The 72,089-nt window shown below is 33.5% G+C and overlaps 3 protein-coding genes across 5 annotated transcripts; 1 reads left to right on the forward strand and 2 right to left on the reverse strand.

Annotated features, from left to right (window-relative positions):
• The first annotated feature begins 5,898 nt into the window (after nucleotides 1-5,898).
• Nucleotides 5,899-46,013, forward strand: LOC117905955 (pre-mRNA-processing protein 40A). 2 transcript variants are annotated; one of them, XM_034818849.1, is made up of 29 exons: nucleotides 5,899-6,029; nucleotides 8,702-8,764; nucleotides 9,272-9,337; nucleotides 9,435-9,773; nucleotides 9,867-10,052; nucleotides 23,047-23,120; nucleotides 23,348-23,417; nucleotides 27,600-27,652; nucleotides 27,781-27,838; nucleotides 27,916-28,289; nucleotides 28,402-28,462; nucleotides 28,802-28,900; nucleotides 28,995-29,063; nucleotides 29,188-29,265; nucleotides 29,447-29,533; nucleotides 29,627-29,661; nucleotides 29,790-29,895; nucleotides 34,792-34,872; nucleotides 34,959-35,051; nucleotides 35,118-35,171; nucleotides 35,255-35,371; nucleotides 35,788-35,886; nucleotides 37,548-37,595; nucleotides 37,685-37,777; nucleotides 41,643-41,750; nucleotides 41,873-41,937; nucleotides 42,023-42,125; nucleotides 45,157-45,462; nucleotides 45,557-46,013. In XM_034818849.1, exons 2-29 carry the CDS (start codon nucleotides 8,732-8,734, stop codon nucleotides 45,692-45,694), a joined length of 3,093 nt encoding a protein of 1,030 aa, XP_034674740.1. In that variant the 5' UTR covers nucleotides 5,899-6,029; nucleotides 8,702-8,731; the 3' UTR covers nucleotides 45,695-46,013. The 2 variants fall into 2 exon arrangements, with proteins under 2 accessions (XP_034674740.1, XP_034674741.1); XM_034818850.1 differs by lacking the exon at nucleotides 9,272-9,337.
• Nucleotides 46,014-50,191: 4,178 nt separating this feature from the next.
• LOC117906366 lies at nucleotides 50,192-51,822 on the reverse strand. The gene is made up of 3 exons (XM_034819358.1): nucleotides 51,165-51,822; nucleotides 50,962-51,049; nucleotides 50,192-50,880 (listed from the first exon to the last, which is right to left on the reverse strand). Exons 1-3 carry the CDS (start codon nucleotides 51,672-51,674, stop codon nucleotides 50,339-50,341), a joined length of 1,140 nt encoding a protein of 379 aa, XP_034675249.1. The 5' UTR covers nucleotides 51,675-51,822; the 3' UTR covers nucleotides 50,192-50,338.
• Nucleotides 51,823-56,385: 4,563 nt separating this feature from the next.
• On the reverse strand, nucleotides 56,386-66,345 carry LOC117905937 (kinesin-like protein KIN-7N). Of its 2 annotated transcripts, none has more exons than XM_034818821.1 (18): nucleotides 66,183-66,345; nucleotides 66,007-66,096; nucleotides 65,613-65,731; nucleotides 65,392-65,505; nucleotides 65,219-65,300; nucleotides 65,053-65,120; nucleotides 64,881-64,958; nucleotides 64,555-64,697; nucleotides 64,375-64,477; nucleotides 64,201-64,281; nucleotides 63,889-63,957; nucleotides 63,746-63,805; nucleotides 63,479-63,631; nucleotides 62,377-62,664; nucleotides 61,619-61,705; nucleotides 59,647-59,805; nucleotides 59,280-59,549; nucleotides 56,386-57,121 (listed from the first exon to the last, which is right to left on the reverse strand). In XM_034818821.1, the coding sequence occupies exons 1-18, from the start codon at nucleotides 66,325-66,327 to the stop codon at nucleotides 56,684-56,686; spliced, it is 2,547 nt and encodes an 848-aa protein (XP_034674712.1). In that variant the 5' UTR covers nucleotides 66,328-66,345; the 3' UTR covers nucleotides 56,386-56,683. The 2 variants fall into 2 exon arrangements, with proteins under 2 accessions (XP_034674712.1, XP_034674713.1); XM_034818822.1 differs by lacking the exon at nucleotides 56,386-57,121 and adding an exon at nucleotides 57,178-57,310.
• Between the last annotated feature and the right edge of the window lie 5,744 nt (nucleotides 66,346-72,089).

Here is a 72,089-nt window from a genome sequence, read left to right on the forward strand (position 1 = left end):
AGGAGATACAATTCGCCTTTTGTACTATTCAAAATATCCCAATTTCATATTTGATAATCATGTCAAAATTTCCCAACACTATTCACATTTCCATGTAGGATTAAGACCTTGTTTTCACCTATTAGTTTGTTTTTTTTTTTTTTTTTGTATGTACAAATTTGGTAAAGTCCTATAAAATAAATAAAATTATAAGAAAAATATATGCCAATTAAATTTTATGTTGAAATAATTGTGAGGTCCAAAGTCACTGATAATATTATTCACAAAAAAAATATATATATATTTATTCACTTTGATCACAATTCAAAAAACGAATATGAAAGTATTTTCTTGATTTTAAAGATTAATTAAAAATCTAACAAGAGAAATTTTGTGAAACTTTTTTCTCTTTGTAAAATCATTTTTCTCGTATAATTATTTTTTTCTATCCTCTTCATTAAAGAAAATAGTCATTATTTATATGTGAAGTGATGAAATTAAATATGAAATTCCTAAAATTTGGTTGTTTAATTCAATGAATTTAGTTCCTTGATTTTAACAACTTGTTTCATTTTTTACAAAATTTGTCAACTAAGAGAATATTTATTTTTGATTCTCTTATGACTTTAAATGAAAGATTTGTTTATTTTGTTTATAAAATAATAATAAAATATTTATTTAATTCCTTTTTAACTTTAATTATTTTATTTTGAACACTTAATTTTATAGTTTTTCTAATTTTGGTCACGTGTCACCTTTTGAGTTTCACGTACATGTTTGATGTATTGGACTAATGGGGGATTATAAAACAGGCTTCCAAGTGAAGAGGTAAAAATTTTTGTTGCAACACTAGAAAACCTAGTCATGAAGAAAGATGTTCCTTATAAATAGAAGTGATAAATTAAGCTTCCATGACATTATGATTATAACTCAAATATGTACTCTAATAACACATAATGACTATAATTTATATGATATAAAATTATACGACTTAAGTTAAATTGAATCTAAGACCTCGGTTATAGATCTAACTTTTATTTTTAACTTAATTTCATGTTTAAGAGATGAAAATAATATTATTAAGTGTAAAAATTATCTTCAACCAATGAAGTGAAATGAGTCAAATAGGTATAAATTATAGACTTCAGACTTGTGAATCATGAATAGTCCAAACAAGGGCAAAATAAGCAAGTCATGGGTGGTAAATGCTAGTAGGATGAATGTTGTGAATAGAGTTAGAGAGCAAGTAACTACAAGGAAGAAGTTTTGAGATTATGTTTCCAAGTTCAAATAAAGATTCGGTTTAAACAAAAGCAATTACAACATACTTGACTTTGTACTAAATTATGTGTTATTTCTTCAAATCTTTTTAGGGTAAGTAGTAATACTGTTTCGAAACTTAAGAAGTCAAGAGTTCATTGCTTCAAATGACATACAAACTAGTATTGAAATGAAAGAGATATGACCATTTGAAAACAATTGTACAAAATGGATAAAAACTTGAATTCAAATTGAGCTTTGAATGGCAAAAGTTGAGAGAAAAAAAATCCAAACACAACATCTAAATTTTGACTAAGCTTCCCAAGTACAAACCAAGGCCTTCCAAGCTTCCCTTCAATTTTTGGGCCTCTTAAGCCCTAAAAAGAGTCCAACGAGCTTAGGATTCAAGAATTTTATAATTTTTTTGAGATATCTTTAATTATTTTTAGATATTTTTGGCCAACGAGGCTATGGCATGTGTCTAGGTTTAGTTTATACTATTTAAACTCAATTCTTTGTAGGTTTTGAAATATATGGAATATAGAGGTGAAATGATCTCTCATCTTGAAATTTCTTAATACTGTCTTAGGTTTTATCAATGTTTTTAGTATTAGATCAATTATTGAATAAAAAAATGTTCTCGATTCATGCTTCAATGGTTAGACCGGTGGTTGAATCGTAGTTGAACCGATGATGTCATAAATATATAATTTATATTTTATTAAAATTTAAATTACTTCTAAAAAAAATTAAAAATATATAATTATAATTTTTAATAATATTTTTTTTAAAAAGTTGATATGTCAGATTAAATTATAAAGATAAATATTAATATATTAAATAAAATATGTAAAAATTTAAATACGAGAATATATTTTAGACGAAAAAATTATAATGTTTAAGTTATGTATGTATTTTCTTGTTTTAAAATTTAAAAATCATTATATTGATTAATTATATTATTTTCACACATATTATTAATAATTATTATAAAAATAATCTTTTATGTAAATAATTAAACATTTTATTTGTTTAAATATTTTATATGATAAAATTTTGAAAAGGGCATTAATATATAAACATTACATTATTTTATATAAAAAGGGTTGTCCACCATAGTGGTTTCCTACCCCTTTGTGAATGGTAGGTCTGATCCGATTTTAAAAATAATGAGTTTTATTTTATTTTATATTTTTTTCCATTGTATTTTTCTAGAAACCAAACATGTATTGTGAGGAAAAATCATTCACCATGTTTAACTAATTTTATGATTCCCAAATAATAACATGAAAATGAAGAATCTGAAAAAGAAGTGATAAGAAACAATAATATATTAAATGGCTTGATTATGTTTTCAATTTTGAATTGGTAAGAATAGATTCTTTGTACCAGCTACCCCTACAAAGCATTCTTACCAAGATACTAGTAATTATTGAGACTTTTCTCAATAGTATGGTCATTTAAAAAAATTATTCTTAAATTATTATAGTACAAAAAGTTATTACAAATATATGGTAGTTTTTGTCACCTAAGAGAGAGGGTGAATGGATAAATTTTTTTTTAAACCAAAATCGTCTTTTCAAAAGACGATTTTATTTCCATTTAGAAATAAATAAAAATTCAAAAGGGAAATCGTCTTTTGAAGAGACGATTTCTCATTAAAAAAAAATTAATATTTTTTTAATATTTATTACAAATTTTAAAAAAATCCCCAAGGAAATCGTCTCTTTAAGAGACGAGTTCCCATGATTCCCAAATTAAAAAATAAAAATAAATAAATAAATAAATAAAATAAAATAAAAAATCCTCAAGGAAACTTTCATGAAAAAAAAATTAATATTTTTTTTATAAAAAAAATCCCAAATTATAAAAAAAAAAAAAAAAAATCCTCCAAGGTTCCCATTAAAAAAAATTAATATATATTTTTTTTAAAAATCCCAAATTATAAATATATATAAAAAAAAATCCTCAAGGAAAATCGTCTCTTCAAAAGACGATTTCCCAAATTTTTTTTTTATAATTTGGGATTTTTTTTAATGGGAAATCGTCTCTTCATCTTTTGAAGAGACGAGTTCCCTTAAGGATTTTATTTATTTATTTATAATTTGGGATTTAAAAAAAATATATATTAATTTTTTTCATGGGAACTCATCTCTTGAAAAAACGAGTTCCCTTGAGGATTTTTTAAAAAAGAAATTTTAATTTTTTTTCATGTGAACTCGTCTCTTCTTGAAGATTTTTTTTTTTTTTTTTTTTGGGATTTTTTTTAAAGAAAATATATATTTTTAAAAAAACAATATTTTTTTTTCATGGGAACTCGTCTCTTCAAGAGACGAGTTCCCTTGAGGATTTTTTTTTTTTTTTTGGGATTTTTTAAAAAAAATATATTAATTTTTTTTCATGGGGACTCGTCTCTTCAAGAAACGAGTTCCCTTGATGATTTTTTATTTATTTATTTATAATTTGGGATTTAAAAAAAATATATTAATTTTTTTTCATGAGAATTCCGTTGAGGATTTTTTTTTTTAATTTGAGATTTAAAAAAAATATATATTATTTTTTTTCATGGGAACTCGTCTCTTGAAGAGACGATTTCCTTTGGGGTTTTTTTTTTTTTTTTTGTAATAAATATTAAAAAAATATTATTTTTTTTTAATGGGAAATCGGATTTCCCTTTTGAATTTTTTTTTTAAATGGAAATAAAATCGTCTTTTGAAAATACGATTTTGGTTAAAAAAAAAAATTATCCGTTCATCCTCTCTCCTAGGTGGCAAAAACTACTATATATTTGTAATCACTTCTTCTACTACAATAATTTAAGAATAATTTTTTTAAATTAGCGTACTATTGAGAAAAGTCCGTAATTATTGGGAAGACCTTGATCACTAGCTACCTTAATTTGATCATATTGCCAATAATTTCAATAGTTAAATCTACAAGATGGATATAAGTTTTTAATTGAATAACATTGAAAACTAAAACTAACTATCATATTTAATTGGTTTAAGATATCTATATTCAAAAATAAAATTTAAGTTTCAGATACAATATTGGTTCTAAAATTCAATTTGATACCAAATTGACTTTGATTATAGACCTTAACTTTTACAATGCTATCTTTTTAAAGATTTGACATTGTGTTTTTAAACTCTTTGGGACATTTTTCTTTTGTCTTATTCATTTCATTAAATATGTTAGGAAAAATTTATCCATATTTTATTCTTATTTATATAAATTGGAGTTTCATTAGTTTTTAGCAAACAAATATTTTTTTTTTTTTATAAATGATTGAACACATTAGAATTGATTGTAGAAGACGACAACCTAAAATACTACAAAGTCATAATAACTTGATCTCTATTTTTTATTTTTATTATTATAGTTATCACATATTTAGACTTTAATATTTTAATTACAATAGAGATTTACGGTCACATTGCTCTTTAATAACTCATATTACTTTAAATCTCAAAAACTTCTAAGGTATAGAAAACATTTTTTTTTTTTTGAATTTTAGTTATCTAAAATCCTAAGATGACAACCAACCACTAAAAGACATTGATGGATTGAAATGAAGAAGTTTAAGTTTCTTGTCTTATTGACAAGTGCCTTCAACTAGTAACAGAGAAACTTCCCAAGATAAATAAATTGATAATTGAATAACATGTGTTATATGATAATATGGTTACTCAAAACATTGTGAAAATATCAACTAAATTTGTCTATTCCTTTAAAAAATGACACCAATATTGTTGAATTATCACATAAAGGTAGAAGTTAGGCCAAAACACCACACGTGTTTCCTCAAACCTTTTTTATCTACCGTATTATTAGAAATCATATTGAATTCAAATATAGGATCCATAATGTTAAACAACATGTAATATTATTTTCATTGACTTAGGTGGTATTTGTTTTTTTACTTAATTCTAAATAGAACTTTAATGCTTAATAGTGTTAAATATTAGGTTGTTTATTTTTTTAGTATTTTATTTCTATTAAGTATTAAAAAGTAAAAAAAATCAAAATGTTATTTTTTCTATTTAGAAAAAATAACATATTGATTTTTTTTATTTAACAAAAAGCTTACAATAAATAATGAAAAAGTAGAAAAACAAACGACCTAAAATTTGAAAACAAATTGCTTTAAATAAAAAGCAAAAAAAAAACAAACACCACTTAAACAAACATATTGATGGTCCATACTATTAAACTGGCTTTAAAATAAAACTATAAAATTATGTAAAAATAATAAATTCTAAATATAATTTTATTTGTTTATAATAATGGTTATATAAGATAAATTATTATTTTATTCCATCTTAAATTAATAAATAATGAATTTAAGTAAGAAATATATTTTAATAGTGTAGTAAGCCATCACTTTATTCACTTTTTATGATCAATATAAATATAAATGTAAAAAAAATAAAATTAAAAATTAAATATAATATAGGAATTAGGATGATCAAGGCTTCATCCAAAACAGCTTCACCTTCTAGAAAACGAAACAAAGAGAAAACTTTACCATCAAATTAAAATAAAAAAAAGGTAAAAAAAAAAACAAACAGCTTTTAAGGTCTTTTAACACAAATTATATGGGTATATAGAGGTGGTGGGCCCGGACTAGAATGCAGTGCGCGTGTGCAAGTCTCCTTGTGCAAACCCATGCTTAATAGTTGCGACTCGGATGCAACTGGGTCCTTAGGGTTTATACACCTCTAGCTCTCCTTCTCACCGACTCGCCGCTGCGCTCTGCCTGAATCATCTTTGCTCCGATCTTCTTTCAGGTAAGCCCGCTGCGCATGTTTCTTGCTATCCGTATCGAGCCCTAATTCGTTGTGTAGAAACCCTAGAATTGGATTTGATTTGGATTTTCGGTTCGAAAATCTTGATTTTGTTTTGGAAGTATTGGTGGAATTGGTTGCGTGGAGACACACTCGCACGCACGCCAATTTCTGTTGTTACGGTTCTCTGCTCCTCCAATGGAGAGCTCGGCGTGCGAGATATGCCGTTGTTAGTGCATGAAGTTTATCCGTTTCTTGAATTGATTCTCCACATGGAGCAAGCAGAGTTTTATCCGGAGGCGAATGTTAGAATTTCTAGGGTTCTGTTTTTCGTTCTCAGTGGGATCCGATTGTAGTTACAAATTTAAAGAACCTTCATTCTCAGAATGGCCAGAGTCTTTATCATGTTATTGTTTAGAATCGTGTAGTCCTGAATGGATTATTTTGTCTTATGATTTTACAAAAGCTTATAAACTAATTAATTCTGTTTAGAGTCTAATAACTTTTTCCTGGAAGTCTAAATTCGAAAAGGGTTGAAGTTGGGTTGCAATGTATTATTTCTATAATCACATTTTAAATTAAGCAAAAGAAGATTTGTATTTTCTGGTCAATGGGTGTTTGTGACGTGTTCACAAAATCGTCGATGGGGTCCTTTCGTGGATGGGTCCTTTCTTGGATTTAAGTTGAACTCAATCTTACTAGTGGTCTATCCAATTTCTTGCAAAGTGAATTTATTTATTTTTCATATAGGGTGTGGTAATGATTTCATTTTGGGGTTAAATGGCTTGGCAATAGTTATTTTGAGAGAGTCTCTAGTTAATGCTTAAACATATGTAGTATCAGTTTGGCATTGATTTAGGTATTTTTTTTTTTCCTTTTTTTGTCCTCATTGGGACTTGAACCTGGAACCTCCTATAAACCCATCCCTACCCTTTGCCACTTGAACCAGGCCTCAAGGGCAAGACAACAGAGATTATAGAAGTGTATTACTCTAATACAGAGTGTTAACTTCTATGATCCTCTTGTGTAGGGCATGGTATATCCCAGAATAAGGATCTTTGGAAATAGCTTCTGGTTAAATCCATATCCTTGTGAATTGCTGTAGCCAGTTTCTTGGTATGGTAATAACTAATAAGAAGCTAAGGCATTTCTTATGAGGGGAAATAAATGAGGACATATTTTATATTGTGTCAAATACAGATTGAATTTCCATAAATGATTGGGAGATGGGGAGACAGGTATGAATTTGGTACCTAAGGAACAGTGGTTGTGAGATGTTTTATCCAGTGAAGCTCTATTGGGAGGTGGTATCACATATATGCTGTTTTGCATTGTATTTTTTAGATGTGTAGCATGCCGAAACAACAAATATAGCCAGCATATTCAAATAGCAGACGCAATTCATGTGTTTCACTAGTATATATGTACATTCTTCCTTTGTTAGAACATTATGGAGTGTTAAGGGAAAAAAGGAAGAAACCTTTCATGTATGGTGTGGGGATTTGCAGTTGAGGGATGCTTTCCTGAATCTTTTTTCTATAGCTTCCTCTAAAGATGCTCAGATGGTTGATGTTTGGGATGGTGGTAGTTGGAATCCTAGGTTTATTAGACAGTTGAGTGATGGGAGTTGGAGGAAGTAGACAACTTATTTGGGAGTCTGCATGATCATTCCCTTTTTACGGATTTTGAGGACATAGTGGAGTGGATGGACACAAAGAGTGGTGTTTTTTTAGTTAAGTCATTCTACTCCTCCTTGGCTAGTAAGAGAGCAAATCATTTCCCTCATTGTATAGTTTGGAACTCTTGGGCTCCTGTTAGAGTTAGTTTCTTTGCTTGGGAGGCAACTTGGGCCAATATTTTGACTTAGGATCAGCTCAAAAAGAGGGATTGGAAGATGCTTAATAGATATTACATGTATAAAGAAGAAGAAACAAGTGATCATATTCTTTTTCATTGTCTGAAAGCTCGTATTTTGTGGCAGCTGATTTTTTGTTTTATTTGGTATGCAGTGGGTGATGCACTCTTAGGTGAGAGGGTTGCTCTTGAGTTAGGAAGGCTCTTTTGTTGGTAGAAAAAGAAAAAAAGCTTGGAAGGTTGTTCCTTTATGCCTTTTTTGAACCATTTGGAGGGAGAGCCTTTGAGATTTGTGAAAGTTTAGATCATTCTTTTAAAAAGTTTTTTTTTTGTATCTATTTTGGGATTGGGTTAGATTGTACATTGGGGATGACTCTATGTCAATGCTTGATTTTGTGGATTGGTTAGAAACTTCGTAGGGTGCGGTTGTATGTTTTTGTGTATTTGTGTCTTTTTGCTTTTTGGTTGCTTTTATATACATTGTGTATACTCTTTTCTTTTTAATACAATTGCTTTTACTTATAAAAAAAAAAGTATTTTTGACTTGATGTTTCTTAGTAAGACAGTAGTTTTATTTGGTTGTCTGTTTGATAACAATGCATGGAAGATGCAAAATTTTGTGTTTGTTCATGCTATGTAGGTGATGAGTCACTCATCCAATTAAGCTAACTTACATAGTTTGGGCATGGTTGGATGCTAGTGTTCTCTCTCATTTATGCATCTGCACTAGCAATTTTCCTGATCCTTAATCAATTTTCAAAGCCTTGTACCACAACATTCTTTGATTGGATGGTATTCTAGTGACATTCTTGTTTTTGCAGCTTTTTGAAGAGGCTTGCCTATGTGCTGGAATGGCCAATAATCCTCAATCTTCTGGGGCACAGGTACTTCCAATCTGATTCTATCATTTATCTTAGATTGAGTGGCAAGACTTCAACTTGGCTCAACTTGAAACAAGTTCCGCCGATGTATGATATTTAAACTGTATTATTATTGACCCATGTTTATCAATTAGTTGTATCAAAGTTGAATCATCCCAGGGGATTCACATCTTGAATAAGCTAAATCCGGTCAAGGTTTTATTAAATTAAAACCTCACCAAGTGTTGAGATAACTAATCAATTTTTATTATATTGTTCTTGACAAGGTCTGATTCAGTGAGAGCCATTTTTAAGCTGAATTGCTTAGAATATGGAAATAGCACTTCACTTTTGGCTTGAGTTTTTAGTCAATTGGATCAGTTTTTTCCTATTTTTGTTGTACTTGATATTTTCTTCTGTTTAAATCATTTTGCTGTTTTTCTTTCCTGGCTCTGAATCACCGTCTCTCTCTCTTTCTCTTTCTCTCTCTGTTTCTTTTTGCTTCTCTCCTTCCCCCTCTGTTTGGAAAAGCCACTTCGGCCTCCTGCAGTTGGATCCTTGGGGCCTCAAAATTTTGGTCCACCATTATCTATGCAGGTAAATTTCTTTCCCTTTGTATAGTATGGTAACTCTTTTCATCTGTTCTTTCATGTGGCTTTAACAAGTGCATTATATGCAAATCTATTTGCTACAGTTTCGACCTGCGGTTCCGGGACAACAAGGACATCCGTTCATTCCAGCAGCTTCTCAACAATTTCGGCCAATTGGACAAAATATTTCTTCACCAAATATGGGAGGGCCTTCTGGTCAAAATCAGCCGCCGCAGTTTTCTCAAGCTATGCAGCAGTTACCACCTAGGCCAAACCAGCCTGGTCCCATGGCACCTTCATCACAGCCAATTCCCATGCCATACATTCAGCAAAACAGACCTCTTACTTCCAGCTCGCCGCAGCCTAATCAAACTGCTCCCCCTTTAAATAGTCATATGCCTGGTCTGGCTGGCCCAGGAATGCCTTTCTCATCATCGTATACTGTACGATCTTACAAATATTAAATTGTTTTCATACCTTGATTTTGGTGTACCTTCATTACTTATGGTACTTGTTTTCCTGATTCTGTGTTTCAGTTTGCACCAGCTTCTTTTGGCCAGCCACAAAGTACTATTAATGCATCAGCGCAGTTTCAACCAATATCTCAAATGCATGCACCTGTTGGGGGACAGCCTTGGTTGTCATCTGGAAGTCAGAGTGGTGCCCTAGTTACACCGGTTCATCAGGCTGGCCAACAGCCTTCTGTTACTGCTGACATTCCAGTAAGCATTTTCTTCGTATTTCCTACAATTCTATCTTCTAGTTGTGCTCCTTTGTTGATTTTGATCTGAATCATCTCTAGACAAAAGTCTTCTATTCATGCAATAAGTCCTAAAATTTCTCTACTAGCACTATTTTATAAGATGGCACATTGTTGCATGATTAAACTGTTTGTTTAATGATCTAAGACACCCTTGGTTGGCCATAAAGACTTCTCATAGAACAAGGCTAGCCAAAAAACAATAGATTCTATCACTACAACCCCTTAAGTTATTATGTGGGAAACTGATAAGGTTGGAATACTTTCTTCAGAAGGAGTTTACTTGCTATTGTGCTTGGTTTTCAAGCATGAAACCATCCAAATTATGATTTACTGAAAGGCCCATTGATGTGAATTCAATGTCTATTTTAAATTTAGTTGATTGTTTGGGTTCTAGATAATAAGAAGGAAGCTTTTTTTTCAATTGTTGTTTGGTGCTCCTTGTATCTTTCCTGTGAGCCTTAATGCACCCTTTTTGATTTGCGATGTTAATATATATATTTGTCTGTCTGTCAAAAAACGTTAACAAAAAAAAAAAAAAAACGTTATGACTGTACCAAAAGTGCAATTATTGTAGAATTTTTCTACAAAGATCATGTTAATGATAACATTTTACATGTGAAAGCCTTAGCACTGACTTTGCTTCTATTTTATTTATTTATTTTTAATAGGCAAACAAAAACCATATTAATAGTGCCTAACAAAAAGCATATCAAAGTACATAGGATGTATATAAAGGACATCAAGAGGTGAAGTAAGAAGGGAGGAGACATAAAAAACATTAAGTCCCTTCATGAAGACTCTAATTAATCTATAAAATCCATCATGGACCTCCATCCATGTACCTCTTCACCCACAGCACAATATTACAAAAAACGTGGATTTAAGTGTTTGATATGGCATTGCTTTGCTTTCGAATGATTTCCGGTTCCCCTTTCATAAAGACCTAAACACGTGCAACAGGATAACCCTCCAAACTTTTTCCCCCCCTACAAAAGAAGCATGCTGCCCTAAGAGGGTTTCTTTTACTGAATGTGGCATCATTCTTGCAACCTTGAACAGGGAAAACACCAAATTTCATAAGACCCTAGCTCTGATACTTATAAAAAAAAGGAAAAAAAAAGACCCTAGCTCTGATACAATGCAGAAGGATGGGATTAACTAACTCTTCATCTTCTTTACAAAGAAAAGATTGGTTCACCAAGGGTATCCTTACCTTTGCAGTAGGGCCGAAGTCAAAACCTTTCCCAAGAAGCTTTCTAAGCAAAAATCTCCACTTTTGCTAGAGTCATCAAATTTCAAATAGCTCCCATTGGAAATGTTTCTTGCCTTGAGAGAGTGTAGAAGGATTTGACTAAAAATTTACCCTTCTTTGCATCCATTCATGCCATTATATTTTCGTAAATTCAGCACACCTCTCCTGAACCTTGTCAAGTGTCAAAGTTCCAATTGCCATGGATAGTAGGTACTCATAATTAGTAACCCATACTTCTCCTTTGCTGACAACCTCTGAGTTTTCTTGAGCTTCTTCTGTACTATCAGTAACTCCTGCAACATCAATTTTGACTCTTGGATTTCTTTGGGAAAGGAGTGAAACCTTTCTGATGCAACTCATGGAAAAAATCAACTGTTTTTCTGTTGCTGAGAATAATGTTCTCTCCTTTTACAACCACAAACATAAAACCTAAATTTGTTTTCTAGTTTCAACAGCTTCATTTCAAGATTGTCCAATAGAACTAACTTTCTTTTCTCATGAAATTCAAGTCTTATGTGAAAGAACTCCTCTAGAATCTGCTCAAGTGTTACGTATTTTGTGATGGTGCAATTTGAGTCAAACAGGTGCATGTGTTACTTCTGGAGATTTTAGTGGTGAGCTTGAATTTATGCAACCATCCCTATTGCTCTTTCATTTTTCTCCTTTGCTATGGTTTTAGACAGAGGGGAGCAACTCTTCAAACTTTCTTCTTCTTTTGGGGTCCATGCTAGCTCAAGGGGGCATTCCATATTGATGAGCGAATTATCTACTCTATTTCAAAGAGAGTGTAAATCATTTGGCCACAAATGACTACTTTCAAGCGGTGAAGGAGGACGTGATCAATATTTTCTTTCTTCTCCTTTACTCATATAGCATCTATTCGACATATTTTGTCCTCTTGTTTTGAGTTGATCTAATGTCAATATCCATACTTAAATGGCTTCCGAAGAAAAAAGCCAACTCTTGATGGAACCTTATTTTTGATAGATATAGAAAAAGATATATTAATAAGAGACGCCAAAAGAGCGACTCAAGGTATATAATACCTATACACCCCTCGCCAAAATGATAAAAAGAGGAAAAGGAATAACCAAACAGAAGGGGCTTAAACAACCTCAACAAGAGCCCAACCAATCAACAAAACTAAGGTTAGAGGATAATTATCTATAAACAACTTTGTCTTTAGCCAAAGGGAGTGAACACAAGAACTTTTTAGTCTCTAGATCGAAAACATGTCATCATTGAAGGCCATTCTATTCTTTGCATTCCACACTATTCAAAAGATGTGTAAGGGAGCTGTTCTCCAAACCTTCTTATGTTTTTTGCCCACAAAAGAACCATGCCAACCGAGTAGAGTATCTTTGATCGACGAAGGAAGCACCCAAGAGACCGGGTTAAAGAAAAGAGCAGCTCCCATAAAACCTTTATTTTGACATAGTGAATAAGAAGGTGATCTATGGTCTCTTCATTCTCATGGCACATAAAACATCTATTTGCTAGGGCTCATCCTCTTTTTTGAACTAGATCTAAGGTTAAAAGCTTTACCCCACGTTACCTCCCAAGCAAAAAAGCTAATCTTAGGCTACACCCAGGAGTTCCAAATGCTTCTTGAAGAGAAAGAAATGGAGCTGCACGATTGTAAGGCATTGTAAAGAGATTTGATAGAAAACTTGCCACTCTTTGTTTCGGTCCAAAGTATCGTGTCTTCCACATTCCCACACTCTTTTCCCATGCAACCGCACCCACCTCTCAATTATTAAAGGGTCTATGGAAACAAGGATTCCATCCCTCCTTCCCCCCTTCCTCCCTTCCTCCCTTTTGTCGAGGAATCCTAAATATCCTCCACTTGTGCCTCATTTGAGTCAGCTAAAACAAACAAGGATGAGAAGGACACACACAAAGGAGAATCCCCACATCACTTATTGTTCCAGAATCTCACCTTCCGTCGATTAGCCACTAAAAAAGAGATCCCATCATTTGCAACGTCCTAATCCTTATCACTTTCCACAATCCAACACCATATACCTTTCTCACATCTCGAGAGCACCAACCCTTTCTTCCCCATATTTTCCTCCGATTACTTGATTCTAAAAGACCTCTTTCTTATTCGCAAATCCTTAATTCCATTTGCAAAGGAGAGCCTTACTAAGAGTTGAAAGACACTTAGCTCCCAGATCCCCTTTCTTCTTATCTAAGCAAACAATCGCTCATTTTACTAGATGTGGTTTCCGTTCCAAAGCCCTACCTCCCTAAAGAAAATCCCTTTGAATCTGGTCTAGTGTCAATCTAACTGACCTTGGTATGCATAACAAAGACATAAAATAAATGGGTAAGGTAGACAAAGTACTCCAAGTTTGGGTTTCTTTTAAAATGTATTGTCTCTTCCACATAACCAACCTTCTATGGAACTACTCTTCCACACCATCCCAAATTGCTATTGATTTAAACAGTGCATCCAAAGGTAGGCCCAAGTAAGTGAACGGGAGACTACCCACCTTACAACCAAACTCATAAGCAAAGTCATCAATATTTTCCACCCTTTCGATGTGAATTAATTCACTTTTATCTAAATTTATTCTCAACTCCAAAATGGCCTCAAACCACTTAAGCAATCAACAAAGATAGGTCATTTGATCCTTTACTTATAAAAAAGAAAAAAAGAAAAAAGAAAAAAGATAGGTCATTTGATCTTGGGAGGCTTGGCAGAACACCATGGTGTCATCGACAAACCAACAAATAGGAAATCTAAACCCTTTCTCCACTCGTTCCCTTCACTTCACCTCACTACCCAAGAAAACCCCTCCATCCACTGCCCTCTCCAAGAGGCAACAGAACGCCTCAATTGCAATCACGTATTAATTGGGCGAGAGAGGATCCCTCTCCCTTAAGCTTCTTGAGCTTTAAGAAAAGCCTATAGAGTACCATTGACCAAAATAGAGAAACTTATTGTGGAGATGCTCCACTTGATCCACCCAATCCATTTCTCCCAAAATCTGATTTTTTTTGCATAATCGCAAGGAGGAAATACCAGTCCACATGATCATAGGTCTTCTCTATGTCAACTTTGCACAAAATACTGCACTCATTATTTTTCAATATTGAATCAATGGCTTAATTAGCAATAAACACTAAATCTAGAATTTGTCTTCCCTCCACAAACGCCTCTTGGGCCTTAGACACCACTTTTCCTACCACCTTTCTTAATCTATTGGCTAACACCTTTGGCTAGCCTCTTGTACAACCCACCCACCAAACTAATTGGCCTAAAGATCCTTAAGTATTCAACACCCCATTTTGTTGGAATTAAAACTAAAAAGGTTGCATTCTAGCTTTTAACAAAATTGCCATGCTCATGGAAATCCTTGAAAAAGCTCATCACCTCATCCTTCACAAAATCCTAAGAGAATTGCAAAAAGGTCATAGAAAACCCATCCAACTCTAATGCTTTATCCCCATTGAAACTCGATAGTGCACCAAAAACCTCCTCCTAAGAGAAGGGCTCCTCTAATCTTAAAAACATCACGAGCCTCTAAGCTCTCAAACAGTAGCTCATTTAACCTAGGGTTCTAGTCCCCTAGATTAAAAAACAGATACTGAAAGGCTTTAACTACTCCTTCCTTGACAACATTTTCCTCAGAGTGCTAAGAACCATTAATCTTAATTTTGTACACATAATTCTTCCTTCTATGGGTATTAGCCATCTTATGAAAGTAATTGGTATTTCTATCCCCTTCCTTCAGCCACACTTCCCTAAATTTTTGCTACCATGAAATCTCTTATGATAAAACTCATTTTTTTAATCTTCCCTAGCTTGCTTTCTTGCTTCCACCTCCTCCAAGGGTAGGGTATTCGTTTTTTCCTTTGTATCCTAATGGACGACTTGATTCAAAGCCATAGCCTTCCTGTCTTTAGTTTTGCCAAAAACTTCTCTGTTCCACTCCTTAAGATTTAACTTTAAGGCCTTCAATTTTGCAGCCAGAATGAAACTTGAGGACCTGCTAAAATTGTACCCCTCCCACTACATTTTTAGAAGGTCCTTGAAGCACTCCTCCTTCAGCCACATACTTTCAAATATAAAAGGAAATGGGCCTCTCCTCGGTCCTCCCCCATCTAGAAGTAAGGGGAAATGGTCAGACACAGGTCTAGGGAGAACATACTGCAAAACGATCAAGCCTTGACATGGATTGATTATTTAAACCACCTCCAAGTTAAGGGGCCCCTGCACCAACGACAAATCTTTCAACTTTAAGTCCTCAATTACCTTAGAGAACATTTTCATTGATGAATTCAATCTCGCTCTTTTATTGCACTGTCCATGATATCTAATCATGTTAAAATCCCTGTAACACACCAGGGGTCACTCCAAAGCCCCTTTATAACCCCCAATTCACCTTAAAAGCAATCTCTTTCTCTCCTCTAGGTTGAGCCATAAACCCCTGTAAAAATCCAACTGCAATCATCCTCGTGATTCTTAAATTGACACGAGATGGAGAACTTGCCCACTTCCATGCCAACCAATTGCAATACCCTATTATCCTAAAACACCCCAATTCCTCCAACATCTCCCCTTGAGTCCACAACACCCCACTCTAAGAATCTCCCCACCCTTAGATTGCGCACTAGCTCACTTGACATCTCTTTAGATCTTGGTTTCTTGTGAGCAAACCGGATCCATCTTATACTTCTTAATCAAGGCCTTTATCACCTTCCTTTTGTCTTTGTCATTGGTCCCTCTTACATTCTAGGATAATATTCAATCCTTCATCTAGAATTGGATGCGTTGCCCCCCTCCCCCCTCCCCCCTCCCCTCCTCTTTCTTCTCCTCCTACTCCAAGGTAGTTCATAGGACAATCCGACTTTTTCAATTTTGTTTCAAACCTTGAGGACTCTGATATTTCTTTCTTCTACCAACCATCTTCCCCTTTTGATATTTCCTCTCTTCCATCCTTTTGAGCAAGGTCAAAATCTCCCCATCCAACCCCTTCGTTGGCATTCCTAAGCGATGGATAAACTTAGCTAAACAACTAGAAGACCAACACAGTAGAGTCTATTCCCACTCCCTCCACTAGTTCGCCCCACAAATCCTTTTCTAACAAGGCTCCCGTTACCTCCTCAATAGCCCCCAAATCCATACCCAAAGAACAAGAGCCTTCCATTTCCCTCTCCATTCGCCAAAATCACCCTTAACGGATCTAGCGTTGCCTCCCTTCCTGCCTTGTCTGTCCCACAACCAACATAAGACGCACCACTAGTGGTAACAAGTGCCTTTTCCAATCTAGAGAGAGAAGAAAAAGAAGAATGATCTTGCTTCCCCAAAAGGAAAAATGAATAAGGAGTTGGGTACCTGGAAGTCTCTTGCAAAAGTGCTTCGTCAGTGAGATATGAACATCGTATCATCGACAACTGAGTTCCCTTCTTGTTGCTAAACCTAGAGCCATCAAATCATTCTTTGTCAGTCCTCCACTCCTCTATGAATCTAGACTCTCCAAAAGCCCTAGCCTCTTTTATACTCCCATCTTTGTTGGACTGGCCCACACCCATGGATCTTTTAAGACACCGTTGGCTTGATCCACTTCAACAAACGAACTAGGCCTCCTTACCTCTTGTTCCTCCAAAACGCGTCCCAAACCAAAACCCCCTTGGGCTAAAGGCCTACCCGCCTTTCTCCCAAGGCCTGTAAACCCCTAGGCTTCTGTTCCACTCAAAACTCTAGCCACACTTCCTCTTCCACCTTCTTTCTTTGACCTTCCCACAAACGTAGAATCAGAATTATTAGTGTCAACATCCTTTCTTCACAAAAATTCTCCACCTCCACACGACATGGCAGCCATTGCACACTGCAAATCTGGCTGCAGTTGTTTCACCCTACCGCCCGCTCGTGTGTCACCCCTCCATCATCCCTAACCTCCAATGCCTCTCCCCTACCACTCCTAAACAATGGGACCATTTCTGACACCTTTGGTGGAGCTTCCCACCATAGTCATACAACAAAACAAAATGAACCAACCATCACTTGTAGAGAACCTGACCACTAAACCTTCTGGAATCTCCAAGATCCTAGCCCATTGAAATTTTGAAAAAACAAAGTTTCTTCATCCACTGCGATAAACCCCCATAGTTGTCTCGATCTTTTTGAACACCTCCCGACTCCAAAAATGAAGCAGGAGACCCATTATCCTCACCCAGACTTCCTTAGTGAGTTCACCTTTTTGGAAACACCCCACTTCTATGCCTCACCTCTCCAAGTGCAGAAGTTTCTCCTTAAAACATTGAAACCCTCTTTTCAACACCCTGTTTGCCTCTGCTTTGTCCTCAAACTCAAAGAAAAGGAATGCACCTCCTAACTTTGCAATCTTCACTCCCCCTTTTAGGTTCCAATGGAATCTCCCCCAACTCCTTAACAACAACAAATGTAGAACTGATATTGAAGGCTTTCCCCACTTCCCAACCAAACACCGATCCAATTGCTCCTTCGTACTTAGCAAATCCCTTCCCCTCAACTGGAGCCAAACTACCTCACCTAACCTTCTTGCTTTCGCTTTCAAAACATTAACAAAGGACCCTTTTGCTTTCTCCATAGGAACTTTGCTACTGCTTTCCACCTTAACGACGATCGATCCAAAGGAAATCTTGGAATCAGTAAGGGTAACTACACCTAGAGAATTGAGCTTCTCAACTAAGGTGGCCTAACCCTTAAAATACCTTTACCTTCAGGGAACACTAAACGATACCTCCTTGCTTTCATATCAACAACAAAGTAAGGATGAACGTTTTTGCTTCATTTGAACGTTGTTTGAGCCTAAACTTCCTTTTTCCATCTTCCCAACTTAAAACAAAACTCTTACTAGATTCCCCTCGATGGAACCTTATGCTTCCAAACAATTTGTGAAGTTGAAGCATCTCTTCTTCCATTAGACAAAGAAAAGTAGAGAGATTTAATTAAAAAAATACCACACTTTGAGTTTGACCAAATTATTTTATCCACTATATCCTTGCAAATTGTTTGCAATTACAATCTCCCAAAAAAGTCTTCATTCTACCTATCTTCCCAATCATGGTTTTGTCTTGAGAAACGAGGGTTCGAACAACCCCTTTCCCCTTCTTGATCTCACACATTAACTATTCATGCATCTTTGGTAGTGGCTATGGAAAACAACGTAGGAAAGACCATTGCCCCCCTAAAATTGATTCTATTGTTGAAATCCTACTGCACGATTTTGATTACCTTCCTCCACATGCTAAAGTTCCTAAAGAAATCAACTGAATGGAATATGACATTATAATTTACTAATTAGTGATGGGTCCATAAAATATTCTAAACTTTTGGATGCAAGTTTATGTTTTAAACTCCAACTCGTGGCCTCAAAATATTATTATGCCAAAAGTTCCAAGTTTCTATAAGTTCCCTAATGATACGTTAATAAGAAACTATGATACTACATAACTACAACTGTATACTTGCATTGAACAATGAGAAATGTTGTTCTTTGAATAATATATATGTTCATTACAGTATTACTTCAATATTCATCGGAGAGGGAATTACACCAGAGCTTCAATTCATTATCTTTTCTCTTCAACATGTTCACAATGTTTCCCTATATATTCATTTTTCCTTTTCTTTTTACCTATTTCCTTTTTTTTTATATCAGAAACGGAGAAAAATGTATCAATATAAGAAAAGATACAAGAGAAGGATGAGAAGTCCTTCCCACAAAAATAGAAACTGATCAAAAGAGAAAACACCCAACTTTATAAAACTATATACAAAGAAAACCCCCAACTATCTCAAGCTTTTGAATTACAAACCGTAGTCCAATTGAGTTTTAAAACACTAAGAGGAACTCCTCTAAATGAAGTAAATCCCATAACATCTCTTTCGATCTCCCCTTTTCCTAAAAAATCGTAGCGTTTCTCTCTTATCACACCATCCACAACAAAGTGAGGCAAACGATTTGTCAAAGTGTCTTGCTTCTAATTGAATTCCCCAAACCTTTAAATGCAATAATCATCATGTTCACAATACTCCTTGGTGGAACCCAAGCCAACCCTACTAGATTGAAGAGCTTGTGCCAAAGCCCAATAGTTAAAGGACAATGAAGAAAAAGGTGGTCGATCGATTCTCCATTTCCCTTGCATAGAATGCACCACTGAGGACAAAGGGATTTGTAGGGTTTTCTCAATTGCAACTTGTTATTGGTATTTACCTTCCCATGTACTACTAACCAAGCAGGGGCCTTAACCTTCGAAGGGGCTTTTGAACTCTACAAAAACTTGGTCGGAAGGAACAAAATAGGATTTGAGAAATTTGATAAGGCCAAGAAAAAAGATTTAACAAAAAACAAGCCTGATGAGGACAAAGAACAAGCTCTTGAATCTGCCACAGAAGGAGAGAAATGCATTGAACTAAGGAAGGATATGATTCTTTGAACGAGTTCAATTTCTGTATCAGTAAGATTACAACGAAAATTAAAATTCCAAGAGAGTGGATAGGAATTGCCAAGGATAACTGAGACGGTGAGGTTTTTTTTTATAGAAATAACTCTCTAAAGACCAGGGAATTGAGAGCACAAAGTTTGGTTACCCCATCATAGATCTTCCCAAAAACAGATTCTCTCCTCATTCCCCACCACTAGGCGGATAAAAAGGGAGAAATCCTGGAAAACTTGAATAATAGCCTTCCAAGGACATCTGTGTGACCATCTAACCACCATGTTGGCGTCCCATCCATTAGAATGTGTCCCATAAATACTTGCAATAACCTTATGCCAAAGACCACTCCTTTCTTTAGGGAACCTCCATTTCCCAAGGAAGTCTTCCCGAAACCCAAATCTCTCAACTTCTTTGGCCGACAAACAACATCCCATCTGATAAGATGATCTTTCTTCCCTTCCCTTGCCCCAGAGCAAAGAAAACCCCTTTGCAGTTTCTCAATCTTTGAGACTATTGATATTGGGATTTTGAAAAGAGAGAGAAAGTAGTTTGAAATGTGAGACAGACTTGACTGAATTAAAGTAATCCTCTCCCCTAGAGACAAAAAAACCTTTTTCCATCCATCCAACCTCCTTGATATTCTCTCAACCACTGGATCCCAAAAGCCTATTGTCTTTAGGTTCTCTCCTAATGGAAGACCTAAATAAGACAAAGGCCACTTTGACATTCTGTAGGATCGAAGCCAAACTAGACAACAAGTCTTGCCTTGTATTAATACCTGAAATGATGTTTTTTTTGAATTGATTTTTAATCCTGATACTTGCCCAAAAACCAAAAGAATTAGCTTGAGGTTTTGAAGATGTTCCGGAGAGGCTTTAGAGAAAAAAATGGTGTCATCTGCAAACTATAGTAAAGACACTCTAGTCCTATCCTTTCCCACAATGAAGCACTCAGTTAACCCAACTTCCTCTACTTTGATCATCATCTTGCTTAGAACATCTGCTACTAAGGTAAAAAGAAAATGAGAAAATGGGTCTCCTTGTCTCAAACCTCTAGTGGCCTTAACCTAACCCTTTGCATTTCCATTAACTAGGATTGCAAAACTTATTGAAGACAAACAAACCCTCATCCAAGATCTCCATTTTGGGATGAGCCCCTTCCTTTCTAGCACATGGTTTAAAAAGCTCCAATCCACATGATCATAGGCCTTCTCAAAATCGATTTTGAAAACCACTCCTTCCTCTCCCGACCTTCTTTTCTCATCCACCACTTCATTGGCTATCAAGACAACATCCAAAATTTGTCTCCTTTCAACAAAGGCTCCTTGAGAGCCAAAGATTATTTCATGAAGGACTTTGCGTAAACGGCCTGATAAGACCTTAGCAATTATCTTATATAAACTTGTAACCAAGCTAATAGGTCTAAAATCTAATATTTTAAAGGTTTGACTTTTCTTGGGCATCAAAGCAATGAAGGTAGCAGTTGTACTTTGATTTATTATCCATTAGTGTGGAACTCTAGAAACACCCTCATTAGGTCCTCTTTGATCACATCCCAACACTCTTGATACACTGCAATAGTGAACCCATTTGGATCAGGGGCTTTTTCCTTATTCAATTGGAAGACTCCCAAGTGTACCTCCTCTTTAGAAAAGGGCTTGTCTAGCCAAACCGCACTTTCTCCATAAATAGGGACCCAATCTAAACCTTCAACCCTCCAAGAAGCACATTTGGATTTGGAATAGAGTTTCCCAAAGAAATTTACAATCTCTTCTGAAATAATTTCAATGTTGCTTAAAGTCACCCTCCCAGAGACCAAAGACTTAATGAACTTCCTGCTTTACCTTCCATTGGCCACTCTATGAAAGAACTTAGAATTGCAATCTCTTTCTTTCATCCACTTGACCCTAGATTTTTGTCTCCAATGAACCTCTTCCCTTTAACAACAAATCCTCTAGCTCCCTTCTTCTTAAGGTTCTTTCTAATTACAGATCATGATTCAAGTTCCCTTCTTGTTCAATTAGATCAATTCTACAAGTCCGAAAGAATGAAAATTTTCCTCTCTCTTAAATCTCCAAAAGCCATTTTATTCCAATCTTTCAACTTTGATTTAACAAATTTGAATTTCCTCTGAACTTGTGACCTTCCCAACCTTCAACCGAACACTCTTGCCACTGAGCACTAAAATTGTCCTTAAACTCAGGATAGAGCAACCACATATTCTCAAACTTGAAAGGAGTTGGACCCCACTTTAAAGGATTAGTTTCCAAACAAATTGGGCTATGATCTGAGTTCCATCTAGGAAGTGCCTCTTGAAGACTTTGAGAGAAGAAAAGGTCCCACTCAGATGGAAACAAAAATCTATCCAACCTCTTGCAAATAGGAACATCTTGAATGCTTGACCAAGTAAAAGCCACATTTCTAAGAGGGGGATCAAACAAACCACTCTCCCTTATAAACTCGTCAAAACACCTCATGTTTGGTGTTAACCTAGAAACACCCAATTTCTCGGAGATCCTCCTTATTACATTAAAGCCCCCTCTTACACACCACATTGGGAAAGTTAGACCATACAGGTCTTGTAGCTCCATCCAAAAATCCTTCCTCCACAAAGGCTTATGCGGACCATAAAGTTAACCAAAAAGAACCTTCTTCATTAGAATTCAACTTCACAGTTACAGAGAAAGACCCTAACACCTTCTCTGTACACTTTAACTTATTAGAATCCCACATAATCACAATCCCCCCTGAAGCCCCACAAGCAGGAAGAACAACCCACTCTTTGCTTATTCCTTTCCAGACACTACCCACAAACCTCCTATCCCAAATTTCTCTCTTTGTTTCCTGAAGCATCACAATATCTGGATTTGGAGAACCTTTTAAACCTTACAATGCCTTTGAACAATATAATAATATTTTTAAGGCAATAATTCAAAGTTGATTTCTTTTATAAACTATTGGCAGTCAAACATATCTTTAGAGTATGCTTTTTGTTGTGTCATATGTTTTGTTAGACATGCTTAAGATATGATACATATTGGTGATACATGTCATTTTGCCTGAAAATAATACCATATCATTTATTATAAGTTGTTGAAAACTATGGGTGTCACTAACAAAGTAAGAAACCTAAGGGAAGTAAAAAATGAACCTAAAAACCTTGTGGGAGGTCTTGGATTTTTTCTTGTTACAGGCAGTCAGGCATTATTTGCATGAGATTTTAGTTACTATTAGCTTTATTATTTTCTTTTTGCTTGTCTGAATCTCAGGCGGGAAATGTTCCTAACCCAACTCATCAATCCTCATCTGATTGGCAAGAGCACACATCAGCTGATGGAAGAAGGTAATTCTTGTTGTAGCTGACTTATTATTATTGCTTCTATGCTGTGGTATTGTTAAAATATGATATCATTCATTGATGGGCTTTTACCGACCACAAAGCTTTGCTGTTTTTGAATAGTAATTCCTAATTTTTTTTATCCTGTCATCTTGCTGTCATTTATGCTATTTCTGTATTTTGTAAAATGTTTTTTTTACTGATATGTGTATGCATGTATATTTATTTTTCAGATATTACTACAACAAGAAGACAAGACTTTCTAGTTGGGAAAAGCCTTTGGAATTAATGACTCCAATTGAGGTGAGTTATATTACTGTTTGGTGTCTCTTAGAAGTTTAACATCCTTCTGTTTCTTGTGAAGCATGCCCCTTTGAATTGTTTTGGAATTTGTATGATCTGTGGTCCCTTTTATGGATGATGAAAAAAAAAATAAAAATTGAATTGTAGCCATGCTTACAAAATCATTTTATGCAAATTCTCCTTTTGTTTGCATGTTCTTCCCCTGGTTTGTAGATGTCATGGCAAGTCAGGAGAATATAACGACTGCTCTATATGCTCACTTTGAAGGCGAGGTTTCACTTTCTCAAGGCAGGCAACAATTTGCTATTTTATTTTATTTAATCATGTAGGGGCATTTTTCATGTGGAAATGGTGGTTTGAAACAGTTAATCTATGCCGATTAGTAATGGTTGCTTTGTGTTTTTTCATTCTTTGGTTTAGTGGAGCTTTTAGGATGAGAAAATGACTCCTATTTCTTTTATGGTGTTAGGTTTTTGCTACTGTGATTTGCTTTTATTATGCCCTTTTTTTCTTTTTTAAAATTTAGATACTTGTACTGTTTATTTATTTATTTTTTGTCTCCTCGTGTGCCCATGACTCTCTATTTGCTTCTGCAATTTTACATTTGAAATATTTGGTCATGATTAATTGGCAAGATGGGCAGTATTATAATAGTAACATACAGTGGTATGCTGTGCAAATGTTTTTCATTGATGTTTTTCAGTCCCTTCTCTGTAACATGATCTGGAGTTACTTTCACTTAAGTGTGCTAAAATTAATTTATGTTCGGTTCGGAGAATACGGTTGAAGCAGTGAATATGATCATTTATATGAAAAACTCATATCTATAGTTTTGATATTTATTGTTATTTGCATATTTCCTTCCACTAATCACCGCATGCTAATGATCATCATTCTGTGGAAAGCTCATATCTTATAGTATTGGCATTCATTGTTATTTGCACATTTCCTTCTGCTAATCACCACATCTGATTCCATGGTTATGGATTTGACTTTCTTCTCTCTCTTTCTTTCCTTCTTCTTCTTTAATGAAATAATGTTACTGTTGTATACCTTTGTTTCTGGTATATGACTTTGCTTGATGTCTATGCTTTCCAAAGGGTTGCACAGGTACATGTTTTACTACACATTTTTGGAGGTACGAGGTGAATGTTGCTTGCTATGTACCATTGTGCAAATGTTGTAGTTAGTGATTTGCAAAGTAATGTAGTAAATGGTGATCTGTTGCTGTTCAGATTTTATTTATTGCTGATTTCCTTTTTCTATGGGCATGTTTTTGTTTCCTTTGTAATAGAGTTCTCGTGTGACACATGTTCTAATCACTAAAATTGATGCTTCTGTTATTCTGGAGTTTTCCCTTCAACCACAGTCTTATTAGCTTTATCATCATCCTTGTTGTGCTTTCTTTGTCAGAAAGAAAAAGAAGCTGCAGGGATGTAATATACCACTGTGAAAGTGTTGTAGTTAGTGATTCATTATAAATTAGTATCTGGTGATCTGTTGCTGTTCTGATTTTTTGATTGCTCGTTTTGTTATTCTATGGACTTGTGTTTGTTTCTTTATAAAGGAGTTCTCATGTGACATTGGTACTGAAGTGTACTCACTAAAATTGATGCAACTATCTTATTTGTTTGTATATATTAGGGTATATACCTATCATGTTAGTGTACCATGGCATGGTTGGAGCAGTGGTGATTGACCAACTCTTGCCAAAATTTTATACGATGATGTATCTTATTGGCATGGCAATTGGGTAATTGGTTTTCTTGGTGAAATTTGCTATTTTACTTGCCTTGGATAATGTAGAGGATTTATATCGTAGTTTTTTGTGTTTTTCTGGGTGGCAAACGCGTTCTCTGCTTCTCTTTGGTCTTTTACTTAAATAATCACCCTCCTGCACATGTGCACAATACACACAAATACAACAATAAACCAAAATAAATCTGGACACCTTTGTTCTTGTTATTTCTCTTCAAGTTTATTCTTTATTAGCTCTGAGTCCTTGCTTCATTTGTTTATAATTTTGAAATGCTAACTTGGCAATTTTTTTGGTCATGAACATTTTTTAAGTAGTGTCCTTCAATAAGCTCATTTGTGTGTGTGCTTTGTTTTTTGGGTGTACAAGATAAGGAAATTGTCATAACTTGGTAGCTTGTTAAAAATTAGTTGGTGCTTCAGTATTCCATTTTATAGCCTGTTAAATTATTTACTGATTGCTTATTTTTTTATTCAACCATTATATATGTTAGTTTTTCTATGGTCTGAGAATTTATTCATATATTAGAAGACATTCCATATGTGATATGAGCTTATTTGATTGTAGTTGCTGTTAATCTATTGGTGCTACCTAATATAGGTTGTCATTCAGTGATTCTGTAACCGATCATGTTGAACTATGTTAGATTCACTTTGGACTCCTTTTTTAGGTTTTTAACATGAAAGTTCTGTTTTTTGATAGAATTAAACACACATGTAGTTAGCACCAATATGGGTTGTCATGCAGTGATTCTGTAACTGATCGTGTTGAACAATGTTAAATTCACTTTGGACTCCTTATTTAGGATTTCTAGCATGAAAGATCTGTTTTTTGATAGAATTGAGAACACATGTAGTTTTTCACTATTTTTTCCCCTCATTCTTGATGATGGTTCTCCCGTTTTACTAATGGACATTCTTTTTCAGTTCTGTTTTTCTTGGTTTTTTTGCCTATTAAAAATAATTTTTTTTACGTGGTTCTTAACTTGCCCCTTGAATTTGCAATATATTGATTTTGCCATCTGATTTCAATTTGTCACACGTATGATTCATTGAATAAAGTGGTGGACAGTCAATAAACAACATGTAAGCATTTGCTGAGATGAGGAGTTTAAGAGAGATTATGATTGTCCAAATTTCAAAGGGCTGAGTTAGACATCAGAATGTTGTAGGGTTCCAACGGTCAATAAAATAGAGAATATTCAAGTGGATGGTTCAATCACATGTAAAAAGGACCAGTTTCAGATTGGATGATATGATAGCTTTGGCCTTCTTGCACAAGGTGAACACGTGTAACAAGGGCAGGCATTGCATCTACTGCCTGGAGCTCTTGCTAGGAGATTCAAAACTTTTTATAGCAGTGGTTACGTAGCATTTATGTCAGTCATGGGATGAGTGTTACTAGGTTCTCTGCTTGTACTGAAATGAAAAGCAGAATTCTCGGTTTGTCGGTACGCCTAATTAGTGGATGAGGGAAAACTCATCTTTGTGACTCTTTAACTATCAAAATGCTTCTTTTCTCTTCAAAATGGAATGCATCTCTTGGTATATATGAAACTAGTTGATACTTGATGAAATCATGGAACATTACCAACATAGTGGGAGTTTACTGAATTCACCTTTTTGTACTGTGAAATGGTTCATATTAAATCCTTAGTAGAAAACCTTACCCTTCTTGCTTAAAGCCCTTGGTATCCTTCATTATCCTCAATGTCATGTGTTGTACTTCCTTTTGTAGATCGGGAAGCACAAGATATGCCTACCTTTTTGAGGCTTGTGTGTGTGTGTGTGTGTGTGTTTTTTGTTGTTTTGCTTCTGAAACTGTGGTCTGACCTTTGGATATGGGTGGGAGTCATCAGGATTCAGAACAAGGTGAAACTGCTTTAAATGGCTGTTTCTTTTTTTTGGCAACCTCTTTAATGTTCTAATTGAAATTCTTATTGTTTTTTTTTCTTCTTCTTCCAGATTGGGACCATTGTGGCTCCAGTCAGTTGTGTTTTGATCTAATGCTATTCTGATGAACGTAAATGTTTTTATTTTTTATTTTATATGTGTATATTAAAATCATTTTATTATTTCATGATGCTCTGTCTTTATGGCTGATTCCTTACTCTATTATTGTGTATGCATGTGTACTTTTAAATGAATAAGCATACAGGTATTGTTCTTCAAAATTCTCACTTTTGTTTTATCTAAACATGTTTCTGATTTTTTTATTGCATTTTTTTATAGGCTGATTTTTTATTTATTGCATTGGTGTATAGCATCTATTTCCTTAGTTTCTTGTAAAAATGCTCTGCATAACTGACTCGCATTTATTTATTTATTTGTTTTTTATTTTTTATTTTTGAGTTTTATCTGTATTATTCTTTAAAGAATTTATCTTTTGCTTCTCCTCCTTGCCTAATAAATTTTTCACTGTAACAGAGGGCTGATGCGTCAACTGTTTGGAAGGAATTCACAACTCCAGAAGGAAGGAAGTGCGTTATAATTCTCATATTTCTTTTAGTTTTTAATTTGTGTACTTAAACTATAATGCTGCTGTGATCTCTTTCTACTATATCAGTTTTTCATAGTTGCTATATAACTTGGAGATGACTTTTGCCAGATATTATTACAACAAGGTTACAAAGCAATCTAAATGGACAATGCCTGAAGAATTGAAGGTTTCACAGCTTGAATTGTGACTCAATATTTCTCCCCACTTGTGTATCTATTCTCACTTTTAATTACTTGCTTTCAGTTGGCTCGAGAACAGGCTGAAAAATCAGTTAGCCAGGAAACTCAATCTGAAATGGGTACAACTTCCAATGAACCTGCTGTTGTTGCTGTCTCCTTGGCCGAAACACCATCTACTGCATCAGTTTCGGTTAGCTCTACCACTTCTTCGACAATATCTGGAATGACTTCAAGCCCAGTTCCAGTTACACCTGTTGTTGCAGTTGTTAACCCTCCTCCTGTGGTGGTTTCTGGAACATCAGCCATTCCAATTGCACAATCTGCTGTAACAACAAGTGCAGTTGGAGTTCAGCCTTCTATGGGAACTCCTTTACCTGCTGCTGTTTCTGGAAGTACTGGGGTTGCTGCTGCTTTCATCAATCCTAACGCCACATCAATGTATGGAATACTTTAGGTGCACCAGGTCTTTTTTTTTTTTTTCCTGATGTAGTTATCAGTTACAGACATGATGGCTTCTGAATGCTTCATTATATGTACTGAAAAATTGCAGGACTAGCTTCGAGAATCTATCAGCTGATGCTACAAATGGAGCTTCTATGCAGGATATAGAGGTATGCCTAATTACTTGGTTGTGTTGTTTTACAACTCAAAAATTGGGCAAGCTATATGACATTGACTTAGAAACTGTTTGGTTGCCACGGAGTAAAACAGAGTATGAAATTCTTTTTCCTCTGGCGAGCAGTGAAAGGAGTTTAGAATGATGTTTTGTAGTAAAAAAATCTGGTACCAAGTGTTACCCAGTTTGTCTTAGGCTTAAGAGATGAGCATTTGAGCTTTTTGGCTGGCTCATTTTGCACTACTTCGATGCAAGTTTTAGTTAAGGAGTCAGCCAAGTAATAATAAATACTTATTATGCTTTGGATGTTTTGTTGTTGTGGTATGATTCACAGGAGGCAAAAAAAGGAGTGGCAGTTGCAGGAAAAATTAATGTGACTCCGCTAGAGGAGAAAACACTTGACGATGAACCTTTGGTATACGCTACTAAGCTGGTAAGGCCTCAATATGTTGTTCAAGTTATTTACCTTGTACGGAGAAACACTAAATCATGATTGTCATCTTCATTGCCTTATGTTCTCGATTTAGGAGGCAAAAAATGCATTCAAAGCGCTCTTGGAATCTGCAAATGTTGAGTCTGACTGGACTTGGGATCAGGTAATTATGTTATATATATATATATATATTATATATATATATAATATTATATTTATGTATTTATTTATTTTTACTATCTGGCTTTCCTCAAGTGCTTGTCCATGATATTGAAATGTGATATCAGGCAATGAAAGCGATAATTAATGACAAGAGATATGGTGCCCTGAAAACACTTGGTGAGCGGAAGCAAGCATTTAATGAAGTAAGCATTAAATGAAATGTCACGTAAATGATTTTTTGTACTGATGTTTTTGGCACACATTAATGTAGTTCAATCAGTACAATTCTTGGCATAAAAATTTCACTTGTGGTTGCTGCTATTTAATTAGCAAGAAGAGGGATATCTTTCTGATATTTAACATATCATATTTATTATAATTTAGTACTTGGGTCAAAGGAAAAAAATTGAGGCTGAGGAGAGGCGCATGAGGCAGAAAAAAGCCCGGGAAGAGTTTACAACAATGCTGGAAGTATGTTGCTTATGGCTCTTAAAATGAAATTTTATTTTTTGATGGTTATCTTTGATTATTGGGGTGTTTATTTGTGCTTGTATCTCTTTTCAGGAGTGCAAGGAACTCACATCATCCATAAAATGGAGGTTCTGATCTTTATCTATGTTGTAAAGCTTCTGGTGTTTTAGTATATTTCCTGATTGCTGTTGTTTAAAATTCCATATTATGGGCGAAATATTTTTGATGCTTCAACTAAACCTTTTTGGGTAATCAGCAAAGCTGTAGATATGTTTCAAGATGATGAACGGTTCAAGGCTGTTGAACGGTCTAGGGATCGTGAGGATCTTTTTGAAAACTTCGTAATGGAACTTCAGAAAAAGGTAAAGTTTTGTTATTTCAGCTATTCTTGCATGCACTTGCAGGCATATAGGTTTCTAGATGTAAATGAGAAATCCATAATTATAGTTTATTGCTTTTCACAAATAGTATGTATGTGCACAAGATTAAAACAAAAAACTTCTCACTTTAGGCAGTATGTTTTAATCCACACAAATGGTACAAGAATATTGGCTTTTTTGTAACCCTTTGTCCTACTCATCAATTCCTGGAATAATTCACTGCATTGATGCAGAATAATTTAAACAATTCTGTAATTAAATGGGAACTTGATGGAGGGGTTGTTATAGAAAGTTTCATGGCATTTGAGAATAAGTAGAATTGGGTTTGAGAATGCAAAAGCCTATCAGGGGAAGGAAGTGTTGGTTTGGAGTGAAATCAGAATCGTTCAAAATCTGGGTTGAGGAGGTTAAAGCCTAGCTGGTTGGAAAAATTCTTGAGAGGGGCATAGTCTTCTTTAGTTGGATAAGATTGGGTTTGGTTTGTCACGTTTTCTGGAAGGATGAGGATGAAGAAGGGAAGCAGTTGAGCAAAATATGCAAGCAAGGAGAGGGATAAGAGTAGGAGTGGCTGGTGTTGGTGTACAGGATGTGGCAATACAAGCTTGTCGGGTTTAGCACCCTCTAATTTTTTACCAAACAACAATCCGGTGGCTTTCAACAATTTTCTGGGCTTGCCAGCAGAGGGGCTTGAATTGGAAATTTTGGCTCTCCTTAAAAAGATGAAGGATAGAAAGGAGCTAAAGGTCTAGATTAGTCATAAGAGGAAGAAGAAAAACTGTTATTTGAAAGGGAGCTAAGAATGTTGGAATTGTTTGTGAATTATAAGACAAGAAAAAGGGAGTGAGAATGGCAAGAAAGGCTAGGAGCTGGCTAGAGTATAGTTGGTGCCTTTCATTGAGGAGGAGGTGTTCAAGGCTTTATCGGACTTGAAGGGGGGATAAGGCTCTAGGCCTAGATGGTTTTCCTATGACTTTTTGGTGGTTTAGTAGGGACTTTGTGAAATATAAAGTGTTGGGGCTTTTTAGGGAGCTCTATAATTAGGAAAAGGTAAAAATAAAGGTTGAGTGCTACATTTATGGTATTAAAGTAAAAAAAAGGGTGCTAATGATCTACAAGACTTTATACCATTTAATCTAGTAGGTGGTTTGTATAAGCTCCTAGGTAAGGTGTTGGAAAATAAGTTGAACGTGAGGGGAAAAGATGATTTTTGAGTTCTAGAATACTTTTGTGGAGGTTCCAATAAAAAAAAAAACTTTTGTGGAGGGAAGGCATATTCGTGTTGTATAATTTGTGACCTTGACATTGGGGAGGTGTATTAACATTTCAATTGGGGTTTTCTACTATGGATTTTTTTTCAAAACTATAGAGGCTTAATGCAAGGGGTCTTTCTCCTTCCCTAGTTGAAAGTTAACCTAGAACAAAGTTAAATTTATCCCAATAAGGAGGGTGGCTAAAGGTAGTTTTTGAGTTCTAGAATACTTTTGTAGAGAGAAGGTAGAGTCATGTAGTATAATTTGTGACCTTTTAATTGAGAAGGTGTATGACCATGTTAATTGGGGTTTTCACCCAGTTTTTTTCAAAGCTCTAAAGGTTTAATACAAGGGGTCTCTCTCTCCCTAACTGAAAATGAACCTTGAGGAAAGTTGAATTTATCCCAATAAGGAGGGTGGTCATTGTGGAGGATTTTGCTCTAGGATTGGGATGTAGGGTTAGGAGCACTTTCAACTACTTGGGCCATCCCTTGGGGGGCCCCATTTAGGCTGTAACTAGTTTGACATTATGCGCAAGAAAGATTCCACAAAAAACTATTGTTGTGGAGAGGGGAATATATTTTGAAAGGGGGGGACTAATTTGAAGTACCTTGTCCAGTTTACCTATTTATTTCATGTCCTTGTTCAATTTGCCAAGAAAGGTAAGATTAGGGCTTGAGAAAATTCACAGAGACTTCCTTGAGGGAGGTGGGGTTTTAGAGAAGAAATGCATTTAGTGAAATGACCGATTGTTTGTAGGGGGAAAAGAGAAGAAGGCTTATGAATCATATGCCTTTCTTCACTTAGTTAGGCTCTCTTTGGAAAATGGTGTTAGAGATATGCTTCGGAAGGAGTAGTCTTTTGAAACAAGGCCATTTGAGGAAAGTTTGGAGAGGATAAAGGGGGTTGGTGTTCTTGCAAAATGAGGGAATTGTATGAGGTTGGGGTGTGGAAAAACATCATAAAGGGATGAGATCTGGTTGGCAGTAGAGTATCCTTTGAGGTCGAAAATAGGGGGAAGATGAAGTTTTGGAAGAATAGTTGGTGCACCGATAATCCATTGTGTGCATCTTTCCCTTACTTTTATGTCTTAGCATCATCAAAAGACGTTTGGGATGATCTAGGTAAGGTGAGCCATTGGAATCCTCGCTTTGCTAAACACATGAATGATTGGGAGCTAGATAATGTGGAGACCTTTTTCTCAATGCTACAAAGAAAAGGTTCTTGAACCTCGTTGCCTTGTATACTCCTTTTGCTAATATATGTGTTTACTTATCGAAAAAAAAAAGAAAAGATTCTTGAAGACGGAAGAAAAGGATGGAGTGCTATGGATGAATTCTAGGAATGAGGTCTTCTCTATTAAATCTTTATATTCTGTTCTCGAGCTAGCTAAAGTAAGGTATCAACTTTGGATATGAATTCTAGGAAAAAGGTCTTCTCTGTCAAATCTTTATATTCCGTGTTGGAGCTAGCTAAGGTATCAACTTTGGATCAACTTCAGGAGAGAGGGTGGTCATTCATGAATGTTTCTTTTGCAAGAAGGAAGAGCAATCAATAGATCGCATTCTTGTACAGTGTGCCAAAGTAAGGGCACTGTGACAACTTTTATTCTCATTGTTTGACATTGTGTGGGTCCTTCCTCTATTGTTGAGGAGACTCTTTTAAGTTGACATGATTATTTTGTGCGGAGAAAAAGAAAAAAAGGTTTGGAGAGCTGTTTGCCAATGCATTTTTTGGACAATTTGTAAACAAAAGAATCGAAGAGTGTTTGAAATTGAGGAAGCTGGTTCAAGCACTAAAATGCTCTTTCCATTGGAATCTAGTGTTATGGGTTAGCATGTACATAAAAGAAAGCTCAATTAAAGTGATTTCGTAGATTAGGTGAGATCTAGCTGAAAGAGGGAGTAGTTATTTTAATGTTCTCTCTTTTTTTTTTGGCAATGCCTTTTGGTACTAATTGTACACATTCTATGCACCTTGGTGTATAGCTTATTTTTTATTTTTTTATTTTTAATATTTATGATATTTCCTTTGCTTGCTTGTGAAAAAAGAGTGGGGTGAGAATTATAATCCACCCTTCTAGTGTGAACAATTCATGCTAACTTGCCTTTTTTCCTATTTTAAGCATAAAAACTGCAAGTAAATCCATTCTATAAACCATAATGTGCGACTTCATATACTTTACTGCTGAGGACCTTGATGGAATTGGAAGGCAGAGTTGATTCTTACACTTGTCCTCCCAATCTATAAAATTGTCATATTTGCTTAACAAAATAATAGGCAGTGGGATAAAAGTTTTCAATATGAGGGCTAAGTATCCTCTTATGAGGCCCATAGGATGCATCAACTGTAGAGAAAAGCTGTTCCCTCCTTCCATTTTTTTCCTCCTGTTGCAGGGCTGGGGATCATTGTCGGAAGGAATCTGATCTGCTTTGCATCTGCTGCAATACATACAATCCAAAACCTCATAAAAGAGTCTGTAGCAACTTTGTAACAGAAAATAGCCAGAGATTACTCTCATTTAAGTTGACATAATATGATGTGTCTCTAGTGTTCATGAACCTAATAAGATGCCTAACAAGATCTCTTGGGGCAAGCAACTCAACAGTCAGTCTCGGCCCTCTCTAAAAACCTTATTCTTCTATTCCTTCAGACTGCTTCATAAAGTCATGTGAACCGCGATATAATATGATCACTTGAAAAGATCATGACCCTAACATAAAAGATAAAATTAAACATAAGAAAACAAAACCCCTTATTATTTTATTTCTTTGCCTACCAAAAAAGAACAAAGCAGATAATTTTTTTTTTAAAAAGTAAAAATAAGTCTAAGACTGGCAGGCCCCTTGGCATTACTTACCCTTAGATGCTCTTGCATCGTTTTTGCTTTGCCTGCTGGGGGGTTCGAGGGAGGTTGAGGTCTGTTCGGCCTTCTCAAGTAAACAAAGCAAGCAAAGCTCTTTGATATATTTAATCCCTCTGTATTCCAGTTTTTTGACAAGGAAGCTTCTATTTAGGCCTTAAAAAATTCTAACCTTCTATTTGAATTATGGAAAGTACTGCAGAAAGGAAAAAAAGTAGGAAGAAATCCAAAATCTCTGATGTTCTGTTTACCATGAAAAATCAAATAGAATCAGACTTCATTACAAACTCATGTATTTTCACATTCTTCATTGTTTATATACGAGAGAATAAGAGAAATGAATTTGGATGAGCATTTGAAAGTAATCTATTAACTTCAAACCTATATTTATTTTCCTTTACTTTTTCTTTCTTGCCATTTTTACTCTCTATTTTATTTTCCTCAATACTTTCCCTCAAACTTTCAAACAACCAAACTGGACCTTAAACTACTAAAAATCTATGGAAAGCCTTCCTAGTGAGATTACTAGGATCATAGCTTAAACATGATACTCAACTTTGTTTATGCTCTAGCATTATGTACAGCTTGAAACCTTGTTTCTTGAATATTCTCATTTTTAATTTTTCTTTCTGTAACAAAATGCCTCTCTTTCTTATTTGTAGGCTTTCTTTTCTGTTCTCATGTGTAGTGGACGGCTAGATTAAAACATTCTAGATTGTATACCTTGCCTACTCTTACTGTTCTTGTAATGGGATTTGAATGCAGGAAAGGACAAAGGCGCTTGAGGAGCAGAAGCGGAATAGGATGGAGTACAGGCAATTTCTTGAATCTTGTGACTTTATTAAGGTACATATTATGAACTTTAATTTGTCTCACTTAATCCTTGGTTGTTTTATTGTTTAACATTTAACTATGAATTCTTTTGCCTGCAGGTGAACAGCCAGTGGCGGAAAGTTCAAGATCGCCTGGAGGATGATGAAAGATGCTCCCGACTTGAAAAAATTGATCGCTTGGAGATTTTCCAGGTAAGTGCTCGCTTATGGTTATTTCTGCTCACTGAAACTTTGTGCTTATATTTGATGTTGTGTCAGGAATATATTCGTGACCTAGAGAGAGAAGAAGAGGAACAGAGGAAGATACAGAAGGTGCTTATTGGAACCCATTTTTTTATTATTGCTTAAACTGCTTTGATCTGTGTTCTTATTTTATTTTTTAACTTCAATTTAAGGAACAATTGAGGCGTGCTGAGAGAAAGAACCGAGATGAATTTCGGAAGCTGATGGAAGAGCATGTTGCTGCTGGCACTCTGACAGCCAAAACTCACTGGCGGGATTACTGCATGAAGGTAGCTAATCTATATTAATTTTTTGTGTGATAAGCCTGAAGGAAATTCTGCTGGTAATTAGAAAAGAGGTTAATGTGGAATTTGTACCTAGCTCCAATGCCTTGTCTTAGTCTGTGAAGGCCTCCTGATAACTAAAAAAGAAGTTAATGTGAATTGCACCTTAGACCCTGGGCCTTGTCTTAGGTGGTCAAGGCATTGATTGGAACAAGTCTAGGATTTGAATCTCCTATTATCCTTTTATATTAGCAAAAACCTAGGGATTGTTCTTAGAACGGCCTGAGGCTCGGCTCAGGTGGCAAGGTTTTGGGGTAGGGATGAGGAGGTTCCTGGTAGGATTCTGTGTACCAAAAAGAAAGTTATCTATACAAAAATCTTTGTATTTTATCTTGTTTAACTTTTTTGTATTTAAATTTTAGGTTAAAGATTCGTCACCGTATCTGGCTGTTGCATCCAACACCTCTGGTTCAACCCCAAAAGATCTGTTTGAGGATGTTGCTGAAGAATTAGAGAAACAGGTACTACCTTATATTTTTCATTAAATAATGTGTGCTTGGTCTCTTATTTCCATTGTAATCTTCTCAAAGTCATAATCCTCCTGACTTCCTGGTTGTTGAAATAATCAAGGACAAAATTATTGGAAATTCACAGAATATCAATTGTTGAATTTTAAAGAGGTATTGAATGGGAATTTCAGGAAAAAAATTCAATGGGATGAAAATTGATCAAAAGCCATGATAGTGTTGGAAAGAATTTTAAGAAATAGTAAAACAAGTAATAATACACATATTGAAGTTAGTCTTTTTAAGAAAACAATATATTTATAATAAAATTTGTGACATTGGGTAATAATATTATATGCGCTGATAAGAAATATGATACTCAATATTAATTTGAAGATAAAAAATTTATTTTATTGAATTACTTTATTTGAAGTAAATGATTTTAAATTAATTAAAAGTGTTCCAATTCTTGTTTATCAATCTGTATTTACCTAACTTTGTACTAAACTTTGTACCATACTTATCTTAAATTCCTCTCAATATATTTATATTTATTTATTTAAAAAAATTATACCTATCAATGAAATTATTAATTGTATTGAAACATTTTTATAAAATTTTGAATTAAAAATTAAATTATTCAAATTTTTAAATAAGATTTTATATAAAATATTTTATTTGAAAGTTCATTTAAAAGTGTCTTGTTTGACAATTTTTTGTTGTTAGTTTATTTACATATTATTAAAGGGATTAAAAGTTGTATTTAAATTCAGCTTATCAAATTAATTTTTCTTTAAAACTTTTATTTTTATTGATTTCTTTGATATTTTAGTAGTTTGCTATTCAAATTTTAAAATAAAAATAATTAAAGTGATAAATATGAAAATAAAAGAATATTTTTATCAATTTTTTTTTTTTTTTAATGGGCAAAATATCATTGTAAATTGCTGATAATTTCCCTCAACATCCAATATCCATCCTCAGCCAATTTTTTCACTGATTTTCTGCTAAGATTGTCCCAACCAACTTTGCACCCCGGGTTTCCTTTTTACATCCGCTGACATCTGAAATTTGGCCTGAACTTGGTTTACCTTGTGTCAGGATTTTCAAGGTTGTTTTTAAACTAATATTGTGAATTCATCATCAGAACCTTTTTAGCTTTCCCAAGTGCTTTTGATCTGGAACTGGCCTGTCCAATTGCTTATGCTTGCAATTATCCTTTAGTTAAATTCAAGTAAGCGATACCTCTTTGGTTTGGCTGCATTAACTCTGTGGCATAATTCATCTCAGCCTGGAGCTATATTTTCCATTAAATCCTGGGCAAATTAAAGTGGTTGAGTTATAATCACATATTTTTTTCATAACTTATGAGTTGATTAATGCATTCATTAATCTTGTCAAAATTTTATGTGCATTATCCTGCTCTCCCCTTCTTCCACTCGATCATTTGACCAAAAAGATCCCTGCAATGTTGTGTAATGTTTGTCACATATTTTTTTCACTGAAATTTTGCATTAATTCTGAAGTGGAGATAAAATGAAGGGATACGGGATCCTACCCATATTTGTTGCTCTGTAGTTGTGTTTGCATTTGCCTCTTTCTTTAAGTGTTGGTGTGGTTGTTTTTGCATGAAATGGTAATTGGCTTATTACTTCTATTTTTGGTTACTTTGACAGTATCATGAAGACAAAGCTCGTATAAAGGATGCAATGAAGTTAAGCAAAGTAAGATGTTATACACATTTTCTGTCTACCAGTAAGTCCATAACATATGTATATTACTGGCTTATATTATTTTGGCACGTCCTATAAAGGTTACGATTGCGTCAACGTGGACATTTGGAGACTTCAAGGCTGCTATTTTGGATGACGTTGGGTCCCCAAACATTTCAGATGTGAACTTAAAGGTAATTTGTTTTTGAATTGATCATCAGTCCTTTCTTCTCAATGTTTGTAGTGGTTTGCCTAAAACTTGAGCTTATAAAACAAACTTCTGGTGCTTTATGGCTTCATGGTTGGTCTAAAATATATGTTCTGATGAAACTTTAGTTCTGCATTCCCTGATTCAGGAATGTTCGCTTGTTCTGAGAAAATATATGGGTTGGCTGCTGATCCTATTTTTAATATGTTCCCATGAAACCTGAGTCTCATTTGAATAGGTTGTCCATTGTTTCAGGAACCTTTCTGTGTTTAAAGGAGATAATGATGTACAATACTTCATGTAAAACCATGTTATTGTCCAAATTGAAAATCTTTTACCATCAACTTAACCTGAAATACTCTATGACTTGACCTTTTCAATCCCTTTTTAGTTTGTGAGGCCTGAGTTCAAATAGGCTACAACATTAATGGTATGAAGGTTTTTCACCTTAACTAGTCCAATTTTGACAGGAGTATGTTTATTTCTCTTGTTTGGGATTGCATTGAAAATTGTGGTTGAATCATGCTTTTTCCAAGTAATGCCACTTGTGGGCAAGTGGACCATTGAGGAATGTAGGTTTTTATCTATAGGTTATGTTTTTGCCTGTAACTCCTTTATATTTGTTTAACAAAAGATTTGGGGTTGCTTCCTTTAGCACTCTTCTCTTCATGTTCAAAAGGAAGTAGAGATTACTATACATGGGCATGTATAACACATATTGAAGTGAAAAATTAGATTCAAATTCCTTTATTAGCAATGGTGTATTTTTAACATGAACTTCAGCTCCTTTTGTTTTCCCTGTTTTTTATATAATGCAACTACTCCAAAAGGGGAAAGCTCTTACTTTATAAAAGTAGGCAATGATTTACAATTTATATTAATATGGTTTTGTGCAAAGATAGATTGTATATTGATAAATAGATCAAGAGAAGGATGAAAGGTCCTCCCCACAAAGTACAAGATCTGATCAGGATATGACCTAAACTCCTTCACTATAAATGGAAAACTATATAAAAATTAGTCCAATTTTGACTTTAAATCAATAACGAACAAAGCTTTTCTTATTGGTGTTCACACCTTTTGAATTACAAACCAAACACCAATTAAATTGGATAATATTGAGACGAGTGCCTTTAAATGCAGTAATACAAGAAGCCCATAAGGAATGAAGGTAAGGTAGATCCCACAACGTCTCTACCATCCTCTACTTCTCCTAAAAAAATCTTACCATTTCTCTGTCGCCATACAATACAAGGCTAAGTGAGGCAAGTGATTTGCCAAAGGGTTTAGTCTCTAGCGAAACTCCCCAATCCTCTAAAAAATATGGACAACATGTGGACAGAACCTGATCCATCCTGGCTGTACTATATAACTTGTGCCATAATCTTAGAGTTATTGAGCAATGTAGAAAAAAATGATCAATTGATTATCCACGTCCCATACATAAGATGCACCAATTAGGGTTAAGTGATTTGTAAGGTCTTCTCAACTATAGCATGCATTGGTGTTTACTTTCTTGTGTGTCACTAACTTTGCGGAAGCCTTGACCTTAGATGAGACTTCTGATTTCCATATAGAACTGGCCGGAAAGAAGGGATCTAGAATTGATAACTTGGACAAGGCCAAAAAGAAAGATTTTACTGAGAATAAACTTGAAAAGGAAAGAGACTAAGCCCTTGTATCTAGGACAAAAGGAGATAAGTGCATTAAGGTGAGTGAATGTATAAGTCTCTCAAGATTCTTGATTTCCAAATCCATGAGGTTGCAGCGAAAGTTGATGTTCCAAGACAAAGAAGAAGAAGAGTTGCCAAGGATCGTTGAGATGATGAGGTTTTTTAAAGTGATAGCTGTATAAAGATCTGGAAATTGTGAACATAAAGGTTGGTTTACCCACTACAAATCTTCCCAAAACTGAATTTTATCCCTATTGCACAAAACAGATGTGGAGAAAAATCCTAGAAGACTTGTGCAATAGCCTTCTAAGGACACCTATGTGACCATTTGACTAAAATGTTGGCATCTCATCCATTAGGATGTGTCTCATAAATACTCAAAATAACCTGATGCGAAAGGGTAGAACTTTCCTTAGGGAACCTCCATAGCCACTTCCCTAATGGAGAACAATTCTGTAGAACAGTCTTCTCAAACCCTAAACCTCTTGACTGCTTTGGCCTATACACTTTGTCCTAGTTGACTAGATCTTTTTTCACCCCTCCCAGTCGGGATCAAAGAAAATCCCTTTGCAGTTTCTCAATCTTAGAAGTTATTAATTGGAACCTTCAAAAGAGATAAAAAATAGTATGGGATGTGGGACAAACAAGATTGAATTAAAGTTATTCTTTCTCCCATAGACAAAAAAGCTTTTTTCTACCCATCCACTCTCCTTAAGATTCTATTAACCATTAGGTCCCAAAATTTGCTTGCCAACAATCCCTTTGAAAGAAAGACGCAGATAAGATAAAGGTCAATCTGAAACTTTGCAGTTGAGCATTGAAGCCAAACTAGAGACTCAATCCAAATTTGTATTGATACTAGAGATAGTGCTCTTATCTAAATTAATCCTTAGCACTAAAATTTGCCCAAATACCAATAGGATTAACTTGAGATTTTGCAAGTCTTCCTTAGATGCTTTAGAGAAAAAAATGGTGTCATCTACAAATTGAAAAAGAGATACTCTAGTCGTATTCCTGCCCACTATAAAGCCCTCTAGGAAACCACTATTCTTTGCTCATCCCAGTTAAATACATAAGTGGCTATGGTGAAAAGGAAAGGGGAAAGAGTATCTTTTTGTTTTAAACCTCTGGTTGTCTTAACCCATCCTTTGATATTCCCATTTCCTAGGATTGAAAAACTTGCTAAAGACTAGCAACCTCTCATCCAAGACCTCCATTTTGTGCTAAATTATTCTCTCTAGTACATTACCGAAAAAACCCCAGTCCACATGATAATATGCCTTATCAAAATCTATTTTGAAAACTACTCGTTCTTCTCCTGAATATCTTTTCTCATCCACCACTTCATTGGAAACCAAAACAGCATCTAAGATTTCTCTCTGCTCAATAAAGAATCCCAACGATTTGTAGATTGTTTCATTGAGAACCCTTCAGATGTGCCCTGATAAAACCTTTGTTACAATCTTATAAAGAAGTGTGATCAAGCTGATAGGATGGGGATGACAATGAGTTTGAAACTTGAGATTTTTGAAAATTACACGAAACACATTTGTTTACCTATTTATTTATTTACTTGATAAAAAACAGCCATTTTGTTGCATTGAAATAGCATTGAAATACTAAGGACAATGAAGAATGAGAAATCCTTCGAAGTGCAAAATCTTTTATACAAAGTATAATCAAAAGGCAGACAAGTGTGTGTGGGTCAATGTGGCTGTGGCTGTGGGTTTGAGGGTCTATCTATGGTTAGGACATATAAGAAAGAACATTTGGCATGATAGGATTTATTAGGTGAGTAATTGAAACTTGAAAAAATTTATGTTTTTGTTATAGATAACTTTTTCTTTTGGTTGGAATTGAGCTTCCCATCTCTCGCCCAACTACCGGCTACTCAAGTCAGCTCTCAGCAGCTTGAAACTAAAAATAGAGTTAATTTTTTATTTAATCTTATGATATGTTTTATGATGAATTTATGCATTAAAATGTCATATTTTGTTAAATTCATCTGGTTTTATCTTTTTTTTTTCCATTTATGTATGCGTGGAGTGTGACAACACTTGTTATTTACCTTTTCATGAAATTGATTATATATTGATTTATACTTTAATTCTTGTAACACACGTGCGCGCGCACACACACACACATTCTTCATGAATTTGATGATGATATTGTTTGCAGCTTGTATTTGAGGAGCTACTTGATAGAATAAAGGAGAAGGAAGAGAAAGAAGCTAAAAAACGTCAACGTCTTGCTGATGATTTCAATGATCTGTTGCGCTCCAAAAAGGTACTGAACTGCATGCTTTGATGAAGTGGAATGCTAATATCCTTTTTTCTGCAGTGCTTGGCTGGACACTGGAAAGATTGATTTGACCATGCTATATGACTTGTTTTTATGCCACCTTGTAGGAGATAACTGCGTCTTCTAATTGGGAAGATTGCAAACCACTTTTTGAAGAAAGCCAAGAATACAGGTCTGCTTGCTGATTGTTGGAAATTCATTATTCTTATTTCAACTCTCCTAGATCTTATTATTTTTCCCTGGCGAATTTGTATTAGATCAATTGGGGAAGAAAGCTTTGGGAGGGAAATCTTTGAGGAATACATTGCACACTTACAGGAGAAAGCCAAAGAAAAGGAACGCAAGCGAGAGGAGGAAAAGGTATTTAAATTATGTCAAATTTTCAATCGTATTATGCTGTGTTCTCAGTTAATATTTCTTCAAAATCAATGAGTTTCTTTGGTGAACATAATTCTGGCTTGCCTCACAATATGCAACACTTTGTAGTTTAAGATGGTGTCTTACTGCGATGGGTTGTTGTGGCCTGTTTGGCACAGTTGTAGCTTCGAAGGAAGTGATTCTCTAAAAAAATTTCGCGCAAGATGAGGTTGCTATTTGATATAATGTTTAAATTTTGAAACCTTTTCCTATAAACTCTTTTGCATAAGCATTTAATTTTACTGAGATGAGCTTTTAAGCCCAAAATTTCTTGTACTTTGAAGTGCTTTAATGTATAACCAAATGTATTGGAGTAATACTTTCCTTAGATAGAGCTTTTAGCTAGCTAAAGAGGCATGTGTAGGGCATAGTGGTCTACTTCAGTCAAAGACATTTGGTCTATTGGCACAAGAGCTATGTTGGCAAGATCAAGAAGAGGGACACCTTTTTCTTTTTTTGATGCTTCAGAATGAAATGAATTTTCACGTTTTGGAATGTTCATAGTTGTTTCTGAATGATTTTCACCCTCAAAACCCTATTTGTTTGGTCCAAGGATCTTGTTAGGTAAGATGGGGGGCAGTTCAGGCCTATTTTGTGCTTATCATGTTTTGTTTTCCTTGTATTTTTGTCTATTAGTCCTCCATGTGTGCTTCCTGCATACTTTTGTGCCAGTGTGACCTTCTGTCAGTTGCCTTCTTATGTATCTTATCTTCTTTTTCCCTATAAAAGGAGTTTATATAAGACTTTTGGTTGATGAGAAATGTAAAGAGAACTGTGACAATAAGGAAGGAGAACTTTAGTTCAAATATGTTAAATGATTTGATTAGTTAGTTGGTCTAGGTACCTCTGCATTAACTGTGCATGCAGTACTCCTTGTAGAATAGACTAAGATGTTGGTTTGACTCCATTCATATTGTACATTATGCTATCCTTCCACGACTTCAGTCTATTCTAGTATTGGGTAAAATGTTTGTTCATCTCTTGCTCTTCTAACATTGAAGTAATGAAATTTTTTTCCGAGGGCTATTTAGGAAAAGTGGCCAAGGAAGTGAGCCTGATGAGTATTCATTGATCTATTTAAAATTTTATTAGTTCGTTATTAATGTATCCATATGTACTTCTGAGAATGCACTGCACTTCAATGACTCTTTAATGTTGTCTGTCACTCTAATGTATGAGTTGAAGGATTGGTTGGTAAAGGACCTAGTTGACCTGTCACTCCATTAGTCTTGGATTAGGTTTGGAGGTGTGGTGGTAAATGATGGGGGTGCCAAATGATAGAGGTGTTGGTTTTTTTCAGTTTGATGTTCTTTCTATTGCCCATTTTGAAGACGCCTTTTTTTTGTTTCCCTAGAAAATTTGAAAACTCTTTGATATCATTGAAGTGTTTGTCTTAATAGTCTTCCCTGGAATTCTTGCAGCAGGACAATTGAGTTGTAGGAATTTGTTCTATGAATGTGCATGCGTTTTGTAATTCTGCTCACTGGTGGAGGAATATGCATGTTGCGTGATGCAACTGAAAAGTTAGAGGATGTTTGATAAAACTTAATACTCAAGGTTTAGTGACTTAAGATGATTTTGAGTTGAATTATGCTTAAATTATTAAGTTACAAAGTTGATTTACCAAACACCCTCTGAGTGAACACCTTTATTTGTTGATAGGCGAAATAATTATATATATATATATATAAAATAGAAGGTTCAACAAAGTATGCACATTGTGTGTGCATTAGTGAAACGCCTTTTTTAATTTTGGTTCGTGCACTTAGTGCATATGTACTGCATTTTGGTTGGGTTATACAGGCTTTTTCAAGGTTGAAGGGAAGTTTTTGTGTTAGTTGATCTGTCTTTGCTTTGCTTGCATGTTTCTAAAGGAAAGCATGTACAATATTTGGCTGAATACGGTTATAGTGATTATAGTTATCCACTTGGTGCTGGCTAGTTGGTTTAATGATAATCTAGTGAAAATCCTTAGCCAATCAAGGTTTATTTTTGAAACACTTAGGCTATGTTTGGTTCTTGGAAAATTAGAGGAAAAATGTGAGTGAAAGAAAATAAAGAGGAAAAATAGATGGAAAGAAAAAGCAGAGGAAAATAAAAAATAGATTTAAAGTTAATAATTTTTTATATATTACTTCAAATTCATTTCACTAATTTTGACTCTTCTATATAAAAATTAAATAATTTAAAAGTGCACAAAATTTTAATTAATATTAATTATAGTTGATATATATATATATATATATATACATATATTTGTATTTTTCATGGTAAAACCAATCATGAGAAAGTTATTTTCCTTAACCTCTTTTTTTTTTCTCTTTTTTTCTTTCCTTAGTTTTTTCTTGGAGCAAAACATAACCTTAGGATAACTACTAGCATATTCAGGAATTTTTCAAGTGGCTTTTTTTCCCCTGATTTTCTTTTACCTTTTGTGTAGGATCCTTTCCTCCTTTGTTATTTTAACAATATATATGCTTGTACAAAAATACAAAAAGAAATAGAAAACCATTATACATTTAGTCCTAAGTCTCAAGGCAGACTACATTTTCATCAATATGTAGGGATGAAACTTGTGAAATTGGCTATTTTAAAAATCTGTGAATTGGTAGGGTTCTTCCGTGGGAATATGTTCTTATAATCTGATCCTTGAGGCATTTATTGAATCTCACCCTGAGACATGAACCTTAAAATTTTCTGAGAGCCTTTTCTTTTCTTTAACTTTTTTTCCCCCTTTTGATAGGTGGGAAACTTCCTATCCGATCCTAACACCTCAGTCCACCTATAGACGTGAACTTGAAAATGATAGGTTTCCTCCTTTTTGGATGTGGGGTGGGAGTCAAACTTGGAAGTTACCCATCCCCACTGTAAACCCTTGAGTCTCATCCTTAGACCTGATTTTCCTGTATTGATTAAGATGTTTTAGTGGTTGTACTATGATTTAATGAACTTATTCATTTTCCTGACTTTGCAGGCCAAAAAAGAGAAAGAGAGAGAGGAGAAAGAGAAAAGGAAGGAGAAAGAAAGGAAAGAGAAAGACAGAGATCGTGAAAGGGAAAAGGGAAAGGAACGATCTAGGAAGGATGAAACAGAGAGTGAAAATGTAGATGTAACTGACAGTTACGGCTATAAAGAAGATAAAAAAAGGGAAAAGGACAAAGATAGAAAACATCGAAAGCGTCACCAAAGTGCTGTTGATGATGCAAGCTCTGATAAGGAAGAGAAAGAGGAGTCTAAGAAATCTAGAAGACATGGAAGTGATCGAAAAAAATCAAGAAAGGTATTCAGGCTTGTATGTGACAAATAGTGGTACTTTTTCTTAGTTTTCATCTGATGACTGCAAAAAGATTCAACTCTCTGGTGTTTCTTGGCAGCATGCATACACTCCTGAATCAGACACTGAAAGCAGGCATAAAAGACACAAGAGAGAGCACCGGGATGGTTCCCGAAGAAATGGAGGTTATGAAGAACTTGAAGATGGGGAGCTTGGTGAGGATGGGGAAATTCGGTAGTTCCTACTATCCTATCTTTATGGTTTACTAACCTTCATCCATTCGCTAGACATAAGCATTTCACAGCTTAGTTGATTACATATGATAGATATCATTGTCAATTTTCTTTAATGTTTTTTGAATTCTTCCAGCCATTACTTGTGCTTAAGATCTGTTTCTGAGATAAGTTATGCTCTGTCAATTTTTTATTGTAGGGTTTATGATAACTGCTATTTTGGTAGGATGTACAAAGTATTACTACTGATTTTTGTATTGGAGATGATGTTTTAGGATGTCTATCATCATGATTTGATGCAAATAGATCATTGATTATGTTTTATGAGCTTAGAATTTTCCTGAAAGTAGAGAGTATTGTTGGCTTAACAAGCAAAATATGGTTCTATGAACTAGAATGGAGCTTGTTGGTCTTTGAAGGAACATGGGAATGCACAATTATATTCAGTGCATTTCCGATGACATTTTACGGAGATTCCACATTTTTACCACGAACCCTATAACCTTTCAGAATTTCGTCAAAGAATTTCTGATGATGCATTAGATGCTCATCAATTTTGGTTTCTAAAAAACTATATCTATATAGTTATTATTATTTGAATATTCACTAAGTAATCCTCAACCTGAAATATTGTCATTTTTATGTTCTCTATGGAAAATTTTCTAAAAACTGTGTTCGTTTGGATACACAATTTAAAAATAAATAAATAAATAAAAAACTTCTATACGAAACTAGAACATCTTGTATAGAAAGTAAAAATTTTTTGTTACCATATTTTTTTAAGTAGTTTTTAAAACCATTACTTTTTCAATGTAAGCCTCTTAAGATTTATTGTATCTTATATGATGAAAGTATTATTTTCTGATTTTGAAAACAAAAAACATGAAGTGTATTCAAATGGACACTATCATTTTTATTTTTAAATTCTTGTAGATCCCGATTCTATTAGATGTTTGAGGTGCATATCTTAAACATATGAACCTCGTGCTAATGCAATCTCATTGAGCTTCACTAGGGTTCAATTTTTTTAATCGGACACTTCTAAAACTCCAGTTGTGTGCATATATTCTAAGTTTTGGAACCCACAAATACTGGTAGGTTAGCAATTTCAGAGTGGCCAGTCATAATTCAGGATCTGCCCATTCAGAAACTTGGCCTGAATGGTTTATGAATGGAGTACTCCACCCCACTGGAGGTTTCAGGGGACACTAACAAATAATTATGCTGTTCTTATCAGCAGTTTTTCCTCAGAAAACTCTTCCTGAGATATTACTTGGTTTTCTCTGTTGCTCAAGTCTGACAGCTAGCATGTGAAACTCAACTCAAGCTCAATATAAATACTTTTTCCCAACTTATTTTGGGTTATGAGCATATGAAAGTAGGTCATCATCTCATTTGGTTATTTTGATCACTTTTCCTGAATCATTAGATTAAAAGTATAATGTCCCTTTATTCATATATATTTTCATATTCTGTTTTCCTTTATATAGGAGCTTTTTATGGGTGAATGAGATTTGAAATTTTGTGATAATTATATGGGTTTGGTTGGGAATTGAGAAGAGCTTCCAGCTATAGGAATATCACATTGTATACAGAGTGAAGAATGGTACAAAACCTGTTTCCTGGGGAAACTGAAATTGCATCATTACAGTTTCTAGTGGAAACATTTTTATATAGTAGCTTAGAAAATCCACTTGTTATTGCCATTAGAAACAATAGCAGCTTCAATTGTCACATTCTAATAGAGGCTGTTTGTCAAAACTGGTTTTACGCCTCTGCTTGCCCTTGTTTTTGTATTGTTTTTAGTGTTTTGCGGTAAGAGAGCAGCTATGGATGATTTTTTAGATGATTTGATGGTCTCAAGCCGCAATTTTTTATACCACTTTTCTGCATCGTGGATATATGTTAGTCACGTGGTGATTTGAGGTATGCCTATTGTGATCTATGGTTTAATTTCATGGATCTAAAGAAAAAGTTATACTGAATCGTCTAAATGGTTTCCTATCTTGGCTATTTTTATAAATCATCTAAATATTTCCCCGTCTGGGTTTGGCCTGGACCGTATGGATTCAGAATGGTCTCACATGGGTAGGTATTACCCCCTGAGTTCTCTCAGTTTCGTGTCTGGGTGTTCAATGATTGATTTGGCAGAGTTGAATTTGCATAGAACCTTCTCTAAGTTTGCTGAGTTCTATTAAAGCTTGGTTTCTCTATATTTGGTCTAGCTGGAGCTTGTTACAAGTCAAACAAATGGCCCTGCTACCCCCGCGACACTCATAATTTGTCAATGGTTTTGTGTTACTTGTCATCTCTTTTTTTGAAGTAGGTAGCCTAAGGGATTATGTTTTTATTATCCCAGTTGTTCATGAACCTAATTGATACAAGGTGTTGTTCAAGCTTTGGCCTTGCATGCAATGGTGCCAAACTGAAGCTTGAGGCCCTGTCAGGTATACCAAGTTTCTAAATTTGCAAGCAGAAGTGCGTGAGCTACTTGGTTTGCTTTAACGCCTTTCGCGGGAGATAATTTGAAAACATTAAAGTTTTAGTTAGTACTATTTGAAGAAATTTTAGGTTTGACGTTTGTAATATACCCGCGATATGATTGTGATCACTGACATCCTTTTTCCCCTTCTAAATAATCATTTTAATTAATTTCTTGCTGTCCCAAGTTCATAGAAGAATGAATGAACGAGTTACATATATATATATATATATATATATATATATATATATATATATATAACAAGGGCAACATTTGCAGTCTGAATAATCATTGATTGAATCCTGGGGTAGACAAACAAAAAACCGAAACACCGATGAATCCAGGTGAGGTCGGTTTGGAAATGTAGATTTTATTGGATTAATTAATGAAAAACAGAACAGTTCAATTCGATTTATGGGTCGGAACATTTTAAACCGATGAAAGTCAAATTTAATATTTTCATATATGATAATTTAATGTTTTAGGTTGGATTACCATGAATTTTTATGTAGTAAAGGATTTATATTATTGTGGGAGTAAGTGATGTTTTTGATGGGATTATTATGTGTTAATATTATAAATTAGATTTATTGAGTTGTATATTTAATTATTTAGTTTTTATTACCATTTTTGCCCAAAGAAAAAAATTATGGGTTAAATTTAAATCAAATCAAATAAATGGTACAACACCGGCTCATAAAGTCATCAATAGATAATTCAAAAATTGGAATTGATCAATTTGATTTGATCCTCGGATTGGTAAGAAACCATCCAAAACCAATGCCGCTCGCTCGTGGTTGAATCAAGTTCACTTAAAATTTGTCTATGATTTTGGAAGTGTTCATTAACAAGAGCCATCAATCAAAATTGTTTAACACATTAATCAGGATTATCAAATGTTTTTGGACTTTCACTATGAAGGTTGAAGTGCTATAGGAGATGGTGTGTTGAATTTAGCAATGTTTTCAGACTTGTATCGAGGACTGAATAAAAAAAGTTATCCACTGATCATTGGTTGGATTGACGGTGATGATGTCATAAATATATAATTTATAAATTATTAAAATATAAAATAATTATAAAAATAAAAATAATAATTTATATATTATTTAAAAATTAAAATTTTATTTGAAAATAAAAAATTAGTTTCAAATTAGAAATTTAGATTAAAATCATAATTTTAATTTAAATTTTGAAATTTTGAAATTTACTTTTAAATCAAAAACTTAGTTTAAAATAAGAAATTTATTTAAAATTGTAATTATTTCATTAATTTAAATTAAAATCATAAATTTTAAAAATCATAAAGCAAAAACATAATAAATATAAAAGAAAATAAATAATAATGAGATGAGGTAAAAAAATAAAATAAAAAAATAAAAAATTTGGAAAGCAAGGGAGGAGAGGGGTGGCCAAAAAGGGGAAGGTTGGGGGTTGTTTTCGATGGGGGTGGGGGTTTCAATGGGGAGGGTTCCAGCTTGATGGGAGGGGTTGCCTGAAAAATAAAAAAATAAAAAAATAAAAATAAAAATGTTGAACTAAATGGTTTCCTTTGAACCGTCCGATTCGCTAATCAGATCATCGATTCAATTTCGATTTAACTACTTTTCGGCCCACTTGATCAGACCAAATTGTAACTGTGTCTGGTCGGTCCGGTTTGGTTTTAAAACCATGGAATTCAGAGACAACCATTAAACACTAACGCATTAATTGGGCGCTTCATATCATGAAAAAGCCTAACATATTAATAATGCTTGATATAAAAAAAAAAAAAAGGTGGACGACGTTCTTGGTTTGAGTCACACATGTGCCAGCAAGCTCATGCATATGAATGGAGAATGCACCACCTGATTGTAGCATATCGTGAGGTGCTGGTGTAGGCTTGCCTTTTGAAACACACGGGTGCTTATGGAAAGAACAAAAAAACACACGCACACATACACGCCCCCTTCCTGCTTGCATGTATGGAGGGCAAAAGGAATAGACGTACGAACAAACACTGGCAAAAAGTAACAAAATATGCAGGAAATAATGGCTTGAACCAATAATGTGTGCTCCTTGCGTTAGTATTCTCGTGAGATTTTCCTTCAGATTATACAGATCGGAAAACAACCTATTTCAGCACATATTGATAAGAAAATTGGAGAGAGATTAATTTGGGAAATTATCATATAATATTCATCATGTCGGTGACTATCTCACTCATCATCTCTTCTAAAATGGCTTCTCCAATATCCAGCCCAAGTTCCCTGCTCTCTGGCCTCAAATCATTCCATTCTTGTGATGAAGCTATGAAATCAAAATTTAGCAGATGGTTTATGTTTGTTTCCTTTCCAGATTGTTTTTCCCATGCCCTTACTTTCTGACAGATGAGCTGCTCAAGCTCTTCAGGCACAAGGAATTCCCCAATACTCTGCTTCCTTCTCTCATTTCTTCCATGGCCCTCTACCACTTCCCTCACACAATCAAACAGAAGCTTCTTTCTTTGCAGCAAAACCCTTTTGGATTTGAAGCACCGGGAGGAAGAGTTTGACCAGACAAGCTCTTGCAATTCTGTAACCCCACTATATCTTGGCTTTTCTGTTGGGGATTGGACCAATGCTTCCAGGAGAGAGGCCGACGACACCGAGTCTTGTATAATTCTGTTGGAGAAGCCAGATTTCCTAGTGGATGAATTCTCTTGTTTCCTTGTTTTTGCGTTGGATAGCCCTGCAAATAATGGGTAGACAAAGATCAACAGAAGAGGGAAACAATACTGTCAAGTTTATAGGAAAAAAGACTGGCAGTTACCAATTGAGGAATCTCCTAAAACAGAAACTGGCCCGAATTGTAGCCTTTGGTTCTTGGATCTCCCCTGAACCTGTCTATCTGTAGCAGCCTGTTTGCTTTTGCGAAAAATAAGTCAAATGAATAGATGGTTGCCTAAATTGGCCTTAAATGAGAGTTTTGAAGAAATTTCAGGGAACGCCCAGATGCAAGGTAAATATTTCTACCTCTTCTTCTCTCGGTTTGTTTTGCTTCAAAGCTTGAATAGTGGTTGCAGTAGAGAAGGGGTCGTGGATTTGCAGTGAAGCACATGAGTCTTCTGTGTCACTCGCGGAGCAGGAATTAAACACAGTAGTGGTGCTAGCAGAGGAAAAACTATCCTGTTCCGCAACTTTTTGGCTGCTGCTTCCCACTTCGGAAAAACTCAATACACCTCCATCATGATCACAAAGTTTGCTTTTTGGGTTGCCAGTAATTGAGACAAGCTTGTTAAATATAGCTCTCAAAATTTTGGAACATTGTGGAATACCCTTTCCGCTCATGTTTAGATCGCAGCTAGCTGACCTCTTCAAAAGCTTGCTTGAGTTGCCATGACAACAGCTGAAGCCACCCTCTGAAGTCAAGTTCTTTTTCAGGCACCCTCTCTCCAGAAGGTAAGTCTCCAGGATAAAGGGCTCTTGGTGCTCCTGGAGAAGTTGTCCTAGCTGTTTACCTGGTTTGGACATGGTGGAAGGCATAAAAGTTGAGTGGAGGAGTTGGTAGGGGGGTTGTGGGGAGTGAGAGGAGATGAGAATAAAGATGTGGAATATATGGAAATATAGGGAAAATTGTGTTTATAGGTTGTTATACGAGAAATATATGGTTTTGGAAACCTATATAACTGAAATATGAGATCTGTCTGGTAATAAGAAAAATATTATATGTTTTATACACTATTTACTGTTCATATTTATATTTCCGAAATTACCTTTTAGGTCTCCCAAGCAAAAAAAAACATTTTTTTTTTGTTTTCCTCGGCAATCAAATGAGGATGAATTTTTCCGGAAATCATGGGGGTGGTGGTGGAAGCAAAAAAAATTCCCGTTTTATCCCCAAGAAAATCCATCCTCCATTCGATTTTCGGGAAAATTCATCCTCGTTTGATTTCCGAGAAAATCCATGCAAAACTCCTAAGGAAAACAAAAAAAAATTGCTTTTTTTTTTTTGCTCCTTGTGCTTTCTAGGGGTCTCCATCCCCCATTCGATTTCCGGTAAAATTCATCCTCGTTTGATTGCCGAGAAAATTCATGCAAAACCCCTAAGGAAAACAAAAAAAAATTGTTTTTTTTTTCTTGCTGACAGACAAAGAGACCTAAAGGATAATTTCAAAAATGTAAATATGAATAATAAATAATGTATGAAACCTATAATATTTTTCTTATTACCCGACATATCTCATATTTCAGTTATATGGATTTTAAAACCATATATTTTTCATATAACTGCCTATAAACACAATTTTCCCGAAAATATATGCAAAGTAGAGATTAGGGGTGAAATGATGAGGTGCAGGTCCATTAATTGGAATAGACAAAGTGTACGTGTCAGTTAGAGGACTGCAAAGGAGTGATAAAGAGGACTTTAAAGGCTTGAGAGCTGAGAGTGACGACAGACCAAACAATCTCTAGGCTACACATTGTTGGGGTGCCCTCTCTGCATGACTTCCAAGATTGCCTGATTGCCTGATTGCCTGATACAGAGGCTAGGTGTCTTTTTTTATTCCAGTATCCTTCCCTTCCACACTTCCATTGTTGTGTTAAGATCATCCTTTGTCTTTCTTCTCTCCCTTACACACCCGCACCCATAATCTCTTGTCTTATATCATGTGGTCCCAAGTGGGTTTTGTCTTCTCGTGGAGGATACCCATAATGAAACACTGTGCAGAGAGGCAAATTGAATGTTCCTTTTCTGCATGCATGGAAGCTCATGAATTCAACCCTCATGACATTTTAACCAATTCCAAACACAATTGCCATCACATATTCAGTCATTTATTATTATAATCATTATTATCATTATCATCATCATCATTATTATTATTGTTATTATTTATTAATTAAGTTACAATGCCCGCATACCTGTTTTCATGTGGATGTTACCCTAAAATTGGGTCCATATCTATTTGAGATGGTCAATATATAATGTATTCATCTTCCACCTCCTAGTCCTGTACCTGCAGAGGCTTTTGAGTTGGTATGCAATTTGAAAGAAGACACATGGGTGGGTCCCAAAATGGGATCACTTGTGTACTTGATGTAAAGTACTGGCATCAATATGAATTAAAGGAGAGATGGCCACTGGCCAGATAAGAAAAGGAAACTTATTTCCGAAAATATGGACTACTTGAAGATGGGGCTAATGCTTTATACTCCATAATCACTTTAATTTAAATTATCTTTAAAAAAGTTTGAGTTAATACTTAATTTTAAGTTCGTATTTTAAGTGTAAGTTGTTTGGTGAAATTAATTTTATTTTTAAAATTATTAAATTAAGATATTTTCCTTTGTTAACATTAAGTAATAAACTTATTTATTGATAGGAAAAAAGTTAGGAATAATTAGGATATATTTGAGATTTAGAAAAAAATTATTTATTTTAACTTATCATTTTTTTATAAGAGAATTTGAACCTTCCAGTTATAATATTAAAGTCAAACTAAGATTTGATTAATATCAATTTTAATGATTATAAAATAATATTCAAAATTAATAATTATATTTCAATTAGATAAGAAATTTTTTTAAAAAAGATAATTAAAAAGACATCAAATAAAAAGGAAATCAAGAAGAAAGAAAATTGGTTTTAATAAATTACATTTTTCATATTTTCTTAAAATGTCTTTATAAAGTTATTGGATCACTAGGATTGTAATACATTACATTTTTCATTTATAACCCCCCAAAGTTCATCCAAGTGCTAATTAGTTTTAATTCTTTTATAAATTGGATGAAAAAATGTTCTAAAGAACAACCTAAGATTAAATTGGTCAAAATTATTTTGAAAGGTTTTTTAATGGTTAAGGACTTAGAAACGAGATTTTTCCCAAGGCTTTTTGGTCTTAGAATTGCATATTTTTCAAACTTCAAGGGAACCAATCAACTTATTAGGATTAACCAATCGAAGGAAGTAAAAATGGTTCAAATTGATATATTGGTGTTTCAATCGAAAGAGGCATAGCCTCAATTGGTTGAGGTTCAGTCGAATTGGTTGGACAAAGGTCAGCCTAAGGACTAGTAGTAAGTTACATCGACGGATGGATCCTAAATTATGCCTACCAACTAGTTTAGTTCTTCAACTTTTATTTAAATGTTTCATGCTTATCATTTAAGTCTTAAATGGAGTATGTTTGAGTGTTCATTACTTCAAACCTTGAGCCTAAACTTGCATTAGGATCTTAGTCTTTTTCATTTGTAATACTTGTAAGGTTTGTCAAATGTAGAATTACTTGGAGAGTTCAAGAGTGAGGTATTTTTTGAGAGAATTATTGGAACATTAATCCAAACAGAATAATTTGAAAACTTTGACTATAAAACTCTTTTTGTAAAGAATGCCTTGAAATCATAATTCAAATGTAAAGAATTCAAAGACTGACTATAAAAATCTTGATTTAGGAGAGCCATTTTGAATCAAGGGAACCATTTTGACTATAAAAATCTTGATTTGGGAGAACCATCCCACAATTGAGATTTGACAAAGGTGTATAAGTCAAGTCGTGCCCAACCATTACTAAAAACTAGTATTTGCATTGCCTTATTTTCTCCATCTTATTTTCATATGCAATGAATCTTTTATTATATTTGCTCTATTATTACTTATTATTATTGATAGTCAATATTTGCATTCTTAATTAATAAATTTCTATTAAGTAACTATCACTCAATTTAATTTTATTTTCTCTTGGGTAATTATATATCGATTAGCCTAAAAATGCTTAATGTGTGGCCTACCCCATGCTACTTGGTTCAAGGCTTAAGCTAATAACGCTTTCAATTATTGAATTCTCGCTATTTAAGATGCAACACTCCACCAATGGTCCTTAATGAAATGATCGATAGTTTGACTTTCAATGATTAAATTAAATCACTAAGTTCTTAAACATTTATTAAGCCTTATTTTAACTTAAAATTATTCAAAAGTGTAAATATAGACCATATCCCATTCTTAAAAAATTATTAAAAAAATGAAAATAATAATATAAAAAATAATTCTATTTTATTTTTTATGCTTCTTTTATGACATAGAAAAGGAAAGCACTTAGAAAAAACTGTGAAGAAAGTGAATTCCTAAAAAATATAATAAAATCAAATAATAGAAAAATATATTCTTCTTTTCTTTTCTTTTTCTTTTGTTTACATCTATTTCTACTTTTTATTTTATTTTATCAGCCTCAAAATATAAGAACCAAATATAACCACCAACCGCCAGGAAATGACAAATTTTCATTCATGGAGAGTAAAACATCACGTGATTGTATAGCCGGTTCACCTCAATGGGCGTAGGTGACCCAGCATCATCCAAACATGACATACTCAACAACTCATCCACCATAAGAGATGCAAGAGATAGCATCGGAAATCTTTCAGAACACTTGCTGTGCGGCTGCTAATTTTCGTATACACTTGAAAGCATGGAGATTCCTTATTTGTTTCGACCTCACGCGTCACTCGCCCCTTTAGTCTTTGTTGATGTGATTATAATACATCACCTTGTGCCTACTGAAAAAGATGGGGAAGAATAAATTTGTACCTAACAGACGAATCCCAAATATTTCTGATACGGGAATATTTAATATTTATCACCATCAGTTGGAGTGGGTCACCAAAATGTGGACTTGTATATATACTTCGATGGGATATGGGCTCATCGCTATCTAATAATAATTGACTCAATGAAACCTACCATCAACACCCCGGGTGTTCACACAATGTAGATTGAAAAAAGAACAAGGCCATATGCCAATAAATATGGAATTACAGCTGAAATTCGGTGTTTAGGGCATGAATGGGCTAAGATCAGTTGTGTGTTTGACACAGTTTAAAACTTTTAATTAAATACATAAGTATAAGAAAAGGTTAAGAAGATAGGGTCAAGATCAGTAAACTAAACCTGGAAAAGTCAGCAACTCCATTCAGATTTTGTAGCCCCTCAAGCTATCCCCTCCTCTGGCGATACACCATTTGAGGGTCCTAAATGACACAACAAAGGGGGGTTAATACCTGAGGCAGGACTCACATGCAGATAGATGAGCCATGAAAACCACCTTGTAGGTCTAGCAGTCCAAATTGCGGCCTTAAGTGGGTATTATAAACTTTCCTAAGTGAGTGGTGCCTAGTTAGAAACTCCTCAATAAAAACTCATGCCACTCAAAAATCCTTAAATCAACATCAGGGAATGTCAAAAGGTTACCAATGCTGCAAATTGAATGTAGTGTAGGATATTCAATAAGAAATCACACAGACCAATCATTAGAAAACTAGGTTCAGACTGGTCTTCATGTAGTTAAATACCCTAAATCTCTCATGACTGAAGAACAAGCTTCAAACAACATGGAAAAATATCAGATTCTAATATGGCAGAGCCGAAGTACTTAACAAACAGCATCAACAGGGTTGTTTTGTTTAATATATAGGATACAGTAGAAAAACACGCAGAAGAGAAGTTGCAGACCTTCCATTTCCATTTAAGAAGCAAGCAGCATATCAAATATTCAATAGCCAAGAGATTTGGCAATTGGAACTGGATTCTGGCCTCTCAAGTTCTCAATTTTAGACTTAAACTGACTGTGGAAAGACATCAGTGATCTCTGTCGATGGGCAAAAGCAACACTGAACTGTTTGACCTCTTCTTCAAGATCTTTTCTTCTCTGTAATTCAGTATTCAATTCCTTCGAAACATTTTCCTTCTGGTCAGTCACCAATGCAAGTTTTTGGGTTGACTTGGACACTGTTTGCAGCAGGGACTCTCTTTCATCTTTCAAAAGATGGAACTCTCTTTCCAAACTATGGTATCTTTCTTTAGAAACCTCCAGAAGCTGGTTACTGTGTTCTAGCTCTTTCTCCAAGCTCTGATATTTTTCATTGATTGTATTGAGCTCATTGTCCAGTTTCTCCTTCCAACAAGCAGTTTCTCCTCCCAAAGCACAGCCCTTTATCACATCCAAAAACTAAATCTTAAAATAGAAAAGAAAGCAATATGCAATCTTTGTTACACACACTACAGGAAAAAAAAAATTAGCATTCTGTTTTTCTATTCTTTTTAAAAATCTTTGGCAGGGGGTTTAACCTTATAGAAGTGGTAGACAATGCCAGTTGAAAGTCATGGGTTGTCTCTGCAACTAAATAGAGGCTTAATAATGTTACATTTCTGTGTTTTGACTAGAAGATATGCAAAGTATGAACAACAACAAATTAAAAGTCTCTCTACGTAATAAATCAAAATTTTCCATTAAACTTAACTGGTTAAAAGCTATTAAAATGTAACTTTCTCTTCACTTCCTTCTTCATGTTGAAAGTCAAAACACATTCACCCTTCATTTGCTTATTCTTCTTCTAATCATATTTAAGCATGTGTCTAACCAATAAATACAATTATTACTTGTCAAAAAATTCAAGTAATGTTGTATTAAATTAGTTTTTTTGTAACACCTACTTTAAACAAAGGTCATACAAAGATTATAATGTAATTATTTAAGATGGTTCTAATGACTTAATACCAGGTCTAACTTTTGCCAATGGGTAATAAACATTGAATGAATTCATATCTTTACAATCTCTAGAAAGCCATTCTAATTGGATTTTGACCTAGGTTCTTCTGAAAGTATTTCACTAAATGAATCTTTATGCGATGCTGGATTAGAGAAGCTGGACAATGAGCTGCTTTGGTCCTTAAGACAAGTACAACTTCAAAGTTTGGGGATGTATGCACTATTTCTATGAGTTCATGCCTCATAGTGCCAATTTGACGCTTGAGACACCTCCTTGTCAAGATGATCCAATTGACAGAACTTCCATCCATAACCTAAGCGATTTCAGGTTTATTTCTCAACTCTCAACCTTTTGGTTTGAATGTGGTTCTGCTTGCAAGTCCATTCTATCTACGACTAGCCCTCAGTTAGTGCTTATGCAAGTTCTTGAAATTGTGTACATTATTTTGGAAAAATGGCTCTACACTAGAAGCTGATACCATCTATCCCTTCTTGTAAGAAAGGCAGGAAGAAGTTCCATATGACAGAAGGACGATCAAATAAGATTCGTATCATGGAAGAAAGATGATTGAATCTAAAACAGTAGCTGAAACTTGATTTGGTGTTTCTATTGTCAGGTCTTGAGAAGGTTACAGTTCAATCTGAGTTAAAAATTCTTTATAAATAGAAAGAAAGTAGATGAAATAGGAAAATCTACAAAACATCAAAGTAGCAAACAGGAAAAAAAATCAACAGGTTTATCATTTTCAATTATGACATTGAAGAAATAGTTAATACCAATATGAAGAATTCACATAGAATATGCTGTTTGTGCACCAGCAACAGAACATGTTTCTGAAAAACAATAAAAGGACAGCCTTCCAAGGGAGTAATAATAAAGATGTGATTTCAATTTGTGTAAATATCTGAGGAAATGGAATATTAGCATACCTACAAAAACTTGTGATTGCAGCTATATAAGCTAAACTAATTTTACTGTGCTAAAATTTTTCAAGATGCATTCTATAAGCAAAGATGTGACTGTAAATATCTAAAGTAGTTGAAATGCAGCGTCACCTGGATAAATTTTAGAAAGGGAAAAACTGATTTTTTTTTTTCTGCATTTCAAGTATAACAATGGCAGTATCAAATTGAATTGTGATACATGTTCTTATATACTCACAATTCAAATTCTTTATGCAATCAAATTATGCATAATCAAGACTTGGTTACAAGACCTATGTTGTAGAACTAAGTTCAATCCTCTCTATAAACCATAACAAGCACATTTTTACCCATACTATGTGAGAAATAATAATATGAACAATATGAATGATTTTTTGGCATGGTTAATATGATGAGTAACTAAGAAAAACTGACAATGAAACTCCACAAGTTCTGGTAAAGTGAATAAAAATTTGAAATTTCATGCAGAAAAAAAAATGTTCATATTTTCCAATAAACAAATAATCAATCAAGGCAATAATTTGAATATAATAGATAAGGCAAAAGACTAAAATATCACAAGCCTGAAAAAGGAAAGAAAATATCCTAACATCAGGACACAGAATAATATCAGAATTGATGAGTGACATCTTGCTAGTTGTGACGAGGCAGCTACCTTATATCCACAGCTGCATGGTAGATTCCTGGAGTGTCTAGGTTTGACAGTTGATGGTTCTGAAAGTACTAAGGATGTAATTGTTTTGTTCAGCCTCTCACAAAGCACTTTGCATTGTTCTTGAATAAGAGAGTTGTTCCCAGGAAAAGTCCTATTGCCATCAATGCTCACAGAGAAATGATTTTCCAAAGTTGAGAGAAGACTTGTACCAATCTCACTTGTGCTAGAAAGCAATTTTGAAGTTGAAGATTCATCATCAGGTACAAAACTCTGTTCATGACACAAAAAGAACAGATGGCAACTGTTATTTTATTGAATGCTTCTTAGCAAGTAAATGTTAGAGACAAATTTAAGAATCAGGATTCACCTGCATGATTGACATAACATCCTTATATATTTCTTTGCAATTTGCCACAGACTCACACAACCTATGAGGAATTTCTCGAATTAGTTGTGCTTCTCTTTGAAGTTCAGATATTTCCCCTGTTAATTGCTTGTTCAATAGTATTTGCTCCATGTGGTTTCTCTGTGAAACATATGCATCGATGTGCAAAGTAATAATTATGCATGGGAAGTATAAAACAAGGATAAACAGAATGATCACAAGCAATGAAAACAAGCCAAAAGACAATATAAAAATTTTAACCACTAACATATGTTCTATATATTAAAATGAGTTATAGTAAAATAAGTGTACGATGCATCGATGTGCAAAGTAATAATTATGCATGGGAAGTATAAAACAAAGATAAACAGAATGATCACATGCAATGAAAACAAGCCAAAAGACAATATAAAAATTTTAACCACTAACATCTGTTCTATATATTAAAATGAGTTATAGTAAAATAAGTGTATGATGTAGAGAAGTAATAGTCTAAGCAAGGTTTTAGAACTGTGAAGATGAGGAGAACCATCTTTGATGTGCATATAGTAGAGCTGAAGAATTGAAGCATACTTTAATTTGAGGTAAGTGGCATATAACATGTTATCTTTCATAGTTGGAAATGTACTACGACTACACCCATTTCTCTCTTGAGACCATTTAGCACTGCACCAAACTTCTTTTTCATACTTTTTGAGGTGTGGTAAGTAGACATCACCTTGTGACTGACTATATAACAATAGACGGGAGTTTGTTTCCAACTAGCTATGTGGTGTCTAATGTAGGCACTTCAAACAAAAGTGCGATATAAACATAAACTTAGATGTGAGTTTCATATTGTTTCCATCAAGCTATGTGGTGTTTGATGTAGGGACTTCAAACAAAAGTGCAATATAAACATAAACTTAGATGCAAGGCATCATGTTGAGATCGTTTTCAACACAATAATTTATGCGTTTAGAAATATTAGTTTAAGCAAAAGTAATCATTGTTGATATGTGATTGAATTCATATAGAGGAATTGTATTTTAAACATGATTTTTTAAATAAAGATAATTTTGACATTTTTTAAAATTCTAATTAAACACCTGTATCGCATTTGAGGAAAAAGCTTGGGTCTTTCCACTTCTCTAAGAGGGCTCAAGCTTGAGAGATTTATCTAAACAACCTTTAAAGTTGTGTTTAACATTGAAACATGTTTCTATTGCATAATGTATCCTTCCATATATGATATGATTTCACCTATGTTGCATGCGTTTGGGTGCATGTATACGTTTGGGTGTCTAATGCTTCTGGATTTTAGGATAGGAGGGCTCGATTCCAAAGAATTTCAATAATGGTTATAGATACTTAGGGTAAAACATAATAAATGAAAAGAAAAAAGAGAGAATATCAATTAAAAATAAATAAAAGCAAAGATATCCTTGATAAAAGCTTTCTTTTTTTTTCTCTTATTTATCCTTATCTTTTCTCTCCTATTCGTAAATATTCTCATAATTGTTTTCTAAAGTAAGCTCCCTTTTTTTTAGGAAAATGCTAATTGCATTGCTACTTTTATTCTCATTTTTAACAACTTGCTAGGTGGTAGATTGGAATTGGATGTCTTTTGGGTTCAATAATATTAACTACTTTATATTACATCTGATAACTACTCCAAAGCAAATGATAGTAAAAGTGATGGTGCATGCTATCCCTTTATTTAATGTAACTATTTGTTAAGTTGAAAGAAAAAAGAAATCAACTAGAAAATCTCAACCTCAATGAAAAAGCAAAATAAACATATCTGACAAGAATCCTATACCCTCACCCATATCATGTTGCATCAACATGAATACACTAGGCGAAGTTGAAGTGTCTTAGAACCATGCAACACAATAACTTAAATGCAACACTTTATGCATTTAAAACTTTGAAAAACATTAAAGAACAAGTGAAAATATATTAACATACTAACCTCAAGTTGATCTTTCTCTTCAATGGCAAGTTCTAATTGTCTCTTGAGAACTTGGACCTCTTGTTTGTAATTTTCATTTGAGCAACCCTGGAAAAATCACATTAAATTCATGCATATCAAAATAAATATACGCAATTATTTAAATTTGCGGCATATAAAATTAAATTTATGGTAAGGAATTCTATCATAAAATAATTGTTCCACTACATGATCTGATCCTTGAACTAGAGAAAAACAAAATAAGAAAATAAAAAACTGCCTACAGCAAGAACTACTGAACGATAAAATAAAAAAATTACCTCCAACAAAATAGGAGTATCAGCACAACCAGTAGCTGAGCCACATGTTGCCTAAGGGGTAAGTGCCCCCTTGAAATTTGGAAAAGGTTTTAGGAATTTGAACCCTTTTCCAAGGATTTGCTTCCACTCCATTGTTGCAACCACGCTACATGACCATTTTGTCTTCTTTTTTTTTTTGGCCCCCTTGAAATAAATTCCCATATCTTTCCCCCCCTCAGCTTATTTTTAAGCACAATATAGGTATGGATCAATGGAACCATCAATCTTTCCCATTATAATGAGTTTTGAACAATGCCAAATATATGGGGTCTGTGCCATATAATTTTATTGTGTGATTTAACTCAATTTTTCATTTTATTGACATAATAAATAGCTACTAAATCTAGTTCAGAAAAAAGAAGCATTAACAGTAACAAATAATGTTTTGTAGCATGAAAGAGAACGCAAAGAAAAACTTACAGGGGTTGCCTCACTTGTTGGAAAGGATTGGACTCTTCTTGCTGGAGTTATTTGAAGTGAATCCAGGTCAGCAATGTAACCTTTGTTCATCTTCAGCCATGTATCTTCATCAGCCACATTGCTAATAGCATCTGGAAGAGGGCTGTAATCAGGTAGCCTAGAATAATTTGATCGTTTGACAACAAAGGCATTGGGAACTGCCTTAAAACAAGGAGTACTAAAACCATCTGCATGACCTGTACCATGACTGTCAATGGATTCTTCCTTAAGGCTTTGTCTTGCAGAGTCCTGTCGCAACCAGTAGACAATTTAAATTCTGATTAGCTATCCCAAGAGATGTGGATAGAATTCCCATACATATAGACGACAAAAGAAAAGTCAAATAAAAATAATGTGCAATAGAAAAATGAATTTAAATTAAAAATGTATATTACTCAACTTATTTCAGTTGTCATTTTAGTGAAAAATAATAAGCACTGGTGGACTCTTTCCATGAGATGGGGGACAAAAACCTCAAGTTTTCTAATTGCCACATCTCAACATTCTCAATTTTGCAACAAGGCTAAAGTTTAAGGATCTAGGCTATCTTCTTAGGTGTTCTCTTTGAAATAAGCCCACCATTGCACAAAATTTTTCTAGCAACCTAAATTTAGTCAGCATCCGATATGCAGCATGTCAACTTGACAACATCACCTCATCAACAGCGTATATATTTGTCTATATGAATGTCCAAATCTGCTATAATAGAGAATAAATTAAAAGGGCAAACATTTTTGAGTGAAATCTGGAGACATGAAATAGAGATGGGCACAGTCCAATGACTTGCAAGGGTTCACCAGGGTGATTCATAGAAAATATATGCACCTTAAAATAGAGCAGAATGGAAAAAAAGAAAACCTACACTCAAAAGTTAACAATTGGGATAAGGCTTAACTAAGTTGAGGGGTAACCAAATGTTAAGAAAATGGATATTAGCACTGTTATGTTGGCACAACATTAAGCAATCAGAATGGGAACAGAGCAAATACTTTAGTCATCATCTAAAGAAAAATAAACCATGGCAAAAGGTCCAAAAGTTGACATTGGTATTGCATTGCTCTACCTGACTAGATTTCCTATCGCAATCTGACAAAGTGACTAGACTACTGAGATTGTCAATTTTCATCTGCTGTTCCCTAATCCATTGATCTCGTTCTTTGTGGGATTTCCTCTCCTCTTCCAGTTCTGTTGCAAGCTTCTCATGCTCCAGTTCATACTGATGAACAGAAATGAGCAAATAAATGCAGGCAATGAGAAAGATTACATGTAAGTTGCTTAGGATGCAACATAAGCCCCAAATTCTGCTGAAGGGGAAAAAACAACAATCTACCTTGAGCATATCATTTCGAAGTTTCAAAATCTCTTGCTCTAGCACCTCAGCATGGGATCCCTAAACAGAAAAATATGCTATGTTTACTTGGTTCTGAACTTCTTTGACATGAGAATAAAGACAATAAACCATGTAATCATTACCTGAAGTTTTTTACGTAGTTCCTCTATCTCTAGTTTTTGCCGCTTCAGTAATGCTGCATCTGTCAAAATCTATGACATTCAACCACAATTAGATGCATGAAAAATTGAATGGAAAGGTGAAAGAAATTGGTCTCTGAGGTTTTAAGTAACTGTCATTGCCTTAGAGAAGAGAAGATGGTCAACTAATGATGCAGTACTATACTTACACCTAATACCACTCCTGGTGATAAGGGATGGATTTCAAAGGCAAAATAAATGCTAAAAATATTCACTTAAAAGTGAAAGTGAAAATGCAGAGAATAATGAACAGACCTCATTCACTTGAGCACAATTGGTAATGCGCTTGGCTCTGCTAGCAAACTGGAGGGTTCCCTTGGTTTCCTCAATGTGAACCTAAATATAAATCATGTACTATAAATAAGCCAAAATGTTGGAACTAATCTAAGAAGCAGAAAAATAAAGAGAAGAATAAAATTGAAAGACTACCTCTTCTGGTGCTACAGTGCAAATTATAGAAGTTTTGGCATTACCACCAAGTGCAGGTTGAAGTATGCGAGTTAGCTTACTATCTCGATAAGGAATATGTCCCCTGCATTAGTAATTAATTCCATTAGAACATGGTTGTTTTATCAAATTGAGTTGATCAACTACAGAAGAGATAGATACCTTTGCTTTGCACCATCACTCAATTTGTTAATTACATTACCAAGAACCATTAAGCTCTTGTTAATGTGCTTTCCTTCCTTTAAACGAACTCCACCTGCTCCAGTTTTTGCAATTCGTTCAGACCCAGCTAAATCTACCAAGTTCTGGTTCCAGATAGAAAATAAAAGAGATGACCCAGAGACAAAAGTAAGAAGAATCAAATATTAAATGAATTGACACCAACTAAAACATGAAATAATGAATTAGAATTGACAAAAAAATAAAATAAATAAAACAATTCAAATGCTAATGCTCCTTTGAAGTAGCATTAAGGAACAGGGACAAACCAAAACCGAGACACGGACTGCATCTGTACTTGAATAATCACTGGAATAATTGGAATCCTTTTCCTTGCTTTCAATAACCTGGTTGTATGCAAAGAGAAAATCATAATAATAAGATATTTTGAAGGAATTGTGGGGGCAAAACTGCATCCTTTTGAAAATGATAAGAACATACCATTCTAAATATGGTGTGAGACCTACTACTTCGAGCATTCATGTTTGTCTCACCGAAATGCCTATTAACTGAAAGAAGTAGTTTTTGAAATATATGTAAACAGTAATAGATATTTAATTGAAAGAATCCAAGAGAAGTCTAAAGGCTACTTGCAATAGGTCCAAACCTTCTCCAGATTCAATGATCTTTAGCACTTGCTCAGCACCATTTACAATTTCTTCCCTAAGGCCTGCAACAAATACGCCGTTCTAAAAAAGAGAAACACCTAGGAATATCAGTGATTAAACACATTCTAGTGAAAAGTACTTAAGAAGAGTTCAGTTTTCATCTATAACTGACCTCCAGACTCTCGTGAATTTGTAATTTCTGGTTCTCTACTGCAAGAAGATCATTGATTTCTTCATTATAAATTTCCATGTAGGAAACTCGAATCAGAAACTCTCGATCAGTTGTCTGAGAAAGTAAGAATATAAACATTAAAATGGATAAATAAGAAACCCCTAATTGATTTAAGCAACAATAGCCATGGTAACGTTTACAACAAAAACAATAAGTAATACCATCTGAATTCTTCTAAATACATCTTTGACAGCCAGATGAATGATTCCTGGATCAGATTCAGAGCCATTCATGGTGTAAGTCTTGCCACTGCTGGTCTGTCCATAGGCAAATGCAGTTCCTGAAAATACCACAAAGATCAACCTCAACATCAACATCAAGTTGATCACTAATCTTGATCTGGCGTGTTCAAATGAATGAATCAAATCGATTAGACGAAAAACGCAAGTCAACGAGTCTCATTGAGCAAGGCGGTTCTGTTTTCTTGGACAAAAGATGAAAAGGTGAAACTCAATATCTTAATTCTTCTGCTGTTAAAAAATTTCTGAGAAACCAAGCAGAGCATAAACATGAATCAGGAAAAAAAAAAGGGGAAAAGGAAAAGGAAAAGCACACCGTTAAAACCCTCCACAGCGGCATGGATGATATCCTTAATAAGAAGCTCGTAAACCCTAGCATTGGCGCAACTTTGGTCGAACACATGGTCTGCACAACCGCATTGAACAAAATTGAGAAGGCGATCTTAAGAAGGAAAGAAATAGATGCACAAAAATAGAGAGAGAAACGGATACCGAAAGCGTGAGAAACACCAGAGATGGGAGTTCCGAGAGTTTTGTGGAGAGAAATGCGATTGTCTTCGACTCTCCAGTAGGTAGAGGTTGAGGTTTCCTGGGCGACAGGAGGCCGCACCCGAACTGCTACACAGATCTTCTCCATATTGTCTTCCTGCCTCCCTCTCTGATCTGTTTTGAATCATCGTCAAAGGCGGGCTCTCCCCAAATAAAAATTGATTTTGAAATGTGCAGATTTACGAAATTGCCCTCACGCTCTCTCATGACCGTTGGGATCCGTGTATTACAGGTTCACAATTTATCAAACTAGGTAACATCTTAAAATTTGAAATTTAATCAGAAAATTATTCTTCAAACATTCTATACTTTTCCATGCAATGATATAATATTAAGTATTAAAAAATGTAGGTAACCTTTTTTTATGAAAAATAATTATATAATTTGAAAATTCATATCATTTTAACGGATTAGGACGATGTGTAATGTGTCTTTCGTACTGTAATAGTATTGGTCCATATAACTCGTTTAATAAGCAATCCTATCCAGCCCGTTTAACTTATTTATTTGGTCATATTAAAATATCTCTTATGACATGTTTAACATGTATAAATTTATTAATTGTATACATTTAAAATTTATCAGAACTTAAAAATATATATTGTAATTGTAAATATTATATAATTTTAAATTTTGAATAATTAAAATTCTATACATTTTATTCTAAGAATTTATAGTATTTATAATTAAAATAATAGGTAAATATAAGATTAAAATAGTTAAAATTAAAACTTGAAATTTAAAACAACTAAAAGGTATTTTAAAGTAAGGCTTTTATAAATTTTAAATAGGTTAAATAATGTTAAAATTGTGTTAAGGGTTTTAATAGGTTGAAATTACATTTGACGGGTTATCAATGTAAATTCATATCTAATTTAACTTAATCCATTTATTATGATAGTTAAACGAATTGTATGAGTCGCGTTTACTAATAATCATTCTGACACAGTTATTAAACCAGACGAATTTGAATTTAGTAAATTTTTACTATTTCTTAATTCAATACAACAACAATGGATACAATATATTATCACCTATAGAAAAGAATAACAAATAATATATATTTTATTTTTAAAATTTTAACATAAAAATAAAATATTTTAAAGGAAATTATATATATATACATATATATAATTCTGAAATATAGAATAATATTTATAATTCGAAATAATCATGACTACTATGGAAAAATATTTAGTAAATTCAAGGTATAAAAATGGGTAAAATAATATTAAAAATGATTTTTTTTTATAAAAAAAAAAACATTAAGTGGTAAATAGTAAACTATTGCAGGATTTTTTATAAGAGTACGGTAATTTTAAAAAATAATTCTTAAATTACCGTAATGAGAAAAATACTTTCAAATTTACGGTAGTTTTTGTTAGGTAGGAGAGAGGGATATATATATTTTTTTAAATGGTATCTTCAAAAGACGATTTAAGACATTTTTTTTTAAAAAAAAAAATCATTTTTCTAAATTACTAAAAATGAGAAATCGAGACGATTTCCACCAATATATATATAATTAGGCAATTCAAAATCGTCTATTGAAAAGACAATTTCCACAAAAAAATTAAAAAAAAAATACAATTTAATATAAAAATATATTACAAATCCAATTTAGAATTAAAAAATTAATTATACTCATACAATTATTATAAATATATATTACAAAATTAAATAATTTTATTTGCTAAATTTAATATAAGATAAATAATATTTATCTATTTTTTTTCTTTCACTATGCAATTAAAAAAAACTATTATCAATTTATGTGAAAAAATGAGTTTAAAAAAATAAATTTGTTATTTATTTATTAAATAATTATTTACAAAATAAATAATTTTGTTTTGTTTTAATTTTTAAATTAATTTTATTATATAAATTTTAAGATTAAAAATATTAATTTTTAAGTTAAAATTTCACGGTAAGAGAATTTAACTTACCACAAGGCCTCCACTACACGCTTCATTTCCCCAATTCTAACAATACACTAAACCCATAGCCTATAGGAGAATCTTACCTATTACATTTCATCACTTCACACACTATTATACTACAGTTGCACTCAACCAATTTGAAAACCATGTCATTTCCCCAATTCCAACAATGTACTACACTCATAGCCCATAGGAGAATCTTACCTATTGTACTCCATCATTTCACACACTATATTACACTACAATTGCACTCAACCAATTTGAAGACATGTTGTCATTTATTCTGAAATGCCGAAATATTCCACCAATTTAATACTCCACTAATTTGATTATTTCATGTCATTTCTTCTTAAACATTCAAACGTTCACCATTTATCCTACATACTACCTTCATCCTACCTTTTTTCAACTTCTCTTATAATATAAATCAGCTTCAAACTTTTTTATTCTCATTTTCCTCTTCTTCCTCATTTGAAAATTGGTTTTTCACTTACCAGTTTTTCACCTTCCATCACTTCTATCTATATCTCTCATTTTTCTTTGGAAAAACTTCTTAGCATATCTTATTTCTTTTCTTTGACACTCACGCTGCTTATAAAGTAATATTTTTGTTTTATTTTTATTTCAAGCTATTTTGTAATGTATGGTTTTTATTATTATATAAGTTTTTAAATTTATTTGGATTATGTAATATTTGTTTGAATAATATTTATTGAAAATTATTATTTTAAATAGATTAAATCATTCAAAAAAATAAAATAAAAGTTATATTATTTTATTCCAAGGTAATATTTTTGTCTTTGTTTCATATTTATTGTGTAATGCATGATAGATATTTGTTGTTATATGTATTTTTTTAATTTATTGGATGAATGGTAATTTTTTTAGAATATTATTTATTGTAAATTATCATTATATAAAGATAAATGAATTGAATCATTCAAGTGATATTAGTTTATTTAATTAATATGATGAAATCATAGGATTATTGTTTATGTTTATCAATCAAATAATATATTTTATAAAATATTAAAATTAAAAATTAAAAATAAAATAAAATATTAGTAAAATGAGAATGAAAAATAATAATAATAGAATAATTATATATTTTATATATTTTTCATAATATATGATTTAAAAAATATTAAAATCTAAAAAATAAAAAAACAACATTATTCGAAATTATGAATTTATCCTATATATTTTTTAAAAGTAATATTAATCTTAAATCATTGAAAAAATTGTTGTAAAACAATGAGATGTAAAAATAAAAATATAAATAAAAGTAGAAATAAAACTAAAATGTTATTTGATTTATTTAAATGGATATTTAAATGTGTATATATATATATAATTGTGTATTGTATAAAATAGTAACTATGAGTATTAAATGTATATAATATATATTTAAATATTAAATATTAAATATATATAATATGTAAATTTACATTTAAAATGTTATATTATATACATTTAAATATCCATTTTTAAAAATAAAAGAAAGATATAGTTGTAAAATGTTAGAATATATAATAAAATAAAATAAAAATGAATTTAGTAATGGTTGTTAGTATTAAATTATTTTTTGCGTATAATATTATTTAAAAAATATTAAAATATAAGAAATATAAATAGAACATCTGAAATTATGAATTTATCTTATATATTTTTAAAAAATTAATATTAGTTTTAAATTGTTGACAAAATTCTTATAAAATATTAAGAGATCAAAATAAAAATATAAATAAAAGTAGAAATAAAACTAAAATGTTATTTGATTTATTTAAATGGATATTTTAATGTATATTATATATATATATATAAAAAAGTAATTGTGTATAATATAAAATAGTAACCGTGAGTATTAAATGTATATAATATGTAAATTTACATTTAAAATATTATATTATACACATTTAAATATCCATTTTAAAAAGAAAAGAAATATATAGTTGTAAAATATCAGAATATATAATAAAATAAAATAAATGAATTTAGTAATGGTTATTAGTATTAAATTATTTTTTTCACATAATATTGTTTAAAAATATTAAAATATAAGAAATATAAATAGAATATTATCCGAAATTATGAATTTATCTTATATATTTTTTTAAAAATTAATATTAGTCTTAAATTGTTGAAAAAATTCTTATAAGATATTGAGAACTCAAAATAAAAATATAAATAAAAGTAAAAATAAAACTAAAATGTTATTTGATTTATTTAAATGAATATTTTAATGTATATAATATAACAATAAAAATAGTAGTTGTGTATTCTTATTTTTGAAAAATATGACTTTTAAAAAATAGATTTAGTAATGGACAATGCACTATGATATTAGTAAAATAGATTTGCAAAATACATATTTTATATCAATCATTATCATAAAGTTTATTAATAATGATACTTCTTTGTTGATCTTTTGAATAGGTTTGATAATGGACGGTTACACCATAATGTTGTGTTATACTAGTGGTGAAATTATTGATTGTGAATTTGGGGTATGTTATAATCGTCCTCCTAAGAAATGTGTTTCAATCAATAGTATAATAACATTTAATGAGTTAGAAACAAAATTGTGCCATGCTCTGAATATTAATTGTACTTACATCAAGTTAAATATGGTGTTCCAATATCCAATTCTCTTTCCAAATGGAAAAGGTACTGTTAATTATGTCCATTTGTCAATTCGAGATGATGGTAATGTGAGCATAATATTTACTGTTGTTGCACAATCTCCTTCTCCAAATACTATTGAAATGTATTGTCAAACTTCTTCAATTGATCATTACTTCATGCCAAGTAACTTTACTACCCCAATGCATATTGAAAGTCTAGGTCCAAGTCAACAAATGGTAGAAGAGAACACATCTTCCCCCATGTATATGCAAAGTTATGATAATGACATGGAACCTATAGTTATGGTAGATTTGGCAGGGGTTACTGATTCAATTGTAATAACAGTTGAAAATTATGTTGATATTTTACCTGGAAATGATGATAATGATGTGGAGTTATTTGATAAAGATGATGGTAATGAGGATATTATGGACATGGAGGATAATGAAAATATAGAAAATGATGCATCATTGCTAGGTGGCGGTGAACATGATGTCCATTTTCCAATATTTAGATAATTGAATTGGAATGTAATTAACTTCATGAATGACAAGGATTTAACAACACGCACTAGCTTATGGAATGAATCAGATGAATTGTTTAAGAGTTTGGGGTTTGAAAGTAAGATAGACTTACAATATGTTGTTAAACGTTATTCCATAAGTAGGAATCAACATTTGATTGTTATTGAGTCAGATATATGGGTTGTAAAGTGTAAAAAGTGGTCTGAGAGTTGTAATTGGAGGCTTTGTGCATGTCGTCGTAAATCTCATGGTTTGTTTGAGATAACAAAGTATATATGTCATCACACTTGTGTTTACCTTAAACTATCACAAGACCACTCACAATCAAACTCCACATTCATTGCATGAGAAATTCAAAATGTAGTTTAAAGTGATCACACAATTTCAATTGTTGCATTACATTAAATAGTGAAAAATAAATTTGGTTATAATGTTCATTACAAGAGGATTTGGAAAGCAAAGAGGAAAACAATCATAAAGATATTTGGTGATTGGGATGAATCTTACCAAACTTTACCTAAGTGAATGAATATTGTTAAACTTACTAACTCTAGGACTAAGGTTGTTTGGAAGACATCAGTACTAACAAGTTGCAATAGAAATGTACGTTTTATGTGTGTCTTTTGGGGCATGTGTTGAAGGATTTAAGCATTTTAAACCAGCAATACAAATAGATGATACTTTTTTTATATGGAAAATACATAGGAAAACTTTTGATTACAACATCAATCAATGCTAATGGTCATATCTTCCCTCTTGTA

This window comes from Vitis riparia, chromosome 18, assembly GCF_004353265.1.
Source record: "Vitis riparia cultivar Riparia Gloire de Montpellier isolate 1030 chromosome 18, EGFV_Vit.rip_1.0, whole genome shotgun sequence".
NCBI classification, from domain to species: domain Eukaryota; kingdom Viridiplantae; phylum Streptophyta; class Magnoliopsida; order Vitales; family Vitaceae; genus Vitis; species Vitis riparia.

Excerpts from the sequence above, each read along its gene's own strand:
- LOC117906366 (XM_034819358.1), bottom strand. The coding sequence starts at position 51,674 with ATGCCTTCCACCATGTCCAAACCAGGTAAACAGCTAGGACAACTTCTC. Across the intron at positions 51,050-51,164 it reads ACAAACCGAGAGAAGAAGAG|GCTGCTACAGATAGACAGGT; the intron begins GTAGAAATATTT and ends AAAAGCAAACAG. Across the intron at positions 50,881-50,961 it reads TTTAGGAGATTCCTCAATTG|GGCTATCCAACGCAAAAACA; the intron begins GTAACTGCCAGT and ends CATTATTTGCAG.
- LOC117905937 (XM_034818821.1), bottom strand. The coding sequence starts at position 66,327 with ATGGAGAAGATCTGTGTAGCAGTTCGGGTGCGGCCTCCTGTCGCCCAG. Across the intron at positions 63,806-63,888 it reads AACTACGTAAAAAACTTCAG|GGATCCCATGCTGAGGTGCT; the intron begins GTAATGATTACA and ends TTTTCTGTTTAG. Across the intron at positions 61,706-62,376 it reads CAACAAGTGAGGCAACCCCT|GGTTGCTCAAATGAAAATTA; the intron begins GTAAGTTTTTCT and ends TGATTTTTCCAG.
- LOC117905955 (XM_034818849.1), top strand. The coding sequence starts at position 8,732 with ATGGCCAATAATCCTCAATCTTCTGGGGCACAG. Across the intron at positions 9,774-9,866 it reads CTTTCTCATCATCGTATACT|TTTGCACCAGCTTCTTTTGG; the intron begins GTACGATCTTAC and ends TCTGTGTTTCAG. Across the intron at positions 35,052-35,117 it reads ATCGCTTGGAGATTTTCCAG|GAATATATTCGTGACCTAGA; the intron begins GTAAGTGCTCGC and ends ATGTTGTGTCAG.